Raw genomic sequence first — 52464 nt, 5'->3', positions numbered from 1 at the left:
CTGAACTCCCTGGACCTATCCACATAGGTCTGGAGGCATCTCGAAATGTCCAGAGGATGTCTGACAGGAACATCGGAGGAGGCGGAAGAAAATAAAACTGGTAAAGAAATTATCTGATTGACATTCTGAAAAGATGACACCTTAGGTCTGAAGTAGGGTAAGAATTTTAGGAGAACCCGGTCCTGCAAAAAGGTTATATATGGATGCAGAGCCGAAAAGGCTTGTAACTCCGAAACCCTCTTAGCTGAAGTCACAGCTAGCAGAAAGACTGTTTTTAAGGTGACAAACTTGAACCCGACCTCCTCCAATGGCTCAAAGGGGGGAGATGCTAACCCATTGAGCACTACTGAAAGATCCCACTGAGGAATGGGTCTCAGTATTGTAGGCTTCAATCTCTCGGCTCCTTTAAGGAAGCGTTTGATGAGCGGGTCCCGAGAATATGGCCTGTTTAAACAGGCCGAGATGGCAAAAACTTGTACCTTCAAAGTGGCCGGAGCAAGGCCCTTGTCTAGTCCATCCTAAAGGAACTGTAATATGGCGGAAAGGGGCGGATCTGCAGACGCCACCTGGTTAGAATCACACCAAGAGGTGAAGATTCTCATCACTCTGGAGTAGGCCTTCTTAGTGGATTCCGCTCTTGAATGTGATAACGTTCTCAGGACCGCTTCAGAGAGCCCTTCTACTCTGGGAAGGGACTGATCAGGCTGTCAGGTTGAATCTGTGCAGATCTGGGCAGAGATGTGTGTCCCACGACACCAGGGTCTGCTCCGGGGGGAGTCTCCAGTATTGTCCCCGACTCTGAATGAGCTGGCTAAACCAGGATCTCTTGGGCCAGAACGGAATGATGGCTATTACCGAGGCCTTATCCTGACGAATCTTCATCAATACCCTCGGTATCCTGGAAAAGGGAGGGAAGATGTAAGCCAGCCTGAACCTCCACGGTATCGACAGAGCATCTGTCGCCAGGGGGTTGCCCTCCCTGTATAGAGAGCCGGATAGCTCGCATCTCTCGGAGATTGGAGGACAGACGCTGCTCCATAAGAGACCAAGTTCCCCGAACTGTGGAACCGTCTAGATGAGCGCCCCAGCCTACTAGGGACGTGTCTGTAGTCATTATGAGCCAAGCTGGTTGGGTCATAGACTTCCCTGCAGGGAGATGGAACCACCATCTCAGGGAATTTCGAGTTTGGGAGGAAAGAGAGTATAGGGAATCTAGCCCCGTAGGGCTGCCGTCCCACCTGTTCAAAACTTCTGTTTGAAGAGGGCGGAGGTGGCATAATGCCCAAGGGACTGCATCTGCAGCCGCTGACATGAGCGCCAACATCTTCATGAGAGTCCGAATGGATACTCGTCGTGGTACCGATAAGAACCTTGCCAGGTCTTGTACCCGGGACTTCCTCTCCGGTGTCAACTTAAGAGACATCTCCACAGAGTCGACTATGAAACCTAGATATTGTATTGAAGTCGAAGGGCTCACATTCGATTTCTGCCAGTTGATGATCCACCCTAGGCGGAGCAAAAAGGAAATTGCCAGATGAAGATGGTGGGTGAGAACTGGAACGGTGGCCGCCAAAAGGAGCCAGTCGTCCAGGTAAGGGACAATGGTCAGTCCTTGAAGTCTCAGAGCTGCCACCACCGCTACCACCACCTTGGTGAAGATAAGGGGGGCGCATGAGATTCCAAAGGGGAGAGCTGCAAACTGAAAATGCCTGAGAACCCCGGAAATCTGGACCGCGATCCTGAGATATTTCCGAGACGCGGGATGGATCGGAATATGGAGGTAAGCATCCTTGAGATCCAGAGTGGCCATCACATCTCCGAGTTTGAGAATGTGGCTGACTGACCTTATGGTTTCCATACGAAACCTTGGCCTTTTTATGAATCGATTGAGATATCTCAAATCGATTTATCATCCGGAGATCGCCTGTCTTTTTGGGAACCAGAAATACTGGAGAATAGATCCCTAGGCCCTGCTCCCCTGCCGCAACCTCCTCTAGAGCCCCCTTTGAAATATAGTCCTGGATGTAGGATTCTAGAATCCTTTGTTTGGCAGGCTGAAAGCCCCGATTGATGAGGAATCTTTCTTGGGGGAGAGAGGCGAGATCTATAAGGTACCCGGAGGAGATGATGCTTAGAACCCAGGGGTCTGCAATCTCCTGGGACCAAATCTCTTTGAAATGGGCAAGGCGTCCCCCCATGGTGATCTGGGGAGAGGGTACGGGGAAAGCCAGAGGCGTAATGGTGGGGACAGCAGGGGGAAACCAAGAGCCTCTGTGGGAGGCTCGCAGTCAGGAGGGATTAACCTCCTTAGTGGGTCTGCGGGGGCGCCTCGAAAGTCTTCGCTGCCCCCCCCCCCAGTTTCTACGGGAAGTAGCCTGTTGGCCCTGTCTGCTCCCCCGATGCTGACTGGGGCGTCCTCGAAAGGGCTGTTGAGGAAGACTCTTGCCCTTCTTGTCAGAGAGGCCCTCCATGATCTTATCCAGCTCGGACCCGAAAAGTCGATCGGGCTCGAACGGAAGCCCACATAAATTGTATTTTGAGGCATTATTTGCCTTCCATGGTTTCAGCCATAAAGGTCTACGGGCCGCAGAGACTAGGCCCATGGTCTTGGCTGCTAGCTTTAGCTGCACCTGCGAAGTATCGCATAGAAAGTCCATGGCCAGATTCACCGTTTTGAAGGCAGCCAGGATGTCATCACGGGACACACTCTGGTCCACGTCGGTCTGAATTTGATTTAGTTTACTCCTCAGGAAGGACGACACCTCAGATGCTGCTATAGCAGTAGAAGCTGAAGCTGCAGCAGCTGAATAGCCTCTTCTTAAAGTGCACTCCGCCCTCCTATCAAGAGGGTCTTGCAGACTCGACCCATCATCTGCAGGCACCAGAGTGCGTCTAAACAACTTGGCTATGGCCATGTCAACCCTAGGAATGGAACCCCACGATTCCATCAAGGGTTTCGCCATTGGAAACATCATTTTAAATTTGCGAGTCAGGACTGGTCCTTTCTTTGGTTTCTTCCATTCAGTACGCATGACTGAACGGAGGGTCTCATCCGCTTTGAAGACACGCTGTGCCCGACCAACGTCAACATCCTGGTCCCCCGACCAGATGGATTTCAGAAGCTCTTGAGTTTTTTCTGGCGGAAAAAAACATGAGGTTAACTCTTCCTCGTCCGAGGAAGATGAGCCCACCGAAAGAACAGCGGGTCTCTCGCTTGGTGCGGTGACCTCCATAGGAGTCTGGGAGGGTCCCGGCAACCACTCATTCAAAAGCTTAACCACCCCCTTGATAGAATCATCCACATAGCATCTAGCCCACTGATACATTTCCTGCATCGTGGGTTCAGTAGTGGTACGGGAACGGCAGCTGTCACATCTTGAGTACTGGCAGTCATCGTCTAAGGGGGTATTGCAGTCGAAGCAGGCCAAAATGTTTGCGCAATCTTGAGCAATAAGAAGAAAAAAATACTTTGAGAATAAGCCCACCAACAGAAACGAAGTTTGTCTCAATATCACAAGAAATGATAGAGAAAATCTCTCTCAGCGCAATAGGACTCTGGAGGCTTGCTAAAAAAGCTGCACAACCAGAGACTGAGTGAAGGTAACTGAGGGCTTATAAGGAGGTGTGAGGGACCGCCCAAAGGCAGAACCATTGCAGCCAATTAATCAAAATTGATGTCGCCGCCCAATACCCTCCTACTTTCTGTCTCTCTTTCCTTTCCTCTTTTTTTTTTTACTTGGGGAAGATATTCCCCCCAAAGATCAGGGAATTAATAATCTCCCTGCAGAAAAACACAGACTGTACCCTCAAACGGGTCATTGACTTCCTCCCTCCCCCCGATAGCTGCCGGCGAGGGGGAGCCGCAGAGCAGTGAAGTCACTGGTGACGTCATCCAGGGGAGACCCCGGCGCGAGTCTCGGAAGCGACGCCACCAGAATCGCACAGCCCTGAACAGCATGAGGAAAGGACCGAAAAACCTGAGGAAAAGATCAAGGTTAGAGGGGGAGGAAGGGACACAAGAAAAGAAGGGCAAATAGCAAAGCCCTGAAGATACTGGAAAATATAAGGGGAAGACAAATGCCATATCCCCTATCTCGCCAGTCCACCTGTCCAAAGGACAGAAAAAAACACGGTGGCTGGGGGGTAGTTCCCTCCTTTTGAAGGAGTGGGAACTTTTGTTATTGGTTGTTGGGCTCATTAAAAATTCCGCCGGTCCTACCAGTCCACAGGGGGCAGTTAACCCCATCTGTGCTGCTGGTAGGACGTAAGGGAACAAGGTAAGTATGTGGTGTTTATTATTTTTTTTTTACTTTCTGTGAGGGGCAAAATGTGGGCATATTACCGGGGGCACAGCTGGGCGTATTACTGGGGGGCACAATGTGGGCATATTACTGGGAGTACAATGTGGGCATATGACTGGGGGCAAAATGTGGGCATATTACTGTGGGCACAGCTGGGCATATTACTGAGGGCACATAACTCGGCATATTACTGGGGGCACATCTGGGCATAATTCTGTGAAGACACAATGTGGGCATAAAGGTGGAATAATTAATGTGGGGCATTAAGGGGACTGGTGGGATTAGGTGTATAGTTATGTTTTGGGCAGAGTTAGAGGCACACTGCACAATGTGTCCCTCTTTGTTAGTTTACAAAGTGTGGAGGTGTGCTTATATGGCGAAAAATACGGTATTATTAAATGCCTTGTATTAACCTTGTCTTCATGATAAAGGACATATTCTGAAGTGAGACAACCCCTTTAAAGAGTCACTGTATTTCACAAAATTTTATTTAACCCCTTAACGCCCAGCGCCGTACATGTACTGCGCTGGCGGCGTTTTTAAAGATGGCGCCCGCTCTTAAGAGCTGCGGGCGCCATAGCCGTGGGTGGCCGTCTGCTTCTTATAGCAGACACCCGTGGCTCATATCCGCAACCGGCAGTAATGCCGATTGTGGACATTTAACCCCTCAGATGCCGTGGTCAATCCTGACCACCGAATCTGAGAGTGCTGAAAACCGAAAGCGTGCGCTTTCGGTTATGTTTCGGCTCCCCCGTGTGGCGATCTGAGGAGCCGGAGCTTGTGTGCAGCAGCCCCTGTCTTTGTGAATGACAGGAGGCTGCTGCATAGTATTTCCTATGGAGCCTTTGCCTGTAATAGGGCTCCATGGGAAACTAGTAAAATCATCATACATTTCAATGCAAGTGCATTGGAGTCTATGATAATAGCAATCTAATGATTGCATGTTATAGTTCCCTATGGGAACTATAAAAAAAAGTGTAAAAAAAAAGTGTAAAAAAAACCATAAAAATTCAAATCACCCCCTTTTCTAAAATAAAAAAGAACTATAAAAAATACACATCATGGGTGTCGCGATGTGCGAAAACGCCCATAGTATAAAAATATATTCCCCATACGGCAAACAGCAAAACAGAAAAAAGCGTCCAAATTCCCGATTTGCCGATTTTTGGTCGCTTTATTTTGAAAAATTTTTTTTTATAAAAAGTTAGCAAAAAGTCCTACACACGCCAGAATGGTATCAATGAAAAGTTCAGATCGCCTCGCAAAAAATGAGCCCCCATACAGCTCCGTACACATAATTACAAAAAAGTTATAGGGGTCAAAATATGGCAACAAAAAAATAAAACTGATTTTTTTCCCACTTTTGAATTTTTTCATCACTATCAAAACGCAATAAAAACTATACCTATAAGGTATCGCTGGATTCGTACTGAACTGTAGAATAAAAGTAACTGGGTCAGTGTTATCGCACATCTAACGTAGTAAATAAAAAACCCGTAAAACTGTGCTGGAATTGCTTTTGTTTTGTTTTTTGCAATTTCACCCCATTTGGAATTTCTTTCCTGCTTCCCACTACATTATATGCAATATTAAATGGTAGCGTTGGAAAGTACAATTTGCCCTGCAAAAAACAAACCCTCATATGGCTATGTGAACAGAAAAATAAAAAAATTATGGCTCAGGGAGCGCGAAACGAAAACGCAAAAAAAAAAAACCTCCGGGCCTTAAAGGGTTAAAATAGAATGGTGTAACAAGCAAATTTTTTAATCACTTCATTTACAAAATCTGCCTGCATCCACATAAAAAAAAAGCTGTAAAGTAATGGCCACTAGTGATCTCACTCAGTGGCGTCACCAGGGGGGGCCAGAGGAGGCCACGGCCCCCCCTACATCATGCTGTGCCCCCCCAACTAAAATGCTGCCCCCCCCAAGTGAGCCGCCGCCGCCGGGCACAGGGAGATGAGCGCTTCCATTGCGCTCATCTCCTTAGTAATCTGCCTGTGCCAGCGGAGGTGCAGGGGAGGGAGAGGCGTGTCCATTCCCCTTCCTCTGATAGGCTGCCGGTCTAGTGCCTGCAGCCTATCAGAGGCCGGCGCAGGCGGGGCGATGATGTCATCGCGCCGCCTGAGCCTTACAGCGCGGGACACAGGAAGAGTCTGCATCGCATCGCTGACACTGAGGTAAGTATAATCATTTTTTTATTTTTTATTTTTTTACAATAGTGTTACTGGCACATTGGGGGGGCTTATTACAATGGGGGGGGCTTATTACAATGGGGGGAATTATTACAATGGGGGGGGATTATTACAATGGGGGGATTATTACAATGGGGGGGCTTATTACAATGGGGGGGACTTAATACTGGCACATTATTGGTGGGCACTATAGGGGCATCTACTGAGGCCACAAAGAAGGGGTGTTTTATATGGGGGGCTCTGTACAGTAGCATTTTATACTGGGACACATTATGGTGGGTACTATGGAGAAGGGGAGACAGGAGTACTATGGAGTCCTCTACGGGGGGCACTAAGAAGAGGTATTTTATACTTGCAAATTATGGGGGACACTGAGGGCATCTACTGGGGCACGATATATGGGGCATTTTATACTGGTACATTATGGGGGGCACTAGCAGGAAGGGGGGAGAGGAGCACTATGGAGGCATTTACTGGGGCACTATATAGGGGTATTTTATACTGGCACATTATGGGGGACATTAGCTCAACTGGGGGCATAAGGGGGTATGTTTTGCACATTATAAGGAGAATTATTTCTACTGCGGGGCATTATGGTGGGTTTTTATTACTCCCCCATGGTATGACCCCCTAGTAGCAGCACCAGCCTCTCTCTGCTCTGCTATCCCTCTGCCCCTTCTCCAAATCCTTATTATGAAGTCTTTCTCATTAGGATAAAACACATCAGCTCCGCCGAGCCCCCGGCCAAGTGTTGAAGTGGCGTCCGAGATCCCCAAGGGCCAAGCCAAGTAACTGTAAGTGTTCATGTGAAATATGTTTATTTTATATATGTACACTCCTGTGAGAGGCGGGGAGGGAGATCTGTGGATGACACTGTTATAGGGAGGGAGATCTGTGGATGACACTGTTATAGGGAGGGAGATCTGTGGATGACACTGTTATAGGGAGGGAGATCTGTGGATGACACTGTTATAGGGAGGGAGATCTGTGGATGACACTGTTATGGAGGGGGAAATGGGGATGACACTGTCATGGGGTGGATCTGTGGATGACACATATAGCATAAGATGCTATATACGGTATGTGGCATCCACAGATCCCCCCCATAGCAGTGTCATCCACAGATCCCCCTCTCTATAAAAGTGTCATCCACAGACAGCTGGACTTTTCTTCCCTGTTGCGGTTTTAGGTATTGGGTAAAGTATCGCAGCATTTCTAAGCGTACTTGTGTAAATGTATCATTGTTATAGCTGCCCCCCCTACTTTTGTCCTGGCCCCCAGTGTGCCCCCCTAAAATTTGAAAGCTAGAGACGCCACTGATCTCACTCCCACGTCCTTTGCGGTCCACTGCCTGTTGTTAGGCTAGATTTGTCTCTAGTAACAGAGACTGTTCACAGGAAATGGGGGCATGTCAGAGCTCGCTGAGCTCCTGAGCATGATAGAAGCACTGCCTTTACACAGCTTCTGAAGGAGAGAGAAACGTCTGTGTCTGTAAATCTGATCCCTCCTCTATCAGCTTTTTGAACTCCCTAGAAGAAATCAAATATTGTGGGAAGTAAGAGAAGGTGGGGTCTCTGCATACAGTACTGGCAGATTCCATAGAAGGGAGAAGCCCCCTGCATCTAAGTCCCCTTTCACACGGGCGTTGCGGGAACATGCGCAATTTTTCTGCGCGAGTGCAAAACATTGTAATGCGTTTTGCACACGCGAAATTTTGGTACCCGAAATTCTTCACAGAAGTTCGGGTTTGGGATCGGTGTTCTGTAGATTGTATTATTTCCCTTATAACGTGGTTATAAGGGAAAATAATAGCATTCTGAATACAGAATGCATAGTACAATAGCGCTGGAGGGGTTAAATTTTTTTTTTTAAATAATTGAACTCACCTTAATCCACTTGTTCGCGCAGCCCGGCTTCTCTTCTCTCTTCTTTTTTGCTTTGTGCAGGAACAGGATGTCACTACCAGAGCTTTGGGACGTTCTCACAGCTCTGTTTCTCCACCCCTGTGATGATGTCACTACTAGAGCTGGGAGGCGTTCTCACTACTCTGTTTACTTCTGGTTTCTTTCACCACAGCTGTCCTTCATGTGTTTGATTTCCCTCTCTTTATATCACCCCTCCTCCTATGATAGGATGTGGATTATAGTTCTCACTTCAGTTGTGGCTCTTGCTTTGGTTTCTTCACTTGTAGCTATCAGTCCACTGGACCTGTGTTCTGCTGCAGCTAGCACTCCGGATTTTGCCAGCCTGTCCTTGGATCCGTCTTCTCTGCGGCTACAACACCTTCAGCTAAGTCTGCAGACATTGTTGTATTCCTGTTTGTTTTCTGACTGGATCTGAGGTGGCCACGGTTCCCTCCATATACTGAGTAGGGCACTGGTGGCCGTGCCCCTTCCACTATTGTAGGGGTTACAGTGGTCATTAGTCTTAGGCACGTGGGCATGCCTCGTTCCGCCTTTTGGATCCGGGCATGTGCTTTAGCAGAATAGGGAAAGCGTTGAGGGTCGGACAGGGGTCACCCTTTATCCTCCCTAGTTCTGGGTCCAGTCAGTTGCTCTGTACTGTGAATTACTATCGTTGCTCACATACACCCGTGACACAGGACCTGTGGTGACATCATCACATGGTCCGTCACATGATCTTTTACCATGGTGATGGATCATGTGATGACCGGAGTGACGTCACCACTTGTCCTGTTCCTGCACAGAGCAAAAAAGAAGACAGAAAAGAAGCCGGGCTGCGCGATCAAGTGGATTAAGGTGAGTTTAATTATTTGTTGTTGTTTTTTTAACCCCTCCTGCGCTATTGTACTATGCATTCTGTATTCAGAATGCTATTATTTTCCCTTATAACCATGCTATAAGGGGAAATAATAATGATCGGGTCTCCATCCCGATCGTCTCCTAGCAACCGTGCGTGAAAATCGCACCGCATCCGCACTTGCTTGCGATTTTCACGCAACCCCATTCATTTCTATGGGGCCTGCGTTACGTGAAAAACGCACAAAGAGGAGCATGCTGCGATTTTCACGCAACGCACAAGTGATGCGTGAAAATCACCGCTCATGTGAACAGCCCCATAGAAATGAATGGGTCAGGATTCAGTGCGGATTCAGTGCGTTCAACTCACGCGGAATACTCGCCCGTGTGAAAGGGGCCTAACTGTTCAGCTGAAACAGAATAATATGGCTGAGGAAGACATTAAGGAAGCCCAAAAAAGACCTGCTTCTTCACAGTTATGATTCCACAATGAAGTACAGCCATTATACAAACTTTCTTTTTGAAAACTCAGGTAGGCTTTAAGGGCCCATTCACACAACCAGATTTTTCTTTCCGCATCCATTCTGAAAGTTTGTGGATAGGATGTGGACCCATTCATTTTAATGGGGCCACAAAAGATGTGGGCAGCTCACCATGTGCAGGCTGCAGTCTGCTAGGGAGAAGACACAGGCGACTCGCTGTATGTACCTGAACAAGTCCACATAATGCTAGAGGTGAACAATGGTCATGTATCCCTATTTTGCATAACAATCCTATTAGCGCACAATAATATATCATCCATTCTATCTATTTTATTACACATAGCAGACCCTCATACACTAAATAAATAAAGTAGTCCACAACTTTATTGAAATATATAAATATATACTATACATACAAAAAAATCCTAATTCTCACAACATTTCCGGTTTTCTTGAAACAGCTGTGAATGTCATTTCATCAAAAGGCCTCTGGTGACCACACACATTCTTGTATTATTCACCAGTATCAAATTTAAGTCAAGTATATACCGTATGTACAATCCCTGGGAATATAACAGCTGTGCTCTTGTAATATTCCTGTAAGGGAATAAAGGGTTGTACTTATTCAGGATAAAGGTCAGTTATTTGTTGTCATCGAAACAACCAACTGTGTACAACCCTTTTAAGTAACGCTACTTTCACACTGGCGTTTTGGCTTTCCGTTTGTGAGATCCGTTCAGGGCTCCCACAATCGGTCCAAAACGGATCAGTTTTGCCCTAATGCATTCTGAATGGAAAAGGATCCGCTCAGAATGCATCAGTTTGCCTCCGTTCAGTCTCCGTTCTGCTCTGGAGGCGGACACCAAAACGCTGCCTGCAGGGTTTTGCTGTCCGCCCGACGAAGCGGAGCCAAACGGATCCGTCCTGGCACACAATGTAAGTCAATGGGGACGGATCCGTTTTCTCTGACACAATCTGGCACAATAGAAAACGGATCCGTCCCCCACTGACTTTCAATGGTGTTCAAGACAGATCCGTCATGGCTATAGTAGACATAATACAACCGGATCCGTTCATGATGGATGCATGCGGTTGTATTATTGTAACGGAAGCATTTATGCAGATCCATGACGGATCCGCAAAAAAGAAAAAAATCTAAACAACCACTATAACAATGGTGATAGAAACAAAATAGGAAAGAAAAACGTTTCTATATGTTTTACTTGAGACCTGTTTTTTGTCTTACCCTTGTACCCACATAATTAATGACTTGTTTCTACCTGTACGTTCCTTCTCCCTGGCTGTGAGTTCTGCACTGCGATTGGACAGCGCTACAGCCAGTGAGAAGGAACGCCCAGGGAGAAACAGGGCAGACTCCTCCCTGGTTTACTGATAGTAGCAATTACCATACAGCACGGAAGAAGGTAACGGGGCCACAGCGGGCAAGCGGAGCGGCACCTAGGGATAATAGTAAGTGGAGTGAGATCCCTGGGCGCTGCTCTACATGTCCAGATAGTTATCTTACAATGTTCGGACCCATGAAACGTCCTCTTTAAGGCCCCTTTCACACGAGCGAGTATTCCGCGCTGATGCGATGCGGGAGGTGAACGCATTGCACCCGCACTGAATACTGACCCATTCATTTCTATGGGGCTGTGCACACGAGCGGTGATTTTCACGCATCACTTTTGCGTTGCGTGAAAATCGCAGCATGCTCCTCTTTGTGCGTTTTTCACGTAACGCAGGCCCCATAGAAATGAATGGGGTTGCGTGAAAATCGCAAGCATCTGCAAGCAAGTGCGGATGCGGTGCGATTTTCACACACGGTTGCTAGGAGACGATCGGGATGGAGACCCGAACCTTAATATTTTCCCTTATAACATGGTTATAAGGGAAAATAATAGCATTCTGAATACAGAATGCTAAGTAAAACAGGTCTGGAGGGGGTTAAAAAAAATAAAAAATCATTTAACTCACCGTAATCCACTTGCTCGCGATGCCGGGCATCTCCGTCTGACTCTTTTACTGTCTAGGACCTGTGGAGAGCATTAACTATAGTTTAAGGACCTGGGATGACGTCACTCCGGTCATCACATGGTACGTCACATGATCTTTTACCATGGTGATTCACCATGGTAAAAGATCATGTGACGTACCATGTGATGACCAGAGTGACGTCATCCCAGGTCCTTAAACTATAGTTAATGCTCTCCACAGGTCCTAGACAGTAAAAGAGTCAGACGGAGATGCCCGGCATCGCGAGCAAGTGGATTACGGTGAGTTAAATGATTTTTTATTTTTTTTAACCCCCTCCAGACCTGTTTTACTTAGCATTCTGTATTCAGAATGCTATTATTTTCCCTTATAACCATGTTATAAGGGAAAATAATACTATTTACAGAACACCGATCCCAAGCCCGAACTTCTGTGAAGAAGTTCGGGTTTGGGTACCAAACACGCGCGATTTTTCTCACGCGAGTGCAAAACGCATTACAAGGTTTTGCACTCGCGCGGAAAAATCGCGGGTGTTCCCGCAACGCACCCGGACATTTTTCCGCAACGCCCGTGTGAAAGAGGCCTAAGTGTGTCATGTATTATACCTGTGCTAATGATGTGCCTTATGCCAATATGGGACACAAAGGAGGTACTGGGCAATGTATGCACCACTGTGGCTTGAACTGAGTACTACTGCCATTTATAAGCTGTATACTGTGAATGGTTACATTACAGGTAGTCTGTGAAATAGAGATAATGCCCGTGTGAGCCATATACCCACAGATAGCATTTCGATGAGTGCTGCAAATATGCATGTGATAAACTGCACTGGAATTGGTGGGAAATACACTGCAAATATGAAGATATTGCCCTGTGTATTGTTGGCATGGGTGTGAAAGCCAGAATGGGCAAGTTGGCTACTCCTGCTCAACGTTCTTCTGCTGTGGGTGTTACTGTTTCTCTGCTGTAACTATGCCTGCTGTAACCTTAGTAGTTAGTATGCCAATTTAGCCTCATTCACCTCTACTTGCTAGCTAACTAGTATGCAGTGTGTGGGTGGTCCTCTCTATACCCAGCGTCTGGGTAATTTCCCAGCGTTCTCTCTTTACAGTCTGCAGGTGCTTCTGCTATCGCTTTCCACAGTAAGAAACTTACACTCACCTAAAGAATTATTAGGAACACCTGTTCTATTTCTCATTAATGCACTTATCTAGTCAACCAATCACATGGCAGTTGCTTCAATGCATTTAGGGGGGTGGTCCTGGTCAAGAAAATCTCCTGAACTCCAAACTGAATGTCAGAATGGGAAAGAAAGGTGATTTAAGCAATTTTGAGCGTGGCATGGTTGTTGGTGCCAGACGGGCCGGTCTGAGTATTTCACAATCTGCTCAGTTACTGGGATTTTCACGCACAACCATTTCTAGGGTTTACAAAGAATGGTGTGAAAAGGGAAAAACATCCAGTATGCGGCAGTCCTGTGGGCAAAAATGCCTTGTGGATGCTAGAGGTGAGAGGAGAATGGGCCGACTGATTCAAGCTGATAGAAGAGCAACGTTGACTGAAATAACCACTCGTTACAACCGAGGTATGCAGCAAAGCATTTGTGAAGCCACAACACGCACAACCTTGAGGCGGATGGGCTACAACAGCAAAAGACCCCACCGGGTCCAACTCATCTCCACTACAAATAGGAAAAAGAGGCTACAATTTGCACGAGCTCACCAAAATTGGACTGTTGAAGACTGGAAAAACGTTGCCTGGTCTGATAAGTCTCGATTTCTGTTGAGACATTCAAATGGTAGAGTCCGAATTTGGCGTAAACAGAATGAGAACATGTATCCATCCTCTGATGGCTACTTCCAGCAGGATAATGCACCATGTCACAAAGCTTGAATCATTTCAAATTGGTTTCTTGAACATGACAATGAGTTCACTGTACTAAAATGGCCCCCACAGTCACCAGATCTCAACCCAATAGAGCATCTTTGGGATGTGGTGGAACGGGAGCTTCGTGCCCTGGATGTGCATCCCTCAAATCTCCATCAACTGCAAGATGCTATCCTATCAATATGGGCCAACATTTCTAGAGAATGCTATCAGCACCTTGTTGAATCAATGCCACGTAGAATTAAGGCAGTTCTGAAGGCAAAAGGGGGTCCAACACCGTATTAGTATGGTGTTCCTAATAATTCTTTAGGTGAGTGTATATGTATAGAACTGTGTAGTGTGAGTTTCACGGAGAGAAGCAGGCTGTGTTGGCAGATGTTCATGTTTCTATTATAGGATTGTAAACTAATCAAATTAAAGCTTCTGCTTTGATAGAGAGTTGCATACTAGACTATGATAGTGAAGACTGTCTATGTGTAGAGGTTTGTGAAGTGTTATGTGCTGTGTGGAGAGGATACGTCACCTGATCAACCGCCTGTACAGAGTGTGTGGATTAGCGTGCCATATGGAGAGAAGCCGCTGTTTGTAATAAAGAGCAACACCATCTCCATTACTGTCAGGGCTCATTCAGACGACCATATGAATGAGTCCCTATCTGTTCTGCAGTTTTGCAGAACGGGTGCGGACCCATTCATTTCAATAGGGGCACAAAAGATGCAGACAGCACACTACGGCCGTCTGAATGGGCCCTCACTCAGAGGAAGATTCCAGGACAGTGTTGGCATCACCCAAGGAAGTCTGGTGCATTGTGTTTACCATGCTTGTGTCCTCAAAAAAAGGCTGTTGAAACCATTAGGCTTGTTGCCTCCATGTTGACTATAACCATTAAGTCAGTCACCTCTTGTGAAAACACTGTAACCAACAAGCTTGTTCCCCACATGAATTCAATAAAGGCTGCGGTCCAAGTTACAACTGTGTCCACCATTCCTTCTGCCATCATTAACCACCTCACACATTGGTGGCATATCGCTAGGATAGGTGGGACCTGCTCCTATCTGACATTGGTGGCATATACTGGGTAATACCTGCCTCCTAACAGCTCTGCCTGCAATGGAGACCAAGCACAGCTAATCATCTCTTCTGTCAAACATTAAGTATCCACTTTCCACAAGTATATTTGATGTAGTGGCTTTCAAGAGTCCTTGCAGACTGACGAATGAATGAAGATTTCTGTTTTTTTTTTTTCTGCTCTATCAATCATTGGTTCAAAATCCTTTTAAGGTTGCACCATGAGAATATTGTCTGACCAATTATCACCACTGCAGATTGTATTTCCACCTTATACATGTCCTTCCATTGTTAGCAGCTAGGTTGAGGTAGCACATCAGGAGAATTACTTGCAAACTGAATCGTGCTGTTCGGCTATTATAGGAAGGAAGGAGGTTAACTCAAAGTTCTGATTCTTCCATTTCTCTAAAACAAAGATATGAATAATTAGCATCTCATATACCATATGTTACTGTATATAAATATATCAGAAGTTTCAGCTAAAAAGCCTACGATGGAAGATTTATAGATCAACCGACTAAAAGTTGTATGATCAATTTTATTTCCTAGAAATTTAAAGAACACATTTCCCAATAAAGTTCCTGATCAAGGGGAAATGCAGTATTATGCACAGTATCATAGATATACAGTATATAGCCCCAAAAAATCTCTCTTGATTAAGAAATGGAAATTGTCTGGAAAAAAGATTATATTAACCCAATGTGTGCTGCAGGACCAGACTTCCTAATATCAGTTGCAGTATTATGGTATTACATATAATCATTTTACTTAACAGAAATAAGTAACTAAGCTTACCCTGCTTACACGTTTGGTCGTTCTTGTCATAGGAATCTGTTTTTGATGGTTTGTTGATGTGTTCTTTCAGTCCTAGCATACTTGATCTTTCATGGTTATCTATTAAGCAAGTGATACAATTAATATCCAGTATATTCTTACTAATAGGATATTTTTGAGGTTCAGATGGGTATTCCCATTCGGGACATGCATGGTATATCCTTCTCTCTATTCCCAGCTGGACACAAAGATACAGTGAGGAACAGAAGTATTTGAACACCCTGCGATTTTGCAAGTTCTCCCACTTAGAAATCATGGAGGGGTCTGAAATTCCACTCTGAGAGACAGAATAAAAAAAAAAAAAAAAAAAAAATCACATTGTATGTATGATTTTTAAAGAATTTATTTGTCTTGTAATGTAAGTCAATGGGGACAGATCCATTTTCTCTGACACATCATGGCTATGTATCATGGCTATGTATTCAACCGGATCCATTAATGACGGTTGTATTATTGTAACTGGAGAATTTTTGCAGATCCATGACGGATCCGCAAAAAACGCTAGTGTGAAAGTAGCCTTATTTGGTCTGAAGCCTACTCAGAGATCAGGTATAATGGAAAGATCTGCACATGCTCTGTGTTTTTGATCCAAACCTCGTTTTGGCTCACAATAACTGATGGAAATAACAGACCAAATAACTAATGTGTGAACTCAGACTTAGGGACCAAGTCAGTTTGTTAATGAAAAAGAAAAGGGGTTGTCTCACTAAGACTATCCCATGACTAATGTAAAAAATGAAAATAAGGCAAGTTTATGTAGTTCTGGATTTCACTAGATACAGTATCAAAAAATGTTGTAGTCTGTCTTATAAATAACGTTATAGTCTCTGAATCTTTGTCTCCCCTGATGAGTTATTTAGACAGAAACGTGTACAAACAACCTAAAAATGGGGAAGGGGACACCTGCAAAGGGACTAGGGACTTAAAATAGGGAATTGGCCGACAGGTATCCGGATGGGATCACCCCTTTCGGGGTGGGTGCTCTGTATAGATAGGTAGGGCTTTGCAGGTGTCCCCTTCCCCATTTTTAGGTTGTTTGTAGGTATAGAATCCTCCCCATATCTGTCTACATCGCTATTGAACAGACACCAGGACCCCCACAGAACCCCAAGGTTACCCTCCTCAATACCGGACCCATTCCAAAGGTTTGCTAGAGGATCTGGTAAGATCGTTCAGTTTACTATCACTGTCACCTGTAAAACTATTGGTGAATGATTCCTCACTGACATTGGGGTGCTTATCAGAGAATAGCCTCAATTTTTGGGGTTTTGTTCTGTTTTATTTTTGTCATGATTTTGGTGTGCAATTTTATCGTATACCCAGTATAACATCCCCCCTCAAAAAAAAATTCTACATTTCTAATTACATGCAATTACAGAAGTATTCAGATGCATGCGTTGCTTTGAAAACTATAGAATATTTTTCGTGGGACAATTCCTTTAAATGACCAACATTTACCATAACAAATGTTGGTAGGTAGGATGTTCGCAATAATACATTGGAAAACAAAGGTATTCCAATGTCTTAGGTACTAAAATACAATTATACTTACAGTCTCGTAATAGAGTATTTTTCTCTTCCTTTATTTTGTAAGCAATGAAAATAAGACCACATGCAAAAACAAGGGAGATCAGAATCAGCCAGACGATACCGAAAGGTCTTCTGTAAACTGTTTTTGGAAATTAACACAAGAGTGATGAGTAATAAGTATGGTGTGATGTACACACTCTCCGGAATGGTAACATGGACGTTGGCAGAAATGAAGTTATCTTCATCATTCTTTCCTAAGACATCTGATACAGTTTCTCTGGTGACAACACTTTCTACACACATGAGAACTTCCGCTTTCATTATACGAAAGTGCGAGAAACAACTACCTACCTAGTTTTACCTACCAACTGGTATAATGATCCCACATTTAATGCCCTCATTACTATGTGAGCGCCATAGAAAACTAATGCAATTAGTTAGTCCTGCAATATCACCACAATCTATTCTAAATTACTGTGCAGAACAGACCTTAAAGGGGTTGTCTGTGTTAAGAGCTGGCCTATATTCACCCCTCCGGCACCCCTGACATGAGCATTGGAGCAGCTCTTCTTTACCCTACGCTGAATCGCGCAGGGCAAAGCCTTTTTACGGAGATCCGTTGACGCACCGGACTCTCATTAGGGACTGCTGGGCGGAGGCTTCTGCCCAGCAGTGAGCCTGGTGAAGTCACTGGCCTAATGGGCCAGCTTTAGCGAAGCCATAGCCTGTAAAACTATGAAGGTCACAGAGCTGACGTCACCGGGAACACTGCTGGGCGTAAGCTTACGCCCAGCAGTGTGCCATTGTAAACATAAAAGCTATACAGTGCAGGGCAAGGGAGGGCATCGGAGCATGAAATGCTCTGATGCTTATATCAGGGAAGCGGTGAAGATGGGGATATGTCCGAGTTCATCTCTGAAACCCGACAATCCCTTTAAAAGTCTATGGTGTTGCACAGCAACATGCTGCGACTGTGACATGACTGTCGCAAAAAATCCGTCCAAGTGCAACACCACAGACTATCATTACAAAAATTTTTGCGCAAAGTAGTTTTACACCTTTTTTTCAGAAACTGAAAATACTTAATTATTACTTTATTATAAATATATTCCCATTTACCTTTCATTAATTATAATGACTCATTTTGTCTGGGGAGCAATCATTAGGGAAATAAAATGGCCGCTGTCCTATTAAAAAAACTGAAGGTTTACAAACATCTCTTAGCAGCCATCAGTGAAAAATGCATTGCATCCGGTCTGCATCCAGGTTACATCCGGATGCAATGCGTTTCTCACTGAAGCCCCATTCACTTCTATGGGGCCAGGGCTGCGTGAAAAACACAGGATATAGAACATGCTGTGATCCTCACACAACGCAGAAATGATACGTGAAAAACACATGTACACAGACCCATTGAAATGAATGGGTCAGGATCCAGCGCGGGTGCTGTGCGTTCACTTTACGCATCGCACCCGGACGGAAAACTTGCTTACGTGAAAGAGGCCTTAGAGTATGTTCACACATACAGATACACTGCAGATTTTCTGCTGCGGAATAGCAGGTGGAAAATGTGCAGCGTTTTACAGCAGACACAAAGGGATGATATTTTTACCAAATCTCATCCACAAACAGACGAAAGATCTGCAGCAGAAGAATTTGACTTGTGATGCATATTTTAAATCTACAACATGTCAATTTATGTGGATTTCACCCTTTGTAATGCATGCACTGCAATCCACGGCAAAATCAGCAACATGGAACTCATGGGAATTTTTCAATTGATGTCATGGATGGCCGTGATACTAGGGCTCATTGACATTTCCTTATTACAGATTCATACTTATTACCATTTCAGTTTTTTTAATAAGCATTTTTATGTGCCATTCATGCACACAAAACTGCTGAGGCCAATGATTGGATACACTCCTTGGAAATAGTGGGGACAGCCGCTGCACTACTCCTATTGAAGCGAGAGGGAGCAGTGCTACAGTCAGGGTTGCCAACCAGAATTTTTCTTTTTTCTGGATAACTTATCCCAAAATCATGGACGACAGGGGAGTAACTACCATAGCGGCAGACCATGCAAATGCTATGGGGCCCAGGGCAAGAGGGGGCCCAGTTGGGATCATCCCCTCTTCTACTGGAGGTGAAAATTTGGTCATGACTCTACCCTCTAAAGCAGGGGCGGGGAACCTTTTTACTGCCGAGGGCCATTTGGATATTTGTAACATCATTCGGGGGCCATACAAAATTCTCAACTTAAAAATTTGACGCCAATATTGGGTCAAACATAAGTGACTTAGGTGCAAGTTACAGAAATTACGCTTCAATGAAAAAAAATCTAGAGTGCTGTATTTTTGCAGCACAAAATGGCGCCTGCACTAATATATATGTATATACTGTGTATATATATATATATAATCAATATATTGGGCAGCACTGCAGACAAGGTGGAAACCGGAGTGCCAGCTGCAACGGAAGCAATCCAACATCCAGATCAATATAAAAATGAAAAATTCCACGTCTCTTCCAAAAAATAAATAATGTGTTTATTACACCAGGTGCAACGTTTCAGTCCTCTCAAAGGAACCTTTTTCAAGCAATGACAATGCTTGAAAAAGGTTCCATTGAGAGGATTGAAACGTTGCACCTGGTGTAATAAACACATTATTTATTTTTTGGAAGTGCCGTGGAATTTTTCATATATATATATTACATATAGTACAGGGGCCGTTTTGACCACATATAGCAGTCTAATAAAATTTAAATTGAGAATGTTACATATTTAGTTCTTTATTTGGCATTAATGGCAGCCAAGCTAAACCCAGAGGGGTCCAGAGAGGGTTTCACCCAGCTTCCACTCTCCCTGCCACTGCCCCTGCCTCTTTCTTCGCAACTGTCCCTTTCTCTGCCCCCTACTGTGCACTCGGTCCCCCATTGCCCGCAGAACTGTTGCTTAGCTTTGGGAATGAGGATCTGTGTTTGACCTCATTCCCAGGGCGGCTTTACTAGCTGGGTGGCTCCCTGCTCCTAGTCTGCCTTGAGCGCCGAGCTGATCACTCGGTGCTCGACTGGTTGGTCTGTCGGTCATGTGACGCTGGCCACGTCACATGACCCTCACTCCCCACTATAAATACAGGCAGCCTGCTGGCCACAGGTTGCCTGTTATTTAGGTTCCACCTGTGATTTGGTCTTTCCTGGCGTACTTACCTCCTGCTGAATTCCTGACGATCCTCTGCCTGCTCCTTGTGTACTTTGCTGCTCTCCTGGTATTTGACCCCGGCCTCCTCCTGACGATCCTCTGCTGACTCCTTTGGTACTTCACGTCTCTCCTGGTATTTATGACCCCGGCTTCTCCTGACAATTCTCTGCTTGCTCCATTTGTACTTTGTAGCTTTCCTGGTATTGACTCGGTCCGTTCACGTTCTGTTGTTTGTCTGTCTGTCATCCCTGCACTTATTCCAAGTTAGGGATTACCGTCCAGTTGTCCCCTGTCATTAGGACTCGCGAGGCAAGTAGGCAGGGCCAGGGGTAAGGGTGGAGCACAGTGGTCACTTCCCTCCCCCCTGTGTGTGTGTGTGTACGCGACCATTACACCTACCTCCATCAGCCTCCTATCAGACCCCCCAGCCTACATCAGCCTCAGATCAGCCCTCATCAGACCCCCCAGCCTCAGACCAAGACCTCTATCAGACCCCCGGCTTCAGATCAGACCCGACCCCCCCAGCCTCACATCAGACCCCCCAGCCTCAGACCAAGACCCCTATCAGACCCCCAGCCTCAGATCAGACCCCCCAGCCTCACATCAGCCCCCATCAGACCCCCCAGCCTCAGGTCAGACCCCCAATAGGCCCCCCAGCCTCAGATCAGACCCTTATCAGACCCCCAGCCTCAGATCAGACCCCCCGGCCTCAAATCAGCCCCCATCAGACTCCCCAGCCTCAGATCAGACCCCCTAGCCTCAGATCAGCCCCCAACAGACCCTCCCTGGTCTTCTTCCTGCCGCACTGTACTGTGACCTGACAGCGCACAGTGTTAGGTCATAGTGCGCGTCTACGTGCACTACGTCCTGAGACTGTACATGTCAGGACACAGCATGGGGCCGGAAGACCAGGGAAGGTGAGTACAGCTAGCAATGCGATGTTCTTATCTTCCTGTGCCTCCCACATGCTAATGACTGCTTCCATAATGGAAGCGCTCATTAGCATTTTCACAATATGTTCTGGCAGGGGGCCGGGAGCCACATAAAAATGGTCCTGCAGGCCGCACACAGCCCGCGGGCCGGAGGTTCTCCACCCCTGCTCTAAAGAAACGACTTTTAGCAAATGAGGCAGTGGAAAAATGGCCCAAGAATCATTGAAAGGGGTTTAGGCGGAAACCCTTCTGTCCTGTGTGGGGGGCCTGGTTTGATCCTTGCTATGGGGCCCTTACTTCTCTATGTACGCCACTGATGGACGGCCAACGTTTTTTATGGACAAATCGGAAAACTATACTGAATGATAAATATTATAAGTAATACATGTCTATAGCTCAGTATACTGATATGAACTCATTACCAGCATTTACTGTGAGCTGTAAAATGATAATTACAACCAAAATATTCTAGTCAAATATCACCAGCCTGAAAAAAATCACAGACATATCTATTTTTTTCACAGACACAGGAAAAATTTCACCTATTTTTATGGACTGTTCAGAAATTTTTCGAGATGGTTGGCAATCCTGGCTGCAGTAACCAGCAATGAATGAAGCTGTGTAGATCCAGCACAGGAGTTACTGCAAAACAGCTGATTGGCAGGGATGCAGAGTGTCAAACCCCTGACGTTCCGATATTTATGGCCTATCTTTAGGATAGACCATCAATATTAAAGGACTGGACAACTCCTTTTAAGGTTCAATGTTTAATAATATTCAACCCTAGATGTTATGGAGATCAAGAAACATAACAGATTCTTTCTGATAAAGTAGAGAATATTTTCCATACCTTTTTAGAAGGTGCTCACACCCAATGACAGCCTGAAAGCCCTCACTTCTATATCAATATATACCAATTATTACCCTGTGCTAAAACTTACTACATGACATTAGATACTGTCAGTCATTATAATATTGTGTTACTTACACAGGTCCAAAAAGGTCTGAAAAAACTCCCAATAAAATGTACTGCTTACATAGAATTTGATTATCAAAGTGTAAGGACACATTGATGAAGTCATGATGAACCCTCGAGTCTTGATAATACAATTGATCCATGGTTCCGTTATGTTCTGTTTGATTACTAATGTAGATCTCAAGTGAGGAAGGAACAGAGAGATCCTCATCTTCTTGAGATTCCACCATGTCAAAGTTAGACTCCACTTCTGAATAATGAAAATATCTTCCTCTTATGATCAGTGAGATATTTATTGGCTTTCCTGCATAAAAACATGTGCAAATGATTTCATTATAGTTAAGTTTCACGAGGTTAGACTGTACATAAGATAAGACTTGAAACAGTCTTCATGTTCTTTCCTGCCTGACAGTATCAGTCTGCTATGTCTACATAGCACTATACTGAGGAGCACTTCTGACTGTCATATTAAAAAATTATAAAACAAAAGAGTATAGTAGGGTAAAACAGCAGCTACTAGGTGCACGCTCCAAAAACCTAAAAGCAACGTGTTAATAGTCTGTTTAATCCCCTATAACAACATTTTAACTGATACAGGAGCCTTTCCCCAGCCTGTCAACGTACAGTATACACAAAAAGGCATGTTAGAAATTGCAAGGTTTTGGCAAAATTTTTGCATATAGCTAAAAACCTCAAACTCTAGAAGACTGGAGCCAATCTTGAAACCCACATTTGGACCTGAATGAGTTAAAAGGCACCTGTCACATTAAATATAGTGTCTGAGCTACAGGCAGCATGTTCTAGAACAAGATGAGCTGAGCAGATTGATATATAGTTTGTGTTAAAAAGATTCTGTAAAACTTGTATTTCATTAATGTAAATTCCTGCTGATTTTGGACTTTGAAGTCCAGGAAGAGGTCCTATCAGTGATTGACAGCTATCTCTGTATACACAGTCATAAAGGGAAGGCTGTCAATCACTGATAGGACCGCCTCCTGGACTTCAAATCTCAGAATGAGCAGGAATTTAAATGAATAAATTACAGAAACTTTTCCCATAAAACTAAAGTCCTGATCAAAAGTTTAAGACCACTTGGAAAATGGCAAAAAATCATATTTAGCATGGCTGGATCTTAACAAGGTTCTAAGTAGAGCTTCAACATGCAACAAAAAGAAATGGGAGTGAGACAAAACATTGTTTGAGCATTCAATTTAATGAAAACAACGAATAAACTGAAACAGGCTGTTTTTCAGCTGATCAAAAGTTTAGGACCACACCTCCAAAAAATAAATAACCCCCCCCTCCCCAAAACAGTAATCCAACTTCCAAACATGAACTCAGTAATGAGTAGCTCCGCCGTTATTGTTTATCACTTCAAAAATTCGTTTCGGCATGCTTGATGCAAGCGTTTCCATGAGGTGAGTGGGAACATTTCTCCAAGTGGAAAAGACGGCAGCACGAAGGCCATCTACTGTCTGGAACTGTTGTCCATTTTTGTAAACTTCCCTTGCCATCCATCCCCAAAGGTTCTCAATTGGATTTAGATCAGGGGAACACGCAGGATGGGCCAAAAGAGTGATGTTATTCTTCTGGAAGAAGTCCCTTGTCCTGCGGGCATTGTGTACTGTAGCGTTGTCCTGTTGAAAAACCCAGTCGTTACCACACAGACGAGGGCCCTCAGTCATGAGGAATGCTCTCTGCAACATCTGGACATAGCCAGCGGCCGTTTGACACCCCTGCACTTCCTGAAGCTCCATTGTTCCACTGAAGGAAAAAGCACCCCAGGCCATTATGGCGCCCCTCCACTGTGGCGCGTAGAAAACATCTCAGGTGGTATCTGCTTGTCATGCCAGTAACGTTGGAAACCATCAGGACCATCAAGGTTAACTTTTTTCTCATCAGAGAATAAAACTTTCTTCCACCTTGTTCTGTGGCGTTAAGGGAGACGAGGTCTTTGAAGATGTTTTTTGTTTTTGAAGACCTTCAGTCTCAGATGCCGTCTGATGGTTATGGGGCTGCAGTCAGCACCAGTAAGGGCCTTAATTTGGGTCGAGGATCGTCCAGTGTCTTGACGGACAGCCAATTGGATCCTCCGGCTCAGTGCTGATGAAATTTTTTTGGGTCTTCCACTTGACTTTTTTGTTTCATAACCCTCAGGATCATTTAAGAAATTCCAAATGACTGTCTTACTGCGTCCCACCTCAGCAGCGATGGCATGCTGTGAGAGACCCTGCTTATGCAGTTCAACAACCCGACCACGTTCAAAAAGGGAGAGTTTTTTTGCCTTTGCCATCACAACGTGTGACTACCTGACAGAAAATGACAATGAATCCACATCTTTGCACAGATTTGGCCTTTTAAAGGCATGGGGTCCTAAAATTTGGATCAGCTGAAAAACAGCCTGTTTCAGTTTAATCGTTATTTTCAATTAATTGAATGCTCAAAAAAATTTTGGTCTCACTCTCATTTCTTCTTGTTGCATGTTGAAGCTCTACTTGGAACCTTGTTAAGCTCCAACAATGTAAAATATGATTTTTTGCCATTTTTCAAGTGGTCTTAAACTTTTGATCAGGACTGTATATATCAATCTGCTCAGCTCCTCCTGCTCTATAACATGCTGCCTGCAGCTCAGACATCATGTTCAACATGACAAGTTCCCTTTAATGTGTTAAGCTTGAATATCCACTCTCCCATCTTATAAGAGCTGCCACATGGTCACCACTCTGTCTGTTTCAGTTGCCCACAACATACAACTTCAAATTGTATTGTCCAAATTGTTTGGGTGCCAGTAAGGCTACTTTCACACTTGCGTTTTTGCCTGATCCGGCAGGGATCAGCAAAAACGCTTCCGTTATTGATTATACATTAATCCAGCATTAAAACCATTATAAGTCAATGGGTGCCGGATCCTTTTTCTATTGTGTCTAAGAAAACGGATCCAGCACCATTGACTTGCATTGTGTGTCATGACGGATCTGTTTTGCTCCTCATCCCATGCCGTACAGAAAAACGCGACTTGCTGCAGTTTTCTGTCCGGTATGGGAACGCAACGGAATGCATTTTGGAGCATTCCATTCTGTTCAGTATTGTCCCCATTGACAATGAATAGGGACAAAACTGAAGTGTTTTTTCTCCGGTATTGAGATTGAGATCTCAATACCGGAAAAGTTAAACGTAAGTGTTAAACTAGCCTCAGTCCAAACATTTCGTTCTAATGGTGGATTTGTGTTTCACCTCTTATAACAATTTTAATCAACATTCCAATACATAGACTACAAAGTCTGTCTGACAAGTCAGAAAATGTTTAATTGGAAGAAGTTGATTAGTCCTTGGCTGGAGGAGGGTATCTCAGCTTACGAGATTTTTGCAGTTCCCACAATTCAAACAATAAAAATATCCTACATCTTCCCCCTTGTAACGGTCTTGTTTTTGTCTTATTGAAGAGACACCAACATATGCCTGTACAAGTCAGCCTCATAGCTATATCGAGTACCTGTAGGCCATCCTAGGGGAAGGGACAGTTAAAAGTCATTGATATGTAATGGCACCTTACAGGTATCCTTAAAATAGCTACAGAGTATTTTCCAATAACCAAGTACTGATCTGCAAAGCTATTCTGCTGGTGGCATCATGGGTTCTACTAGGGTTCAATAAGGACTGACTGTCTAGATGTGTCACTCTACATTTTAGGCTACCAAGCCACATAGATGTGCTCATTGAAAAAACTTAGTCTCCCATCAACCACCAACTTGTCCTATACAGTAAGTTTCACCCTGAGCATCTGACTGTAGGATAATGTCCTAACTATAGACCTAGGATAACAAAAATATCATCTAGGTATCATCACCACCTCAGAACATGTCTAAAGTGGTGAGATACATAAATGGTGTACATAGGAACCACATTAGGGTGTATATATATATATATATATATATATATATGTGTGATCCTTCAAGATACAATGGCCTCAGGATACAATATTTTCAACATACAATGGTCTTTTCTTACCCATTGTAAGTTGAAACTAGATTCATCATGCAATGTCTCAAACTCAGATCCAACCAATCAAGGCCATTTCTCTGGTAAAATAGATGTATTAGTTGCTAGTTATATGTAAGGACTTGTTTTATCTGTCTCAGTTATCTGCTTATTTTTCTTAAATCTTCATTTTCTGTTATTTTGGAGCTTTGGAACCCATTACTCATCTTACAATGGTTTCAACTGAAGATAAACAAATTTCATGTTATGAAATTTGTTCACGCTTTGTTTGGTGGTAAAAGCAGAATTGCGTTATGGATTCCGTTACCACGGACCATAAAGCAATTCTATGACTAAATGCCTTTAGAGGCATTCTGTTATTCATTCCATCATAATAGTAGTCTATGACCTGCTTAATGGGTCCATCCCGTTTCCGTTATGCTGGAGAGGACTCCGCTGCATAACGGAAACGGGACAGATCCGTTTTGCAGCCCATAGACTCCTATTATGACGGAATGCCTATAAAGGCATTCCATTATGCATTCCGTCATAGAACGGAATCCATAACGCAATTCTGCTTTTACCACCAAACGAAGCGTGAACGAATTTCAAAATATGAAATTCGCTCATCTCTAGTTTAAACATACAATCTTTTTCCTGGAACCAAATAATATTGTATCTTGAGGGACCACTGTATGTGTACAGGATTGTGACATCAAATGAAATGTGAATACAATCAAAGAGTGCATTAATGTCTCCCAGTTTAAAGGGGTGTAATGAAAACTGTTTTTTTAAACCATCACCTGGATCTGAACACTTTTCTAATTCCTTGTAATTAAAAATGTAGTAATTACAGGGAGGTATTCAATAAATTCTAAATGTATAACTCCCTTGTTTCCCTTTATTTCTCTGTCCACCTCAGTAACATCTCTGTGGTGGTTGCACATGCTCAGTTCCATCCTTCATCTGCCACTAGCTGTATCATCTGATGTGCAGCTACAGAGAAACAGTTGAATCAGAAGGACACACTGAGCTGTGATAGGGAAAGAGCTGCAGCAGACTGGACACACCCCCTGAGAAATAGGCACACCCCCTGAGAGATAGGCACACACCCCTGAGCTGCCAGCTTAAAATAAATCTAGTAGAGCAATTGAAGCATTGGATCCATGTGAGGTACAGGGCTGGTTCTAGCTTTGTTACAAATAGATTGTCATGTACTATATAAGGTCTAGTTTTCATTTTTTACATTACTCATGGGAGTAACATGATAGTACATTTTCACATAAATCGAAATTAGTGATACTGGCTCTCACTGCTGCTTTTAACCACTTAAACGTTAAACTATTTTAAGCTTAAACTTTGGGTCAACAGGAACCTCTTGATAACCATCAGTGCCACTTATCTGTCTTTTCATGTCTTCAATGTATAGTGTTTATGGCAACCATGGATCCGCCCCTTGTCAGTGAGTTTCATTACTAAATACTGAAAATACAAAAAAATAAACCCAGCAATTCCTCAATTAATCTTCATTATTTGGATCCTATTTTGTCTCACAGTAGTCACAGTACAGTTAAACTGTATATGTATAAAGAAACCTTCCGTGTCCCAGAAGCTCAGCCATGTCTGGTCACTGGCTGGACCACAACTGGCTGGTGCAGATGCCTTCTTCCTCTGCCATGTGTAAAAGAGTACACAAAGATCATTAAGACACGCCCCTTTGCTAAGCCACACCCTCAGCTACCCATTAGTTGAAGATGGAGGAGATCAGCAGGAGGATTTACTTCTGCCTTCTCTGCAGGATTTCTACAGGACGATTCTGCAGAAAACGTTACAGAATGACAAAACGTGAGGGGGACGATATTTATTAATTACTTTTGTCATGCATTTCTAGGTTTATTGTACCTTTTAAAAAAGTACAGGAGGAAGTGAGCTGTGACCATCAGCTATTGTCAGTGGTGGTGTTGAGCAGAAAATAATTTTACAGACATAGGTCGCGTGCAGAAAAACAGTTCAACTATACTGATTGGTCCTCAACAGGGGCGGATTGGCCATAGACCTTACAGGGAAGTTTTTACGGTGGGCCGATGCCCTGGGGGCTATCTGGGTCCTCCTCATGGCCGGCCAGTGGCATTTTTGGGGATGTATTTTGTGCTGCAGCATTTTGTGATAGACTGTGGTAATTGGCTCTGTTGATGCCGTATAATGTGCCACAATATGGTATTTCTGGCCCTGCCTTCCATCAATTTAGACCCAACTACATAACAGGCTCACTTTTAGTATTTTTTCCAGTCCGCCTCTGGTCCTCAAGTTACAATGTGTAATAATTTTTTTTGCTGTTTGAGAATATCTGAATGCCCTCCACAGACACATTTAAAACAGAACATTACATTTATACCTTGTGTGTTAATTTCTTCAGACAATGGATGCGTGTTCCTTTGTGGATCACAGATGAACGCAGCAGCATTATTCATATAATAGTCCAGTGTGATGGAAGATAATATAGCATTTTGTGCTGTGGCATTCTCTATAACGTCTTTGCTTTTATTGCCTTGCAAAAGACATATTATTAGTGTGCTGGTCACACTAGAGGTATAGGAGATTTCCACCATACAGGGATCAATACAAGATAGGTCCACGGAGATACCTATGAAGAATTATTATGAGATAATTATGGAACAAATATTGCAATATACTATATATTAAAACAGAAAATACATAATGTTTCCACTCCCCATACTAACAAACAGCCAAATGTTCTTACCTTCTAAAGATATCAACAGTAGGCACTAAATTCACCCTGACAGGGATTGAAGGGGAACAATCACATGGCATGGTCTTGTCGTTGTGTGATGGTGCCCTTAGATTGGAGTTCAGACACATAGGAGACATAGTTGAATATGTTTTTGTTCTTTCTTCAGAAAGGTGTGTACATGCAGTAGAAAGTGTAACCTCTCCAAAAGACCACTTCTCTAAGAAGATCATGCCTACTTCATTTTGCTGAGACAGATTTTCAGCTCCTATATTTTCTGTGCATTTTGGCCTATTTAAGAGGGCCACCCACTTGAAAACCAGGTTTCAATAATCATCACTCTACTGTTTATGGTCAGACACAGCTCTCCTAGGCCGAGCAGGTGCAAATCTCTTGCAGTTGGTGGAATTCTCCGCACCAATATTGAGCGCTTATGATATTTTGATTCTGTCTCAACTCACTAATGCCCTGTATCCTAGCTGTGACATCAACAGTCTCCCTTGTAATACGTACAGTCAGGGCTGGATTAAGGTAGGTGAGGTCGGTGAAGGCCCCTGGGCAAAAAGATTTACTGTGGCCCACTATCCAAAATCTAAAACCCAGACCCCATCTTCTCCCGGTTTGCATCCATATATAAGAGGTGATGGCACATCCTTGTGGCTTTCTCTGGGAGTTATGGAGACAGCTGAGCTAGTGCTCACTTATATTTCAAAGGAGAGAGCCACACCCTTGGCCACCTCCTTTTGGATTGCATAATTTTCAGTCTGAAGTTCGCATAACTTATTATGAGCACTTTTGTTGTGTTTTGCTATACTGTACCCCCATTGTTGTATTCCATTGACACCTGTAAATACTCATTTGCGTATGCAGCGTCCCACTGCAATAGGGTTAAAAATGTACTTTTATGTGGTAAAAGCATTTTCTGTATTTTTATGCACATGGTGTTAATAGGCCATTCTTTGCCACTACTTGCTGGGGCTGTTTTCACCCTCTCTATATAGAGACGAGGGGTTAGATCAGAGCAGACAAAACCTTCAGGAGAAACACAATGTAGACGGTGATGAGAGCAGCTGAGAAAGAGCCTGCCTCTGACAAATGTAAAGTTATGCACATGGGAAGGAATAATGCAAGTCACCCGTACATACTAAATGGTAAAACACTCGGTAACACTGACATGGAAAAGGATCTAGGAATTTTAATAAACAGCAAACTAAGCTGCAAAAACCAATGTCAGGCAGCTGCTGCCAAGGCCAATAAGATAATGGGTTGCATCAAAAGGGGCATAGATGCCCGTGATAAGAACATAGTCCTACCACTTTACAAATCACTAGTCAGACCACACATGGAGTACTGTGTTCAGTTCTGGGCTCCTGTGAACAAGGCAGACATAGCAGAGCTGGAGAGGGTCCAGAGGAGGGCAACTAAAGTAATAACTGGAATGGGGCAACTACAGTACCCTGAAAGATTATCAAAATTAGGGTTATTCACTTTAGAAAAAAAAGACGACTGAGGGGAGATCTAATTACTATGTATAAATATATCAGGGGGCAGTACAGAGATCTATCCCATCATCTATTTATCCCCAGGACTGTGACTGTGACGAGGGGACATCCTCTGCGTCTGGAGGAAAGAAGGTTTGTACACAAACATAGAAGAGGATTCTTTACGGTAAGAGCAGTGAGACTATGGAACTCTCTGCCTGAGGAGGTGGTGATGGTGAGTACAATAAAGGAATTCAAGAGGGGCCTGGATGTATTTCTGGAGCGTAATAATATTACAGGCTATAGCTACTCCCCTAAAGTGGGGAAAATTGGCTTCTACCTCACAGGTGTTTTTTTTTGCCTTCCTCTGGATCAACTTGCAGGATTACAGGCCGAACTGGATGGACAAATGTCATTTTTTTCGGCCTTATATACTATGTTACTATGTTACTCTCCTCTCCTGGAGTCGCTGCACATATGCACAAGCATGAGTGTAATTTTACCTACATTGTTACGCTTTTCAAGAACTGTATTGAGATTTTTTTTTTTTACTCCCCTTGCCATATCGGCTCCTTTGACTCTGCTTAGTTCCTGGACTTTTTGACATATCAGAGCACCCCCACCACCATTATCCAATGGATTATTATTATTTTAGCACTTTGTGAGATATGTAAAGAGAACGACCACCCCATAAAATGTTAATGTTAACAAGGGCCAGAATAGCAATATACAGGTCCTTTGATATGACACTAGATTGGGACCATCTATCTCAGGGGAGTGTTTCTGGTGGGACACTTATTGTAGTGCACCTCAGATAATAAGAAGAGGGGAGGTCCTAATCTCCATGTCTGATGCATGTCCCTTACTATTGCAGGTACAGTGATTATTGCTGCAGTCATGTTGTTGTATTCTCATATTTTATTGTTCAGTAAATGTTGATGCAGTCACTGATGTAAGTAATGACTGAGGATTTGATGGTAATGTACAATTACTATGTAGTATGAAAAGAGATTCATTGTAGTGCACTTCAGATAACAATAACAAGAAGAAGGGAGGTCCTAATCCTAATCTCCATATCTGATGCATGTCCATTACTATTGCAGATGAATGTTAAAGAATATAATGCCCCCCCCCCCCCCCCCACCACACCAGTGTCAACTCATTAGGTCTGCAACACAAATAGCAACGAGGATGGGGGAGGATGACAAATCATAGAAGAGATAGAGCAGAATTCACTCAAGAACCGACTGTAAAGTGCAGCCATCTCAGTGATATCCTGTGAGTGTCCGCTCAGTGAGGTCCTGCACAGCAGACTGACAACGGATGTGGAGAGCTGCATTAATGACATTGGTGAGTCCTTGCTGCATTTAACATTTGATGAACTGGGTGCTGTTAGTGCAGCGGCCCACTCAGGACACGTGGGAACTGCAAAAGTACTGTAAAACGGCATTACCATATTGCATGTCATTTTGTATTACAACACCTGTTGTATCCCTGTTCATAGGCTGGTCTGGTGTAATTTATACATCCCACCACTAGATGGGGATAGCACTTAGGTCATATAAATACTTAGGTCAGGCCTAGTGGGTCAGATGAGAGAGGGAGATAGTGAGGAGATGAGAGGAGCAGAGTCAGTTGTTATGCCGAGGCTACACACAACAGATCAGTGGGTGAAGCCAGCTGCAGAAATGAGGTAGAGCCAAGGTATGAGGCACAGGAGAGCGTTTTCCTTCTGTGATCCTCTTAGTTCCTACATCCTACAACCAGAGGATAGCGTTTTCGTCCCTGGAATAAGACCAAGCTAAAGAGAGACATCGGTGATAACAGCCATTACTTAAGGCTTAATGGGCACCTTTACACATGGTGGAGGACAATCTAGCTACAGGCAGCCTCACAATACATTGAAGAATACAGATTAGCTACCTGTTCAGAGCTTGGAAGAAAAAGAAAGAATAGGACTGACCATACCAATAAGTATTACAGGCAACCTCATGAAAATGACTCTGGTTTACAAGGGACCTGAAGCAAAGTCACCTACCAGAAATACTTATACAGAACCACAAGCTAAGTCTAAACCCAGCCAAACCTATTAACAGTGGATCAACAGAATTCCTCTAAATTTCAAAGGACTGTATTCTGTCTGGATGTATATGCCGCAACTGGAACCAACATCAGTAAAAGTTGTGAGTTGTATCCTACCACTGTCTACTTCATTCTTACAATTGGTTGTACCACCATTAACGGTACTGGCGTCACGACAAATAACACCAAGGGACCCAGCCGCCACAAGCACCCTAAACACCACTGCCATCAAGGGCACCTCAACCTCCATCTAGGCTGATGCTTCCCTACCACAGAGCGTGCCCCGGAGGATTTCGTGCTGTCTTCCTCAACACTGTGCTGCCAGCCCAGGGAGGCTTTCTGCTAACCGTGGGTAAACCGATGAACTGTGTTATTATTTGGCCCCTCATCGGCCCACCGTGCACCTCACGTGTTGCCCCTGCGGTTCTGGCTGGCTGCATTAGCAAATATATTAAGGGTACTTTCACACTAGCGTTTAAGTTTTTCGGTATTGAGTTCCGTCATAGGGTCTTAATACCGGAAAAAAAAACGCTTCAGTTTTGTCCCCATTCATTGTCAATGGGGATAAAACTGAACTGAACAGAACGGAATGCTCCAAAATGCCTTCCGTTCCGTTAAGTTGCGTTCCCAGACCGGAGAGCAAACATGTTGTATTTTGCTTTCCACCCTGGGAAACTGATCAAGACGGATCTGTCATGACCCCAATGCAAGTCAATGGGGACGGATCAGTTTTCTATGCCACAATAGAAAACGGATCCGTCCCCCATTGACTTTCATTGGTGTTCATGATGGATCCGTCTTGGCTATTTTAAAGATAATACAACCGGATCCATTGATAACGGATGCAGATGGTTGTATTATCAGTAACGGAAGTGTTTTTGCTGGACCCTGCCGGATCCAGCAAAAACGCTAGTGTGAAAGTAGCCTAAAGTACCAGGGGAGCAAATCTCCAAAGCCAGAACCGCAGGCACCTCCTGAATGTTATCAATAGACTGCTTGATGAAGTGGGAGAAACAGAGGATGAAGATGTTACCTGTCTGTTCCTCCAAAAGTGCAAACAGTTCATTACAGATCTGCATTCAGAGACAAAGGTGGGGGTACATCTTCAGGTATGGACTCTAAATATCCAAAAGAGAATGAGACCCTGACAGATCAGACTCAATTGAAAGATTTAAAGGGACAGTACCTCGCTCTGCAAAAAGCATTCCAGGAATCTAGCAAGCTGTTAGAAAAAGCTCCAGCTTCTGAGACATCAAGTCAAGCAAAGCAAGAGGTGTCAGAAAAAGAGAAGTCTTCACCACAGAAAATGTTGCCAGAAATGACCATACGGAAAGGCTTTAAAATTAGTGGCCAAATTGGTGAAAGAGGTCAAAAAGACAAACTGTCTTACACAAATCTCATGCACCAGATAGACATGGGACTGCAAAAAGGCTACAGTGAATTAGAGGTGATTGAGGCAGTAGTTAAAGCAATAAGCCCAGGCCTGAATATAAGAAATATGTTAGAGAGGAAAAGTGACCAAACACTGCCACAGCTAAAGACCATTTTAAAAGGACACTACAAGGAGGAGAGCAACCCTGACTTATACCACCGGTTAATAAATATCTCTCAAGAAATCAAGAATCTCTTCAAAATTTCCTCTTCAGGGATATAGAACTAAAGGACAGACTTCTCTTTGCCTCTAGAGAAATGTGAGCAGAGGGAAAATTTGAAACAGATTTGATTAAAAGGAAATTCCTGAGATCAGTAGGAACACGACTGCTCAGTGAACACATGGAATTCCAAATGAAACCCTATTTGGATGATCACACTGTCACTGATGATAGATTAATAGAGAAAATGAATGAAGCTGCCAGTTTAGAACAAAAGAGGGAAAAGAAATTAAAGAAGCAAACTTAGTGAAATGCAGGCTGGTACCACACAACAAGGATTGCTTACAAAAGTAGAGTCATCTACAACTCAAGCCGCTCCACCTACACTAAAAACAAAGAAAGTTCCACCTTCAGGAGATACAGAACTAAGGAATGAGAGGTCGGAATTGAAAAAGCTACTTAAGACTTCTCAAGAACCAAGGTTGGTTACATCCCAAGTATCTTCCAGAAGTAAGCAGAATCCAATTTGTGAGGCTTGCAAGGCATCAGATCAAGGTCATACATGTCGCCATTGTTACAAATGTGGCAAAGGACATCCTAGAGGGTGAGTTAGGACATTAGGTATTCCTGTGTACGAACTCACCTACCTCTGGGGTCTGTTCAAAGTCATGACTAACTACCAGTATGATTAGGGTTTTACTAGGAGGTGTCCATCTACTTTCCCAAGTTTCCAGGCCTTATTCCCTCACCCCTTTGCCTCCTATGTTCGGTCTTGTGTTTCCCTCCCACACCCGAACGTGACAGCTCTTCGTGTCAAGAAACACTGCATAGTTACCAGAGGGAATATACAGTGGAGATAAAAAGTAACTGGAACTGTTCATAATTTCCTCTAGCTTAACTAAGGCCCCAGTTCCAGCTGAAGAAGAACAGCCCTAAAGCATGATGCTGCCACCACCATGCTTCACTGTGGGTATGGTGTTCTTTGGTGATGTGCAGTGTTGTTTTTGCGCCAAACATATCTTTTGGAATTATGGCCAAAAAGTTCAACCTTGGTTTCATCAGATCATAACACCTTTTCCCACATGCTTTTGGGAGACTTCAGATGTGTTTTTGCAAAATGTAGCCTGGCTTGGATGTTTTTCTTCGTAAGAAAAGGTTTTCGTCTTGCCACTCTACCCCATAGCCCAGACATATGAAGAATACGGGAGATTGTTGTCACATGTACCACACAGCCAGCACTTGCCAGATATTCCTGCAGCTCATTTAATGTTGCTGTAGGCCTCTTGGTAGCCTCCCAGACCAGTTTTCTTCTCGTCTTTTCATCAATTTTGGATGGACGTCCAGTTTTTGGACTGTTGTGCCATATTTTCTCCACTTGATGATGACTGTCTTCACTGTGTTCCATGGTATATCTAATGCCTTGGAAATTCTTTTGTACCCTTCTCCTGACTGATACCTTTTAACAATGAGATTCCTCTGATGCTTTGGAAGCTCTCTGTTGACCATGGCTTTTGCTGTGGGATGCGACTTAAAAAATTTCAGGAAAGACCAACTAGAGCAGCTGAACTTTATTTGGGGTTAATCAGAGGTACTTTAAATGATGGCAGGTGTATGCTGACTCCTATTTAACATGGTTTTCAATGTGATTGCTTAATTCTGAACACAGCTACATCCCCAGTTATAAGAGGGTGTGCACACTTATGCAACCACATTATTTTAGTTTTTTTTGTTTTCTTCCCTCCACCTAAAAGATTTCAGTTTGTTTCTCAATTGAGTTGTACAGTTTATAAGTCACATTAAAGGTGGAAAAAGTTCTGAAATAATTTATCTTAGTCTCATTTTTTCACATCACAGAAACCTGACATTTTAACAGGGCTGTGTAGACTTTTTATATCCACTGTATACAGACGAGACTATTGTGATTTTACCTTATGAAAACTATGCTCGGGTAACCATTCCAGTAATGAACCCCACTAAAAATTATATTGTACGGGATCTAAAAACTGTGTTGGGTCATATGGAAACAGTCAAAGCAGTATACCCAGCTTGCATAAAATCTGTTCAGGTTTCTTCTTTGAGCACAACCATTCAAACATTGGAAAATTTTGACAAAACAGAGTAAAATGCCTTCAGTTAAAGAGGAATAGGATCTTCTGGTTCTTATAGATCATCTTGATGCAGAAGAACAGTGCATAGTAAAGCAGATGTTAAGAGAAGAATGCCATGCATTCTCCAGGGATGAGTCTGATGTTGGATGTATTCCATCACTCCAATTAAAGATTAATCTAAAAAATACCACCCCCGTTACAAAGACATATACTGCTGTGTCTAAACTACTTCATAAAGAGGTGAAGGAGTATCTACAATACCTGATAAATAGAGGATGGATTAGGAAATCGAAAATCATCCTATTCTTCTCCTGTAGTATGTGTAACAAAATGAGATGGTAGCCTGAGACTCTGCTGTAACTATAGAGAACTAAAGCAGAAGTCAGTTCCTGACCGTCATCCTATACCTAGAATCCAAGATATGCTGAATAGCTTGTCAGGAAGTTCTTGGTGTTCTGTGCTTGATCAAGGGAAAGCCTACCACCAAGGACTTATGGAAGAATCCAGTAGGCCTTTGACAGCCTTCATAACACCTTGGGAATTATATGAATGGATCCGTAATCCTGTTGAGCTCAGATCAGCTCATGTAGAATTTCAGAGAAGCATGGAAGAATGCTTGGAAGGACTGAGAGATAGCATCTGTCAACCATATCTTGATGACAACCTGGTTCACAGTAAGTCTTTCACTGAACATGTGGAACATGTATGGACTGTGCTTCGGCACTATCAACAGCATCGAATTAAGCTAACACCAAAGAAATGTGAGCTGTTCAAAAGACAAGTCTGGTTTCTAGGTAATGGCTATACTATGAATTCAGCAGAAATTGCTCCAGTAATGGCTTTGAAAAACAAACCTCCATCTTAGAAAAAGACTAGGTTTTCTGTCCTACTACCGGACATATATTCAGAATTTCTCCCGGATTGCCGCTCCACTGTATGATCTACTGACTGGGCCAAGTTCACCATCACACACAGAAAATAAATAAAAAAGAGATAGGTTTAAAGAGAAGGGCAAAATTCAAATTTCTGCCCATCAGCCCATCAATTGGACTGCCCATGATCAAGAAATACTAGAGAGACTGATTTGTTAGTTAAAGAGGACCTTTCACCGCTCCTGACAGGCCCGTTTTAATAGCTTCACGCATTCCCCATGTAATAACAATTCTGGAGCATCTATTTTTATAGCTCTATGTTGTGCCATTTCTCTATTATTTCAACTAGAAGTTATGAATGAATTGCTAGCAGTCTGCAGTAGAGGTAGAGGGGAGGTAACCAGTTGGGGGGGGGTGTCCCTGCACAGTCTGACAATGGCAGCACTGATTGGATAGAGTGAGTCTGTGCAGGGACACACCTCCAACTGGTTACCACCCCTCTGTACCCTTACTGCAGACTGCTAGCAATTCATTCATAACTTCTAGGAGAAATAATAAAGGAATGGCACACTATAGAGCCTTAAGAATAGATGTTTCAGGATTGTTATTACTTGGGGAATGCATAAAGCTATTAAAACAGGCATGTCAGGAGTGGTACAAGGTCCTCTTTGGGTATCCAGACTATAACAACCCATTTATACTGCACTGTGATGCATCTCAGGAAGGACTTGATGCTGTCCTATATCGAAGGCAAAATGCCAAGTTGAGAGTTATCGGTTATGACTCAAGAACTTGAAAAACTACATATATAACCGCTTTTTTAAAACCAAAAAAATGATGTTTTAGTGTCTCCATATTCTGAGCCATAGTTTTTTATTTTTTGGGCGATTGTCTCAAGTAGGGGCTCATTTTTTGTGGGATGAGGTGACTGTTAGATTGGTACTATTTTGGTGGGCGTACGCCTTTTTGATCGCTTACTGTTGTACTTTTTGTGATGTAAGGTGACAAAAAAATTGTTTATTTAGCACAGTTTTGATTTTTTACGGTGTTCATCTGAGGGGTTAGGTCATGTGATATGTTTAAAGAGCCGGTCGATATGCACGCGGCAATACCTAATATGTCTATTTTTTACCCATTTTTTTAACTTTATTTGGGGAAAATTAAGTTTTTGTTTATTTTTACTTGAAACTTTTAATTTTTGGGGGGGAAATCTTTATTTTTTTCACTTTTTATTTTTTGTCCCACTTTGGGACTTCAACTTTTGGGGGTCTAATCCTTTACAATGCATTCCAATACTTCAGTATTGGAATGCATTGGCTGTATGAGTAATACTATGTGTATTACTCATACAGCTTCCGGCCTGTGAGATCCAGGGGGCTTGATCTCACAGGCACGTCACAGGAAGGCATCGCTCTGCCTTCCATGCCATCGGGTCCCCCCTACAGCCCCATAGGGACCCGATGGCACCGCCGCCGCTGCCCGCACCATAAAAAGTCGCAAATCGCTGGTCTGAATTGACCTGCCGTTTGCGGCGATCACAGACATGGGGAGGTCACGGGACCCCCCTGCGCATTTAGCCGAGGTGCCTGCTCAATGATTTGAGCAGGCACCGGCTTTCGATCACCGCACGGCGGTGATCAGAAATACACAGGGCGTACAGGTACACCCTATGTCCTTAAGTACCAGGACATCAAGAGGAGGTTAAATGTATATATATACTGTATATATATAGAAGGATGTATGTGTGTATGTATGTATGTGTATGTTGCGTGATCACTTAAAAACGCAACCATCGATTTCAATGAAACTACAAGTCTTTCTCTTCATATCCCAACTGCCATACACACATGTCCCTTATCAGCCAATAGAAGCTCGCAGGCCCTTAGTCTCCACATACACACAGTTTTACTCCAGGTTTCCATAACAAACCTGCCATTTTTCTTCACTTCTGCAGGTCAACTTTAAAGGAGAAGGGCGCTGTGGATGACACTGTTAAGGGAGCGGAGTGCTGTGGAGGTCTCAGTTCTGGGGCAGGTAGGGTGGCCATTCAGGCCATCCTCAAAATACGGACTTAAAAACCCCGCCCCAAGGTCCTGCTAAGCCACGCCCCCTCCCACTCCACAGCTGACAGGGATTGAACAAATTAAGGTGAAAATCAACTTCTGTCAGTTGCAGGGGTGGGAAGGAGGGTGACTTTCTCCCTGCAGCTCACGCTGACACAGCACAGTGCTGCTGTCTGAGAGTGAGCTGCTCAAAGATACATCCCTGTGTCCGTCCAGGTCCTGCGCCAGACGGAGGACAGGGAGTCTGAAAGCTGGACTGTCCTGCCTAAAACCGGACCTCTTGTCACCCTAGGGGCAGGCTGCTGTGGAGGTCACAGTTAGGCCCCTTTCACACGGGCGAGATTTCCGCGCCGGTGCAATGCGTGAGTTGAACGCATTGCACCCGCACTGAATCCGGACCTATTTATTTTTATGGAGCTGTGCACATGAGCGGTGATTTTTTCACGCATCACTTCACGCATCACTTGCTCCTCTTTGTGCGTTTTTTACGTAACGCAGGCCCCATAAAAATGGATGGGGTTGCGTGAGAATCGCAAGCATCCGCAAGCAAGTGCGGATGCGATGCGATTTTCACGCACGGTTGCTAGGTGACGATCGGGATGGGGACCCGATCATTATTATTTCCCCTTATAACATGGTTATAAGGGGAAATTATAGCATTCTGAATACAGAATACATAGTACAGAAGGGCTAATAATTTAACTCACCTTAATCAACTTGTTCACGCAGCCGGCATCTCTTCTGTCTTCTTTTGTGAGGAATAGGACCTTTGATGACGTCACTACGTTCATCACATGGTCCGTCACATGATCCAAGTGGATTAAAGTGAGTTCAAAATTTTTTTTTTAACCCCTCCAGCCCTTCTGTACTATGCATTTTGTATTCAGAATGCTATTATTTTCCATTATAACCATGTTATAAGGGGAAATAATACAATCTACACTACAACTAACCCAAACCTGAACTTCTGTGAAGAAGTTCGGGTCTGGGTACCACAGTCGGTTTTTTTATCACGCGCGTGCAAAACACATTGCACCCGCGCGATAAAAACTGAACATCGGAACGCAATCGCAGTCAAAACTGACTGCAATTGCGTACCTACTCGCGTGGGTTTGCCGCAATGCACCGGGACGCATCCGGACCTAATCCGGACATGCTCGTCTGCAAGGGGCCTTAAGGGGACGGTCTGCTATGGAGGTCAGTGTTAAGTGGCAGATTGCTGTAGAGGCCACTGTTAAGGGGAAGGGGTGTTGTGGAAATCACTGTTAAGGAAATGGGGTACTGTGGAGGTCACTAATAAAGGGGCGGCCGCTGTGGAGGTCACTGTTAAAGGGGCAGGCTGCTGTGGAGGTCATTGTTAAGGGGGCGGGATGCTGTCCAGGTCACTGTTAAAGGGGCGGGCTGCTGTGGAGGTCACTGATAAAGGGGCTGGATGCTGGGAAGGTCACTGTTAAAGGGGCTGGTGCGGTGGAGGTCTCTGTTAAGGGGACAGGGAACTGTGGAGGTCACAGTTAAGGGGGCGGTCCGCTATGGAGGTCATTGTTAAGGGGGCTGGGTGTTATTGGAGGTCACATTTTAAGGGAACAGAGCTCTGTAGAGATCACTGTTAAAGGGGCGGGTTATTGTGGAAATTACTGTTAATGAGACGGGGTACTGTGGAGGTCACTAATAAATGGGCGGCCGCTATGGAGGTCACTGTTAAAGGGTAGGGCGCTGTGGATGTTACTGTTAGGCTCCATTCACACGTCCGCAAATAGGTCCGCATTTGTTCCGCAATTTTGCGGAACGGGTGCGGACCCATTCATTTTCTATGGGGACGGAATGGATGCGGACAGCACACAGTGTGCTGTCCGCATCCGCATTTGCGGAGCGCGGCCCCGATCTTCGGGTCCGCAGCTCCGCAAAAGATAGAACATGTCCTATTCTTGTCCGCAGCTTGCGGACAAGAATAGGCATCTCTATAGGGGTGCCGGGCGGTGTGTTGCGGATCCGCAATTTGCGGGTCCGCAACACACCACGGACGTGTGAATGGAGCCTTAAGAGGGAAGGCCGCTGTGAAGGTCACTGTTGAAGGGGCAAGGTACTGTAGATGTCACTGTTATTGTGGATACTGTCAATATCTTTTAACGACACACACAAACATTAAATGAAATAGATTAAATATACCCGTGCAAAGCCGGGGCCTTCTGCTATTAAAGAATATAACCTCCCCCAACCACACCATTGTCAACTCATTAGGTGTGCAGCAACTTGCTTCCTGATTCCATCCATTCAGGCACTAGTTTTTAATTTACAGGTACCCTAATCCTCTGTAAACCTCTCTCCATACCTCGGGAACACAAAACACAAGGAAAATATATTGATAATAAAACTTGGACAAACCACTCCATTTTAAGATACAGTGGCCTAATGCCCCTCTCATCCTCTTCTCCAGCATTTCAGAGGCTCGCTGCACAAGCACAATCTTAGGTAACTTTAACACTAGCGTTAATATTTTTCAGAATTGAGATCCGTCATAGGGTCCCCCATTGTCAATTAGGACAAAACGTTATTGAACAGAACTGAATGCTCCAAAACGCATTCTGTTCCGTTCTCATACCGGAGAGCAAACTGCAGCGTCCTGGGATGCGGAGCAAGACGGATCCGTCATGAACCACAATGCAAGTCAATGGGGCCGTCCCCCATTTACTTTCAATGGAGTTCATGACGGATCCGTCTAGGGTATGTTAAAGATAATACAACCGGATCCGTTCATAACGGATGCAGATGGTTGTATTATCAGTAAAGGAAGCATTTTTGCTGAACCTTGCCTTATCCAGCAAAAATGCTAGTGTGAGAGTAGCCTTAGCTCGATACAGTATTCTTTCTATGAAACATGTTTGAGGTTGCGATTGTGAAATTATATTGTTAACACCATCATAGGGAACAGGGACTTATTTGAGAAGCTGCATTGATGCTTGGGAATATGTTGTCTGTATATAACTAATTGAAAATCATACTGGATATATTTTTAAAGAAACATTTATTCAACAGAACAGTAAGGCCTCTTTCACACGGGCGTTGCCGGAAAAGGTGCGGGTGCGTTGCGGGAACATGCACGATTTTTCCGCGCGAGTGCAAAACATTGTAATGCATTTTGCACGTGCGTGAGAAAAATCGGCATGTTTGGTACCCAAACCTGAACTTCTTCACAGAAGTTCGGGCTTGGGATCGGTGTTCTGTAGATTGTATTATTTTCCCTTGTAACATGGTTATAAGGGAAAATAATAGCATTCTGAATACAGAATGCAAAGTAAAATAGCGCTGTAGGGGTTAAAAAAATAAACGAAAAAATGTAACTCACCTTAATCCACTTGATCGCGCAGCCCGGCTTTTCTTCTGTCTTCTTCTTTGCTGTGTGCAGGAAAAGGACCTGTGGTGACGTCACTCCGGTCATCACATGGTCCGTCACATGATCTTTTACCATGGTGATGGATCATGTGATGACCGGAGTGAAGTCACCACAGGTCCTTTTCCTGCACACAGCAAAGAAGAAGACAGAAGATATGCGGGCTGCGCGATCAAGTGGATTAAGGTGAGTTAAATTTTTTTTATTTTTTTTTTAACCCCTCCAGCCCTATTGTACTATGAATTCTGTATTCAGAATGCTATTATTTTCCCTCATAACCATGTTATAAGGGAAAATAATAATAATCGGGTCTCCATCCCGATCGTCTCCTAGCAACCGTGTATAAAAATCGTACCGCATCCGCACTTGCTTGCGGATGCTTGCGATTTTCACGCAGCCCCATTCACTCCTATGGGGCCTGCGTTGCGTGGAAAACGCACAATATAGAGCATGCTGCGATTTTCACGCAACGCACAAGTGATGCGTGAAAATCACCGCTCGTGTGCACAGCCCCATAGAAATGAATGGGTCAGGATTCAGTGCGGGTGCAATGCGTTCACATCACGCATTGCACCCGCGCGGAATACTCACCCGTGTTAAAGGGGCCTAAGACCATACATTATACCAACAAATAGAAGTACAAATGTAGCCAGTCCCTGAGGAGCTGCAGCAGAGGATAGGAGTGGTAGTGGCCCTAAAGATGATGTGTTACTGTGTACTCCCTCAGGGTCGGTTAAGTGAAATAGGGGCACTCCGTTTAGCTAGGGCTCCTGTCTGATGGTAGTTTTAGGGGTGGCCTTGATGTTAAATGTCCATGTGGGTGCAAGGCAGATCTTGGAATGATGTTAATGGCCAGCATGTGGTGCTAGCAGAGTCATAAACCAGGCCAGATTAAACAAATGAACTCCTGTTTTTACTGTGCACAAAACATGGGTTGTAGTACATCCAGCAATTATCTGGACACAGTGCAAATTCTTCCCAGATGTCCAAGCATGAGCTAAACAGATGTTTATAGCAATGGGCCTCAGATTACTCTTTCTCTTGCTACAGTTTTTAATACTGGGATAACTGGCTAGAAACCGTCACAATGTTGTGTGGTTCCAATAATACAACTGGCCAAAACTGAACCTGAAGTGTAGAGGGTGTCTGAACTCATTATCCCTCCACTGCAGTCCCCTTGCTGACTAAAATATTGTAGCCTCTATGTCCACTAATCTAGGATGCATAGGGTGTCTTAACTTGTTTCCCTTTTGCAACAGCAAGGTCTGTACATTTTATGCTGGGTTACCTTGCTGTCTCTCACTGTAGCCATGCAAACCTGCCTCCTCTAGTTCAGCTTTCATCTCTTAAAGTTCGTGGAGGTGATGAGGTGCTGGAGTCTGGAGGAGAGGAGCACATGGAGACTTCTCCATACCTCATCCGTGTCTGCAGCTAGACTGACTGGAATATTATGGAACTAGCCAGTCCACACCATAAGCTCCAGAGAGGGTTAGGCCAGGATGGTTAACTGTGACCATGCCTGTCTTAAGATGAAACGTACTAAGTATACAGTGCATTACATTCACATGACATAACATGTGAAACATTAGATAACACTGCATTACAAACCAAACACTGCAGATTCCACCAGCTCTGGTGTACTGCACAAATACAGACTAATGACATATGGTCAGAGCATACAAAGGTAACAGAAATTTTGCAAGGAAGCAAGCAAAGTACCATACTCCGGGTACAGATTGCAAAGTATATATCAGTAAACCTGCAACCTTATGCGATGTCAATGCAGAGAACCCCCTTAATGGGCATTCTTACACATTTATAGTATTTACGGTGTAGCAAGAGAAGGAGAGAACTTGGTGGGAAAAAAAAACTAAGATTAGGGAGAAAACCAAGGTAACAAAAGTAAAAACAACAAGGGAGGGAGAAGGGAAGGACATACAACAAGGACATACGGCAAGTGAGTTTATACAACCAGGCAGATTTAGTAGGTCTTTTAGGTGCTTCCAATTAAATAAAATGACTTTCTAAGCGTAATATAGTAACATTTTGAATATAGTACACAAGGATACACCATGCCATCCCCTTAATAAGTGGTATGACTACGTGGCGTGGTCATGTTGCGATCACGCTGCAGTTGAGAACCGTACGGGCTGCAGCTGAGACCGTAATGTTTAGTCGGTCTGCATTGTTCATGGCTGTGTGACACCTTCAATACCATGTGGCCATTAACAATGCAGACCGACTAAACGGTGCAGTGTTTATTAGTTATCAGGACCCAGCTTATATCCTGCCCGCCCTGTCGCCAGATGTTTTCATTTGCGCGACGGGGAGATGCAGCGGTGCCCGTGCAGGGATCAGAAGCAAGGCGGGTGCCGGGGAGCAAGGTAAGGACAACCTCTGTGAGAAGCCCAGGCATATGGGGGAGGATTATAGATCTTGGATAACCCCTTTAAGAACATCTGTTTTTAGCTATAATCAGTCTAATTTATGCAACAACAAAAAAATCTTAAAATTTTTTGGGGGAAAGGGACGCTGCTACGATTTACAGGTCTATGAGAAAAGACCAACTGTTGAGAGCTACATCCCCATCCCATTACACCTGCAGGCTTGTCTTCTGTAAAGAGAGGGGAGCAAGCCACAAGTAGACTTCTCTGGCTTATATCCTGTGAGAAAAAAAAGTATCGGGCATGTTGAAATCGAGCTGCCCCATCCTTCGCTCTAACTTCTGCCATTAGGGGGAGAGTTGAAGGTCCCCCACCATGCACATTAAATAGTTGTCCGGACTCAACAAAACACACGTTAGATGAAAAATGTGCCTCTCTGTGCTGCTGCTGATTTTTTTTTCTTCAGCCGCAGTAAATTGAGCAACGTAAATTCTAAGTATCTGAGCTACACTTCCCTTACAAACGCACTGGTGAGAACAGAAAGCGAGTGCTGGAATTCACTGAGGAAATGATTAGCGTCTACATAAGTAGCGGCACGGTACTCGTTGCAACCTCAACACGACCACACCATGCGTTCTTGCACAGAGCACATGCCGCCTGCTATATCTTAAATATCATGTCTTATTAAGAGATCTGGATGATAGGTAATTACCACCTGCCTTGTATAAAGACAGGCACACTTACCTTCCTCAGTCTTGAACCATTCTGGAATACAGACAATGAGCAGGACTGTTATTCCGATACAGAGTTTAAGCAGCAGAGAAGCTGCCATCGCAGACATGTGTCACAGCAAGGACTGGTGAAACCATAGGCTGCCGCCACTTATCATTTCCTCAGTCAATTCCAGCACTCGCTTTCTGTTCTCACCAGTACAGAGAAAAGTCACATGCGTTTGAAAGGGAAGTGTAGCTCAGATACTTAGAATTTACGTTGCTCAATTTACTGCGGCTAAAGAAACAGAGAGGCACATATTTTTTTTTTGTAAGTGTTTTTCTTTGCATTATGTTTCAGTGGCCAAAAATGGTCAAGTTCAGCCAATATATTTCTAACGTGTGTGTTGTTGAGTCCGGCCAACTATTTAATGTGCATGGGGGACCGCCAACTCTCCCCCTAATGGCAGAAGTTAGAGGAGAGAACGATGGGGCAGCTCGATTTCAACATGCCTGATCTGTTTTTTCTCACAGGATATAAGCCACTACCAGAGAAGTCTACTTGTGGCTTGCTCCCCTCTCTTTACAGAAGACAAGCCTGCAGGTGTAATGGGATGGGGATGTAGCTCTCAACAGTTGGGCTTTTCTCATAGACTTGTAATCGTAGCAGCGTCCCTTTTTTTTTATAGCTAAAAACAGATGTTCTTAAAGGGGTTATCCAAGATCTATAAGGCCCCCCTATATGCCTGAACTCCTCACAGAGGTTGTACTTGTATCTTTCTCCCCAGCACCCGCCTTGCTTCTGATCCCTGCTCGGGCACCGCTGCATCTCCCCTTTGAGCGTATGAAAACATCTGGAGACAGGGCGGCCAGCCAATAGCCTGCCACAATGGGGACAAGCTGCCACATCCATCCCCACCCCCCCCCCCCCCCCCCATGTATGTTTTCATCCACGCGATGGGGAGATACAGCGGCAGTGGTGCCGGCATCAGAAGTGACAAGGGTGCCGGAGAGCAAGGGGGGGCATTATAGATCTTCGAGAACCCCTTTAAAAACTTTAGATGAACGTGGTCATTGTGTGAAACCAGCTCCGTGTGGGAATGTGAATATTTGCAGTGAACTCTTCTCCTATGAGCAGACGATTTATAATGCTGTGCGTCTTTCCCCAACCTGAACTGTAATGACTTATTTCAGTTGAGGTCAGGCAGAGACACACAGCATTATAAATCATTATAATACCAGGCGGAGAGTTCTCTACAGGAATTCACTCTTTGCTCATTTGAAACTGACCTTTATGTAGAACTGAGAAGGCCTATTGAAAAAATTAAAGCGGGAACCCTTCTGACTCCACCACAACCTTAACAAACAGGAGGACTTACATCTCATTGTCATCATCTTTAAAGGGGTTGTCCGGGTTCAGAGCTGAACCAGACATATCCCCATTTTCAACCAGGCAGCCCCCCTGACTTGAGCATCGGAGCAGTTCATGCTCCGATGCTCTCCTTTGCCCTGCACTAAATCGTGCAGGGCAAAGGCATTTTCTGGAGTTCTGGTGACAAACCGGGCTCTCCATAGGGCTGCCAGGCAGAGGCCTCCACCCAGCAGTGAGCCAGGTGATGTCATCAGCACTAATGGGCGGGCTTTAGTGCTGCCCTAGCTTGTAAAACAGCTAGGGCAGTGCGAAAGCCCGCCCATCAGAGCCGGTGACGTCACCGAACACACTGCTGGGTGGAAGCCTCTGCCCGGCAGTGTGTTATTGTAAATAAAAGAGCCCTTGTCCTGCGCGATCCAGCGCAGAGCAAGGGAGCGCATCGGAGCATGAAATGGGGTCCTGCCTGGGTGAAATTATGGATATGTCTGGCTTCAGCTCTGAACCCGGACAACCCCCTTTAAAGAGGACCTTTCATCAGTTTAGCCCTAGCGGTGCGCTCTGATTGCATGCGCTCACAGCCAGGGAGAAGAGAACTGCTCCCAGCGAAACTGCTAGTCTCCTCCTAGTATAACCAAGTCGACTCATTATAATATAAGGCGCCAAAATCAACGGGGCCAACAGCGGACGAACTGGGGAGTCTTTGGAAAAAAAATAAAAAGTGCCATGGCATCAGTGGGGGCCGCCCTATAAGGTAAGACCCTAATTAGACTAGGGCTAAACTGATGAAAGGTCCTCTTTAAGTTAATTCCCTATACCATTGTAGGACATATGAAGAGGGAATTCTACACAGATTCTCATTGCCTCCATGGCATCTACTAGTTTGTTACTTTAGCATAATTGTACTGTAGAAATCTGAGGTCGAGCAGGAGATTATGACAGGTGTTCTTTGTGCCTCTCACAGCTGTGCTCACACAGTTCTAGTGCAGGAAATGGCATGTCTACATAGGAAATATATACAAATATAGGCCTGATTGCATTGAGCCCAGGTTTTTTTTTTTAACCCCTTCTTGATGCTGCGATTTTTTAAAAATAATTTTTATACATTTTTTTAATTTAACGTTTTTAACTTTTATTTTATTTTTATTTTTCTGTTCATATATCCGTATGAAGGTTGTGTTTTTTTTTTTGTTGCAGGACAAGTTGTACTTTAAAATGGCCCCATTTAATATTGCATATAATGTAGTGGGAAGCTGGAAAAACTCTAAATAGAGTGGAATAGAGTAGAGGTTTCATTTTTACAGCACCTCCTATGTAGTAAAAATGGCCTGTTAACTTTATTCTGTGGGTCAGTACTATCACAGCAATACAACAGTTTTTCTGGTGTTTTAATACTTTGAAAAAAAAAATTCTCTTTTTATTACCATACTCTGACCCCTATAACTTTTATATTCATGCCTCTGAGCTGTGCGAGAGCTCATTTTTTGAGCAGTGATCTGTGTTTTTTATTGATAATAATTTGGTGTGTGTGTCACTTTCTGATCACTTTTTATGATTTTTTTGGGGTGGTTAAAGCCACTAAACCAGCAAATCGGTTTTTTTCCCCATTATGCTGTTCACTCTACAGGATATTTTAATCATTTGGCTGTTTTTGGATGGAAAAACATCAATGATCTTTATTTTGTTTTATTATTTGTAAAATTGGAAAGGGGTGATTTTAATTTTTTTGTACATTTATTTTTAGTCCCCCTAGTGGACTTTAACATGTGAAGGTCTAATCATTGAACCCATAGATTGCAATATTTAAAATTGCAATCTACAGGAGAATCTATGGCAGGGCTTAATACTTTGCTGTAACAGGCCTAAAGTATGAAGATGTAGTTTTCGATCATTCCATTTTGTATCTGTTCATTTAAATTCTATTTTGCATCTGACCTGTGAATACAGGGGCAGGGAGTAAGGCTTTGTCTACATATTTTCTCAAGGTTGTTTTGGGATTCTCACTCACTGTGGTCCTGGGAACTGACTGCTCCAAGGTCTGGGGTAAGAGCAGATGAACAACGTGTACACCAAGCATGTCAAACTCAAAGGCTAACATGGGCCAAAAAAACAAAATTTTAGTTTATGTGGGCCGCATCAAAAAAAATAATAATAATTTTTACAATATAATGCAGACGGATCCGTTCTGAACGGATCCACCGTCTGCATTATATGAGCGGATCCGTCTCAGACGGATCCGCTCTGAACGCAAGTGTGAAAGTAGCCTTAGGGGCGAGAACCTGGGATCTTTCATCCCTTGTCCTATTCAGCTCTATCAGGGTGAATAGGACTTCACACTGTCCCTGCTGCTCTGTGCCTTGTGCACACAGCATCAGGGATGTTACCATGGCAACCAGGGCTTCTGTAGCGTCCTGGCTGCCATGGTAACTGATCGGAGCCCCAGGCTTACACAGCTGGGGCTCCGATCAGAAGCTGCCACTGCACCACCAATGAGGGGGAGGGGAGAGGTCCCTGTGGCCACTGCCACCAATGATTTTAATACTGGGGGGGTTGAGAGGGGCTGGCGCACTGTGCCACCAATGATTTTAATGGGATGGGGGGTTGAGGGGGGGGGGCACACTGCACCACCAATGATAAATTACCCCTTTATACAGGAGGCTGGTACTGGCAGATCAGCAGTTAACCACTCAGGTGCGGCACCTAAGGGGTTAACTGCCTCTGATCGCAGCTCCCTGTCAGCGGCAGGGTGCCGGCAATGCGATTCTGCTGCCGGCACCCGCCTCCTGTATTGTGTTAAAGACTGACTTTCACTATCAGGCCACACAGAGCGGCGCCCAGCGATTGTCTCAGCACTCACCATTAGTCCTGGGCGCCGCTCCGTTCGCCCGCAGTGCCCCATTACTGTCTCCTCTCCTGCTCCACATGCTGCTGATTACTATCGGAGCGATGGGAGGAGACATCAGCTTCACTAGTGGGCGTTCCTTCTCCCTGCGCTGCGATTGGACAGCGCTACAGCCAGGAAGAAAAAAAAAAGCATCCCTTTCCCCTCATCTAGCCATTTACAATTGAAAAAAAAAATAGACATATTAGGTATTAAAGGGGTTATCCAGGAATAGATATTTATTAATTATCATCAGGATAGGTCAGATCTGCAGGGGTGCAACACCTGGGACTCCCGACGATCAGCTGTTAGAAGAAGCTTTGAGCACTGCAGTCTCTTCCTAGGCCAGTGACATCACTGTACATTGCTCACATGGCCTAGTTGCAGCTCAGTCCCATTCAATTCAATGTGGCTCAGCTGCAATACCAAGCACTGCCACTATATAATGTACGGCGCTCTCATTGGAAAGCTGCTGGGAGCCTGCAGAGCTCCTGTGAGCACAGCCATTCCCTGAAACATGGACATGGACACCTGCTGATGTGATAATGATGACCTATGCTTAGGGTAAAACACCAATGTCTTCACCAGGATAAACCATTTAAAACTGTGCCAGAACAGCCATTTTTTGGTCACATTGTGCTTCTCAAAAAGCGTGAGTGATCAAAAAGTACTATGTATGCCAAAACTATACAAATTGAAACTCACACCACAAAAAATGATCCAATAATATAAAAAAAATACGGTTTTCAGAAAATGGTGCAGCAAAAACGTAATTTTTTTTCTTCTCAAAAATTCTTTAATTGTGTAAAACGTAAAATTTTTAACAATTATCATATTTTGTATTGTTGCATCTATAGCACCCTGCACTATAAAAATAACACATGATCTACCCCATCATACAAGACTACGGGCAGAAAAATAAACAAAAATATGGCTTTCAGAAATTGGCGACACAAAATGATTATTTTTTTCAAAATGCTTTGTGTAGGGGCTCATGCACATGGCCATTGTCGTTTTTTGCCATCTGCAAATTGCAGATTCACATAACATGGATACCGAACATGTGCGTTACGCATTTTGCAGACCAGAACGTCCTGCCCTTTATAGAACTGTCCTATCCTTGTCTGTAAAACGGACAAGAATAGGACATGTTCTATTTCTTTTGCAGGTGCCACGGAATGGACAAGTAAATGGGCCGTATCCAATGTGGATCGGATGTGGACAAAAACAACGGACATGTGCATGAGCCCTAAAACTGGTGAAACGTTAAAAAAAAACAAAAAAAAAAAACTATTGGTATCTCTGTAATCGTATTAACCAGCATAATAACATGTCCTTTATCCCGCATAGTGTACGCTACAATAACAAAACCCAAATGTAATGGCAGAGTTGCTGCCTTTTCTTTATCCTGCTTCCCGAAAAGCGGAAAGAAAAGTGATCAAAAACTCGTATGCATCCCAAAATAGAACTTATGATAGAGGCAACTCATCCCACAAACAAATAAGCTGTCACACAGCTCCGTTGAGAGAAAAATAAATGCATAGTTCTCAGAGAATAGCTGTACTGGTACCTCAGTGGCTGTTCAAAGCAACATGGCGCCCATAAATCAATCCATCAAAATCTGCACTGCAAAAGCCAAAAGATGTTTTTTTCCTTTTGAACCCTGCAGTTTACCCAAACATCAGTTTAGGTCCACATTTATGGCATTTCAGTATCCAGTAGAATCTGCCTAACAATTTAAGGGACGTCATGTTTCTCATATAGCACAAGTTGGGCACAGCACATTGGGCACTGAAATGCCATATCTGTGGAAAATGTGCAATTTTCATTTTGCACAGTCCCTTGCTCAATAATTTGTACAAAACACCCATGGGATAAAAATGCTCACTCCACCCTATAATAAATAACTTGATGGGTGTAGTTTTCAAAATGGGGCCATTTACGGTATAGGGGTTTCCATTTTAGTGGTATCTCAGGGTATCTGCAAGTGTGATGTGGACAATTGGCGCCCCTTCCCTTCTGAGCAGGGTTGCCAACCAGAATTTTTCTTTTTTCTGGACAACTTATCCCAAAATCACGGACAGCCAAAAAATTTTACGGGCAATTAGAAAACCATAATGAATGATAACTATTATAAGTAATTCAGCTCTATAGCTCAATATACTGATCAGAACTCATTACCAGCATTTACTGTGAGCTGTACAATGATAACTAACACCAAAATAATCTAGTCAAGTACCACCAACCATCTACTTTTTTTTTCACAAACACTGCAAAAAAGCCACCTATTTTTACAGACTGTCCAGAAATTTTGGACAGTTGGCAATCCTGCTTCTGAGCCCTGCCATGTTCCCATGCACCAAGTTAAGAGTTAGTGCCCACATTTATGGCATTTCCGTACCCAGTAAAACCATGACTTTCAAGTTTTAACCCCTTAGGGACCCATGACGCGGTACGTCATGGGTTTAAACAGCGATTGCGGCGCGGCGGGGGTTAATCAGAACAGGATGCCCGCTGAAATCATTCAGCGGGCATCCTGTCACAACGCCATGACCCCCCCCCGTATCAGCGATCGCCGCAAACCGCAGGTCATTTCAGACTTGCGGTTTGCCGCTTTACTTGCTGTTGCGGCGGATGTCGGCGGGTC

The 52464-nt window shown here is 44.0% G+C and overlaps 1 protein-coding gene across 2 annotated transcripts; it reads right to left on the bottom strand.

Moving 5' to 3' along the window:
- Positions 1 to 13941: 13941 nt before the first annotated feature.
- On the bottom strand, positions 13942 to 45743 carry TMEM156 (transmembrane protein 156). 2 transcript variants are annotated; one of them, XM_040418979.1, is made up of 6 exons: positions 45602 to 45743; positions 28534 to 28782; positions 22222 to 22464; positions 17073 to 17189; positions 15482 to 15580; positions 13942 to 15091 (listed from the first exon to the last, which is right to left on the bottom strand). In XM_040418979.1, the coding sequence occupies exons 1-6, from the start codon at positions 45696 to 45698 to the stop codon at positions 15012 to 15014; spliced, it is 885 nt and encodes a 294-aa protein (XP_040274913.1). In that variant the 5' UTR covers positions 45699 to 45743; the 3' UTR covers positions 13942 to 15011. The 2 variants fall into 2 exon arrangements, with proteins under 2 accessions (XP_040274913.1, XP_040274914.1); XM_040418980.1 differs by having other exon boundaries at positions 15493 to 15580.
- Positions 45744 to 52464: the final 6721 nt, after the last annotated feature.

This window comes from Bufo bufo, chromosome 2 (genome assembly GCF_905171765.1).
Source record: "Bufo bufo chromosome 2, aBufBuf1.1, whole genome shotgun sequence".
Taxonomy (NCBI): Eukaryota; Metazoa; Chordata; class Amphibia; order Anura; family Bufonidae; genus Bufo; species Bufo bufo.
This window is presented reverse-complemented; position numbering and strand designations above follow the sequence as displayed.

Coding starts and splice junctions, on each gene's coding strand:
- TMEM156 (XM_040418979.1), bottom strand. CDS start 45,698: ATGTCTGCGATGGCAGCTTCTCTGCTGCTTAAACTCTGTATCGGAATA. Junction 17,190..22,221: donor CTTTGATAATCAAATTCTAT/GTAAGCAGTACA, acceptor TTCCAAAAACAG/TTTACAGAAGACCTTTCGGT. Junction 15,092..15,481: donor CGACCAAACGTGTAAGCAGG/GTAAGCTTAGTT, acceptor TCTTTGTTTTAG/AGAAATGGAAGAATCAGAAC.